We start from the raw sequence: 72,089 nt of genomic DNA on the forward strand, positions 1-72,089 counted from the left end.
TAACCCCACATTATGTATATACACCTCCCCTAACCCCACATTATGTATATAGACCTCTCCTAACCCCACATTATGTATATAGACCTCCTAACCGCACATTATGTATATACACCTCCCCTAACACCACATTATGTATATATACCTCTCCTAACTCCCACATTATGTATATATACCTCTCCTAACCCCACATTATGTATATACCTCTCCTAACCCCCACATTATGTATATAGACCTCTCTTAACCCCCACATTATGTATATAGACCTCTCCTAACCCCACATTATGTATATAGACCTCCTAACCCCACATTATGTATATACACCTCCCCTAACCCCACATTATGTATATAGACCTCTCCTAACCCCACATTATGTATATAGACCTCCTAACCCCACATTATGTATATACACCTCCCCTAACACCACATTATGTATATATACCTCTCCTAACAGCCACATTATGTATATATACCTCTCCTTACTCCCACATTATGTATATATACCTCTCCTAACCCCACATTATGTATATACCTCTCCTAACCCCCACATTATGTATATAGACCTCTCCTAATCCCACATCATGTATATAGACCTCTCCTAACCCCCACATTATGTATATGACTTGCCCCCTGGGCCATGGGGCACTCGGAGCCGGGCAACAGAGCAACAATGGGGGTAGTAGTGGCAACCCGGTCCGTGGCTCAGGGTGGTCAGACCAAATGTTGTTGCAATCTATTTGTAGGGTTTTAAATGTCCGACTACGCCACCCGTGGATTGCGGTCAGGGTTAACCGCCGCTGCAGTGCAGACCGCTGGGGCAGATGTAGGTGTGCAGCACTAAGTAGTATAACTCCCCACGGGAGGAGTGTGGCCCCAGGGCAGTATATAGATGGATGATGGAGGGGATGATTCCGATCGCAATAGCCAGGAGACAGAGGCCTCTTAAACAGTTCAGGGTCTTTATTAGAACAGGTGAGACGACCCAAAAACAGTCCCAGCTAGGAGGGGGCCTGGATGTCTGAGAACAAGTGGGAAGCTGGCCCTGGTCAGGGTGAGGGTGAAGGCCTACCGTATTCTCTGCGCTCTTTCTGGCTATTTCCCTCCTGGTGGTGTAACAGCCCATGTTCATGAGCTCGGCGTGTCTTCTCGCCCGTATGGCTTGCAACTTGGGTTCCTTTCTATTCTTGGCCTGGTGCAGCTTTGCTGGTCCCTTCTGCTGTGGCGGAACCTCCGGGCTTCTTAGGCCAAGGGACATACAATCCCCTGCGGACTGGTTATTTGCTGTAGGACTTGGAATCCTAACAGCCTCGGACACCAAAGTCCGGTAGTTCAGTTTCTCTCTCAGCCAGGACAGGCTCCCCTCGCCTTCCGTCTCTGGCTCGTGGCTCCTCTACTGCCACTCGTCCTCCTCAGCCTCAGCTGAACTGGCTCTCCCTTCTCTGGGACACCTCTCACTCCAGAGACAGGTCGTCCAGAACTCTCTAACCCTGTCCCCAGTTCCAGCTTTTATAGGGGCAGCCTGCTCCCCCTACTGGCCTGGGACAGGAGGTGCTGCATGCTAATGGTCAGGGCCGGCTCCAGGTTTTTCTGGGCCCCGGCCGAAAGAGTCTCAGTGGGCCCCTTTAACACATACCACGATTCATGATGCAGAGATACGGCGGAGAAATATATATATAGTACAATGCAAAGATTTCACTTTTTACATTACATGAGTGATATCTATTGTAAATTCCACAAAAGCTCAGAAACCGGTGAATCGCTCCACACAGAATACTGGCCCCCATATAAGGCTCCATACGGAATACTGGCCCCCATATAACGCTTCATACGGAATACTGGCCCCCATATAAGGCCCCATACGGAATACTGGCCCCCATATAAGGCCCCATAAAGAATACTGGCCCCCATATAAGGCTCCATACGGAATACTGGCCCCCATATAAGGCTCCATACGGAATACTGGCCCCCATATAAGGCTCCATACGGAATACTGGCCCCCATATAAGGCCCCATACGGAATACTGGCCCCCATATAAGGCTCCATACGGAATACTGGCCTCCATATAAGGCTCCATACGGAATACTGGCCCCCATATAAGGCTCCATACAGAATACTGGCCCCCATATAACGCTCCATACAGGATACTGGTCCCCTTATAAAGCTCCATACAGGATACTGGCCCCCATATAACGCTCCATACAGGATACTGGTCCCCTTATAAAACTCCATACAGGATACTGGCCCCCATATAACGCTCCATACAGGATACCGGTCCCCTTATAACGCTCCATAAAGGATACCGGTCCCCTTATAACGCTCCATACAGGATACTGGCCCCCATATAATGCTGCATGCAGGCTGTTACCCCCCACATAATGCCCCATACAGGCTCTCCCCCCCTTATAATGCTCCATGCAGGCTGTTACCCCCCACATAATGCCCCATACAGGCTGCCCCCCCCCTTATAATGCTCCATGCAGGCTGTTCCCCCCCACATAATGCACTATGCAGGCTGCCCCCCCCCCCCTTTATAATGCCCCATGCAGGCTGTTCCCCACCTTATAATGCCCCATGCAGGATGTCACCCCCCGCTCTCTTTATAATGCCCCATGCAGGATGTCCCCCCCTCTCTTTATAATGCCCCATGCAGGATGCCCCCCCCCCTCTCTTTATAATGCTCCATGGAGGATGCCACCCCCCCCCTTCTCTTTATACTGCCCCATGCCTCCATACATTAAAAAAAAAAAAAAAATCAAATACTCACCTCCCTTCTCCTCACCTGCTACCTGCTGCCCGCTGCTCGGGTCCGAACTCCAGCGTTGTCGGCGTCTTCCCGCTCAGCGCTCCCTGTGATGGCTCAGGGGAGGGCGCGGTGTAAAGACGTCACCGCGCCCTCTGACCTGAGACGTCACAGGGAGCGCAGAGCAGGAAGACAGCTGATCTGCGGAGGCACGGGGAGAGGTAAGTATCCGGCTGCCGGGGCCCTGAGAAAGCGGCGGAGAAGGGTGGGCGCTGACACCGTTCTCCTCCGCCCATAACCCAGCGGGGTGCGGGACCTCCAGTGGGCCCCTCTGCCTACTCAGTGCCCCGGCATTTGCCCGGGTGCGCCGGGTGCTGACGCCGGCCCTGCTAATGGTCCCTGACCAGAGAACCTCCCCCTTGCTCTCAGACACAGCTTTATTATACATTTGTGGCATCCAGGCCAGGGTGACACATATATACCTCTCCTAACCCCACATTATGTATATACACCTCCCCTAACCCCACAATATGTATATATACCTCTCCTAACTCCCACATTATGTGTATATACCTCTCCTTACTCCCACATTATGTATATATACCTCTCCTAACCCCACATTATGTATATACCTCTCCTAACCCCCACATTATGTATATATACCTCTCCTAACTCCCACATTATGTATATATACCTCTTCTAATCCCCACATTATTTATATACACCTCCCCTAACCCCACATTATGTATATATCTCTCTTAACCCCACATTATGTATATATACAGTACAGACCAAAAGTTTGGACACACCTTCTCATTTAAAGATTTTTCTGTATTTTCATGACTATGAAAATTGTACATTCACATTGAAGGCATCAAAACTATGAATTAACACATGTGGAATTATATACTTAACAAAAAAGTGTGAAACAACTGAAAATACACTGTGTTCCAAATTATTATGCAAATAATATTTTCTCCGATTTTCCCAAATTACCTATATGAATTGCAGTCATTGTAATTTTCCAGTCAAATAACTATTAGAGTACAATTGAAAGGTTTTTGTACAAACTGCCTATGATAACAGTGTATTTTTAAAAAAATAAAAAACTCAAACTGCACTCAAAATGCATGTTCCAAATTATTATGCACAGCAGAGTTTTCAACCTTTTCGTTTTAATAAAAAACAAAAAAATTGTCATTTTTGAAATTATAAGCATTAGCAGGTTATTACAAACTGAAATCAAACAGTTTTCAACTCAAAACTTTATTCTAGGTGATGTTACATTTGCACATAGGACCCCTTGTTCGAAAGGAGCTTCTGAACTCTCTCATCCATTGAATTTGTCAGGTTTTGGGTGGTTTCTGCTTCAATTGTTTTGCATGAGGACAGAATACCCTCCCAGAGCTGTTGCTTAGATGTGAACTGCCTCCCGCCATCATAGACACTCCTTTTGATGATGCTCCAGAGGTTCTCAATGGGGTTGAGGTCAGGGGAGCATGGGTGCCACACCATAAGTTTGTCCCCTTTTATGCCCATAGCAGCCAGAGATGCAGATGTGTTATGTGCAGCATGAGACGGGGCATTATCATGCATGAAAATGATCTTGCTGCGGAATGCACGGTTCTTCTTCTTGAACCATGGAAGGAAGTGCTGTTGAGAAACTCAACATACATTATGGAGTTCATCTTTACCCCTTCAGGGATCCTAAAAGGGCCGACAATCTCTCTCCCCATGATTCCAGCCCAAAACATTACTCCACCTCCTCCTTGTTGGCGCCGTAGCCGTGTTTGCATGGGGTGTCCATCAACCAGCCATCCTCCACTCCATCCATCTGGACCATCGAGATCATTTCATGCATGATAATGCCCCGTCTCATGCTGCACATAACACAGCTGACTGTCAGCTGACCGGCTTGTAAATCAGCTGACCGTCCGGTTACAAGCCGGTTAGCTAACAGCTGATCGCTTCACCGGCAGATGCTGGAAGCGCGGGACCGGACCGGACGCCTCTCCCATCCATCGGATAGGTGAGTATCCATAGTTTGTCCTGCGCCTCCGTAAAAAAGCGCTGGAATTACGCAGTGTGTGAACACCGCTGCGTAATTCCAGCGCTTATAATGGGCACAATAGGGAGAAAGCGCAGGATGCAGCTGCGTAAAGAATTGACATGTCAATTCTTTACGCCGCTGCGCTTTCCCGCTGCGTAAAATCACACAGTGTCTGAATGGCAAAGTGAATTTCCCATTCACTTTGCTGGCAGACACAAGGCACATTGCGTATTTTGAAAAAGCGCGCGCAAAAAAAGCGCACGAAAATACGCAATGTGTGAACGCAGCCTTATATTCTAGGTTCTTCAAAGTGGCCAAAGTCCAAACTTTTGGTCTGTACTGTATATGTGATTTTAACACTTCTTTTATTTTTCTTCTTTTAGACCAGTTGTTGGGATGAATCTGGAGGTGGATTGAAGTACGGGGACGAAGACATCGGATGTTTACATTTTTATATATAAATTTATATGTTTATATGTAGGCTAAACTATGGCCCTCTCCCCTGAATTTTGATTCTCCTATGATTGTCTCATTGTGGAGTTATTTTCTTTGCTTGGCTTTTATGCATTTTTGTACATAGGCATATCTATTATTGCAATAATTCTAATGATGCTAGAGCCATTAGGTTGTGTTCCCATTGCCCCTCCCCCTCTCCTTTCCCACCCCTATTCCTTGTGGTAGTTACCCTAGTTCTGAATGGGAGCCTGGGTGAATAGCTGAGCCCACATGACCGCTGATCATGTGGTCTTGCTCATGTTACTGCCCTTTAGTGACGTGGCAGGTCCTGCAGATGCAGCTGACAGGTAGTGTGTAGTGATGAGCAAGTTTGCTCGCTACTGCTCGAGATGCTCGGCGCTCGCTGAGTATTTCCGGGGTTGCTCAGCGGGAGCTCGGGTCCCCTCCCTGCATGTTTGGCGCTCTTTAGGGCACCAATCAACATGCAGGGATAGCCTCCTACTCACTGTAATGCCGCAGCCATGTTGGTTGTGGGCATTACTGTGATTGGATGGCCGCACAGCGTCATCAGTTCTATATCACACCTGGCGCCGCCATGCTCGTCACAGTCACTCCGGATCAGACAGTGTAGGGAGAGGTGCTGCTGCGTCAGGGAGAGATTTGCTTGTGTATTAGGTAGTATATGGAGAAAAACCGTACATTACCCATATCAATCTTAACAAACAGTCCTTTTGAGGACTAACTAATCCATCTGCAGAGATATCAGGCAGGCAGGGTATATAGCAGACTTCAGTGCATATAGCACAAGAGGCTCCATTCCAATTCTGCCTTCTGCTGCTGTTAGATATTTCTATACAAAGTCCCAGGTCTCAGGGGCCAGGAATACTTTTTTGGCTCTTAATCCTCATTATTTGCTTAAAAGGCAATCCAGAGAACACTGTTTTTCCATTTGCTTGTTGGCACTGCAGAATACAGCCAGGTCCTTTCCATATTACAGCGCTAGAAATCCAGCTATTTAAAACCGTGTTTTGTCCATCACACGGATCACATATATGTTGTCAGAAAATACTGTCATTTCTGGCCTCCATTAAAAAATTCCTTTAGTGTGTCAGTGAAGCAATTCACACCAGTTTGCTGTTCAAACTACTTACCTACAGGCCAGGTATTGAAAACTCTGTTTTCGCCGTCACACGGATCACATATACGTTGTCAGAAAATACTGCCATTTTTGGCTTCCATTAAAAATTTCCTTTAGTGTGTCATTGATGCAATTCACTGCAGTTTTCTGTTCAAACTACTTACCTACAGGCCAGGTATTTAAAACTCTGTTTTCTCTGTCACACGGATCACATATAAGTTCGCTCCAAACTCAGTCATTTGTAGTGAGCGTGGAAGATACTGTCCTCCATTTAAAGTGGGCAAGGCACGTGGCAAGGGACGGGGAATTGGACGTGATGGTGATGGTGCGTGCAGAGGCCGAGGACAAGGCCTTGGGCAAGCTGAAATTGTGCCACAACAAACACCCACATCTTGTCGCCTGACCTTCCTGTCCCAATTCCTAGGGGACCGCAGCACACCACTATTGAACCCAGAGCAGTGTCAAAAGGTTGTTGGTTGGATAATGGATAATGGTTCCAGTCACTTAGCCACCACCACCACCCTGTCTTCCACACGGTCAAGTCTCAGTAGCCGTGAGTCTGGACCGCATATTCCTCACCCTGATCCTCCTTCCTCCCACCATGCCGAGTGCCCAGAGACAACTGATCCCACACTTGGACACTCTGAAGAGCTGTTCACTTTTCCATTTATAGATTCGGGCCTCTCGCCCGGTCCACTTGAAGCAGGGCAAGAGGAGATCACGTGTAGCGATGCCCAAATATTTGAGCAGCCACGGTCACACAAAGGCAACAGTGGGAAAGTGTCATAAGAGGTGGACGATGATGAGACACAATGCCAGAAAGTCAGGAGGAGGACCAGGGTGCAGAAGTGGAAGACGAGGTGGTGGATGATATAGTAACTGACCCAACCTGGCAGGAGGACATGCAGAGCGAGGACAGCAGCACACAGGGGGAGGGAGGCAGAGCACCCCAACAAGCAGGAAGAAGCAGTGTGGTGGCCGCAGACAGAAGGCAGGCAACCGTTCCCCATAACACCAACATGAAGTAAGTTGCCAGTGCAACTGTTAGGTCTTCCCGAGTCTGGTTGTTTTTTAAAGACTCTGCCGATAACCCCAAAAAGGCCATTTGCAAGACCTGCCACGCCAGCATCAGCAGGGGTGGCAAAACGACCAGCCTGACCACCACCAGCATGATCAGGTACATGGCAGCAAAGCACCCGACTTTGTGGGCCAAACCCCAGGGTCCAGGAACAGTGTCTGCAGGTGGCACCATTGCTTCTTCCGCTGTTGTGCATGCAAGCCAATCCCCTGTCCATGGTGCATGCGAAGATGCCTCCTGCCCTGCACCTGTCGTTGCGCACTCTCAAGTAGCAGCATCAGGAAGCTTGTCCATGTCGTTGTGCCAGCGCAGCGTTCAGTTGTCCATACCCTAGTCCTTGGAACGCAAGCGCAAATATGCAGCCAACGCCCCACAGGCCACACTACTAAATTCTCACATTTCACAACTGCTTGCGCTCGAAATGTTGCCTTTTAGGCTTGTGGAGATAGAAGCATTCCGCGACCTGATGGCGGCGGCCATCCCTCGGTACTCGGTCCCCAGCTGCCAATATTTCTCCCGGTGTGCCATCCCCGCATTACACAAGCACGTGTCCCAAAACATTAGCCGTGCCCTCAACAACACAGTTACCGGGAAAGTCCACCTAACCACAGACACGTGGACAGGGACGGTACATCTCGCTGACGGCACACTGGGTTAACATAGTGGAAGCCGGGACCCAGTCGGACCTTGGGACGGAACACGTCCTCCTGACGCCAAGGATTGCGGGCCCTAGGTCAATCAGGATTGCCCCCACAGTCTACAGCTCCTGCACCTCATCCTCTTCAGCCTCCTCCTCCTCTTCAGCCTCCATCTCCGAAATGATCACATCAGTCACAAGTTGGAAGCACTGCAGCACTGCCTCGGCCAAGCGGCAACAGACTGTGCTGAAGCTAATATGCTTAGATGACAAACCGCGCAATGCTGAAGAGTTGTGGACAGCTCTGAAAGAGCAGGCAGATCTGTGGCTCACACGGCTGAACCTACAGCCAGGCATGGTCGTGTGTGACAATGGCCGGAACCTGGTGGTGGCTCTGAGGCGAGGCGAACTCACACGCGTACCATGCCTGGCCCATGTGCTTAACCTCGCGTTTCAGCGGTTTCTCAAATCCTACCCGGAGCTGCCGGATCTGCTTGTTAAAGTATACCTCCTGTGTGCCCATTTTAGAAAGTCAGCTACAGCTTCTGCCGCCCTTGCCGTGTTTCAGCAGCGCTTGCAGCTTCCGGCTCACAGACCCTTGTGTGATGTCCCCACATATTAGAACTCTACACTGCAGATGTTGGGAAGGATTTGTGAGCAGAAGAGGGCAGTTGTTCAGTACCAGCATCAACAAGGCCGTTGGTATTCAGTTCAGATTCCACACATAAGACCTCAGGAGTGGACATGGATATCAGGCATATGTACCATCCTCCAAAACTTTGAGGACTCCACCAAGATGGTGAGCGGCGATGACGCCATATTTAGCGTCACCATCCCGCTTCTCTGTCTTCTGAAACGCTCTCTGCTCACAATCAAAGAGGATGCATTGCAGGCGGAGCACGATGAGATGGAGCAAGGAACCATACAGGGTGATTACACACAGCCAAGCCTCATCTCATCCCAACGTGGACTGGGTGACAATGAGGAGGAGGAGGAAGGACAGGAGCTAGTTTCATGCACTATAGACGATACTACCTGCACATCTGTCATACCGTCTGTTCAGTGTGGATGGCCAGAGGACAGAGAGGAGGAGGAGGAGGAGGAGAGCATGGTCAGTCATCCTCTTGGTGAGGACACGGAAGTCTTGCCTGTTAGTAGTCTGGCACGCATGGCTGAGTTTATGTTACGCTGCCTTTCCCATGACCCTCGCGTTCTCAAAATTTTGAGTGACAATCATTACTGGTTGGTGACACTTCTAGACCCACGTTACAAGGAGAACTTTATATCTCTTATTCCTGAGGCTGACAGGTCTACAAAAATGGGGCTGTACCAGAAGGCCCCTGTTGCGGAACTATTAAAAAAATTCCCATCGGAAAACGTTGGCGGCAGAGGGCACACTTCGTTGGACAACCAAGGAGTACAGGCGAGAGAGACACAACTTCAATCCAGCAGAGGCAGGGGAACACTGTCAAAGTTCTGGGAGAGTTTTCTCAGACCCTCCCATCGCACAGGCCCTGAGGCGCGGGGTACTCTCACAAGAAGTGCAAAGTTTGGAAAGATGCTGAGGGAGTACCTTGCTGACCGCATCAACGTCCTTCGTGATTCCTCTGTGCCTTATAATTATTGGGTATCCAAGCTTGATACGTGGAATGAACTGGCTCTCTATGCCTTGGAGGTCCGGGCCTGCCCTGCCGCCAGCGTTTTATCAGAGCGGGTTTTTAGTGCCGCTGGTGGAATTATAACTGATAAGAGCATCCGAACAAGGGCTGGATTGGGCCAGACTTCTCAACACCACCGAATGATAGCAGCGTAACATAAACTCAAATCCAGTGTCTTTTCTTGGGAGGTGTATTCCCATGCACCTTTTCACACCCACACATGGGTATACGCTTCCTGATTTTGGCTATTTGCTCTTGTCCTCCTCCTTCTCCTCATCCTCCACCACCATATCACCAGGGTGACCGTGGTCAGTGATGCAACACCCACATAATTTTTTTAAAGGGTGTTTATGATGCCCGTAAAAATTTTTTTTATATAGTATGTGTGAACGAATCCTTGGGGCGTGTTCAGACAGGCAGAGTATTATAATATGTACTTGTGTTGACTGAGTTAAAATCAGATAGGACACTGACACCACACTGACCAATGGTATTCAATTGTGCTTTTCAGACAGTTTTTTCACACAAACCCATTGTCCTTGTGAAAATAATCGCAGCATGCTCTCAACTCTTCCGTATTTTGGATGGGACTCGCCTATTCAAATCTATGGGTATACAAAAAATAATCTGATCCCATACAGATTAACCGTATAGCATCCAATACTTGACCATGTACATTTATAAACTGTTGATGTATAAAAATGGCATGGCCCGCATATTATCCACATTTTTGGGACAAAAATCAAATGATTTTTAGACGGTCGTCTGAACCCAGCTTTTCAATGAGTACGCTATAAAGGGAAGGGATTCTAAATTATCTCAAATCCCATGTGCTGTTTTTATAAAACCCGGATAATCTTTTTAATCTAGACCAAAACCCATAATTTATATCATATAATGGTGACCTTACATTGGTCCCAATATTCTGACATCATAAGATTCAACATAATACCTAAATATTCAGCTCTCAGAACATAGCACAGAACCCAATTTTCGGACACAAAATGCAAATCCCATAATAAAAATACATTTTCAATCCTCAGACCATATCCTAATATTTGGACCTCGACCAGACCCCATAATTCAGACCCTTTACTTACTGACCTCACTTCTAGCTCCTCTTTTGAATGCCAGGTTCCTCTATGTCTCAGCACATCGCCACACATGAGATCCTGACACTGCCTATTGAAGGAACCAGAATGGTAGAGGAGCAAGGAGTGAGCAGAAAAGAGTCTGTGGGTCCCATAAATGGTAATGGCCACTAATAGTTATTGTAATATCACCATCAAACTTGGTGACTTTCTGGGCACTTCCACCAGCAATGCTCATTAATAGCAGCATATTCTTCCCTCTGTAATCTCCATTCTTCCTCTGTTGATAATCTTGAAAGCCTCAGAGAACTCCTTAACATGTGCTTACTGTAAGTTGATATTTTTGGCCCCAATTATACACTTGCAACTTCCATGTTAACTTTTTTTTTGCTCCAATGATAATGACCTTGTTACTAATTTGAGCTGCACTCTGAAACAATATACTATGCAAACATTGAATATATGAAATTGGAACTGCATTACTGCTGTAGAAAATACATAAAAAAAATGAAGGTACTTTGCGCATAAATTGGCCAATTAATGTGAGCCCAACACCCAGCGACAAGGGGTACCCCTTTGTGGGGACCTTAACCTAACATGATACCTCTCCCAGGCTAAAGGCTTTCTTAGTTTGCACCTGTTCACATTTGTCTTTCTGTTTAGACGTGACGATCAGTCTTTTGATACTTGTTACTAATTTGGCTATGATGTTAGATCACAATCTTGACTTTATCTGACCCTGAACTTTATTCTATTTGATGATTCTGTACTTTGCATTGGAAAAAAAATATGGAAAAATCTGAAACCATTGGAGTAGCAGGCAATCAGTAGCCAGGACTACACATGATGCTGAAGGTCCAAGTGACCCTTAGTGGATGTCAGCAGAGTCTATATTGTAGCTGTATTATTCCAATACAATATTTTCAGATTTCTGAACAAATAACAGAACAATACAAAGACACAAATATACAACACAAGTGCGGTTGCCGGGATCTCTGTCCATAGGGTATGCTGACCTTCATGTACATATTTCTCTGATAGTATCCAAGGGGTGCCAGGCTTCCATTGTCACTTTTCAGGGCAGTACGATTCCTATGAAACTCGCTTCCGTATGTTTGGTTACACTATCGCAAAGCCAATTCTGCAAATATTTGTATGTGGATGAGTACAAATGGGAAGGCAAACAGTTTTAGGAACTAATGGCCTGTTCTTATTATATTAGTGATGGTAGACTGCGCATTTTGTCAAGGCATGTACAAATAACACATATGCTCCCATATGAATAGCCACCTAAGTCCATCTGCATAGTACAGAAATGGATTGATAGTTGTTACACTGATGTTAGGACAAAGACAAAGATCTGAATGCTGAGCTACATGTAAGGGCTTATCCAGCCGGCAGTTATTAGCGTACTGGAGCTTTCCGTTTTGCTTATATAGACAGGACATAGACACATTCTTTGGGCCTATTCACATGGCTCATTTTGCCGAAATAACTCGCCATTGAAGTGAATGGGTCAAAGACGGACAGTAAATGGATATCGTTCATGTACTGTCGGTGTTTCATGTAATGATTGCTAGGACATACCCTGGAGACCTTCATTTAAATTGTTTTGTGCACGTTAAATCCCGAGAAACAAATGACCTGATTCATCAAAATGATTACCCCAGAATTCTGGAGTAAATCGCCCTGAAAATTTTGCACAACATGGAGATGCTCAAAAATGTTGTGACTTGTGGCATTTTCACCAAAATGGTGTAGCTGGGAGAGGACATGACGCCGCAGAGAGGACATTATGAATACCTTATGCCAGAAATCTTACTCCAATCAATGAATGGAGTAAGATTTGTGATGACGTTACTTGTCAGATGCTCCTAATTAATTAGGAGGCTTGCACCTCTTAATGAATCAGGCGTCTCTGACCCCAGCATGCCCCTTTATCAAGACCTCCTGTCTTGATGAAAAGGGGCGCATAGAACACAACATTCCATATTTTTGTGGACACTTGTGTGAAAAAGGCATTAACCCAATATTTTGTCTAGCATAATCACGTGTGCTGAGCTGTAGAGGAACTGAGCATTCAATGGCTAGTAAGAGATTAAATGTCTGTGCAGCACCCACTGGGAGCTATTATAACAAAAAAATAATTAAACTATTAAAAAAATAACCAAATCTTATCATATATATTATGTACACATACAAAAAGGGTAATACTATTTTGGTTTTGTTATTGGTCTCCTTTTTAGTACATGGGCTCGAGGCTTTGACTGCCCCACAGGGAAATAGGTAAATCCCCTGTTGGTCCCATGACCTCTGATATGAAGTCATTGGCACAATTCACCTGATCTATGTACGGACAAGGGCAGCATCTCATTCATTTAACAAAATCTCTGTCACGGGTTTACCATGACAGAGAGGGGCTAGAAGACAGCGTCTGATTTCACATACTCATGCACTGATTGGAAGCACTTCTCCTTCATATTTAACGGTGCAGGTTTCTGTTAGCAGTGCAGGGGTTAATCTGTTCAGGTTTGAGTGTCTGAAGCTTCCCAGCTTGGATGCTCTCAGCTGTTCACTATTGGCCACTCCCCTCTCCTATATATACTCGCCTTCGGCAGTCTGGATTGCCAGAGTTAGTCTTGTACTGCCTGGTGAGGAGTGGAGCAGTCAGTTGTTGGTAGAGGTGTTTGTAGTGTTGATCTGTGTCCGTTGCTTTATGTTTTTGGCTGTGTGCAAATCCTCATCCTCTCTTATTTGGCTTTCCTTCCTTTTCTTGCCGGTGTTCTTCTCTGTTGTCTGTGAGTGCATATTTGTATGGTTGGTATTTTTCATTTATACCTGTACGTCCTTCCTTGTTAGTCTGGTTTGTGTATATTCATGCACTACTACTCCCCACTTCCCTGAGTAGGGAAGGGGGACAGATATAGGGCTGATTCGAGAGTTCAATAGGGTACGTGGCCCCGGCGTCTTCACCATCAGAAGTAATCCGGGGAGCAGGGATAGCTAAGGTGCGCCCAGCGTTTGGGACAGGGAAGGAGCTTTTCTTCGATGGAGGTTCAGTTTTGCTGCACTTGGTGAGCTGAACATTTTCCCCATTTACCTTTCCTTTTTCTTTTTCTCAATTACAGGGAAGAAGCCCCATGGCCAAGGGTAATACAACGACAGAGTTGTGACACTCTCCAGTTTATTATATTTAGAAGAAAGTAAAATTTTTGAATGAGGGTTAGGTAATATTTGCATGTCGCTGAACAGTGGGCCCTAGTGTCAATATTACTGGTGGACCCTTGGCATCCCAGTCCGACACTGGTGGGCTCTATCAGTTCATCACCTCAAATACCCACCCCCTAAGTATGATTGTCATGGCGAGTTAATATCTCTAGATACTATTTTATTCACTAAAGATAAGAGCTCTGTAACTGTGTTCACTGTGGTTCTTGGCAATTGATAAATGTAGGCGTACTTTGAATACAATTGATCAGCAATAGATCATTTAATGCTCAGTTTTCCTGGCAGCATGTAAGCAGTGGTTTCTTGAAAGTAGCATTTGATTGTAGTAGAAAATTAAAAAGAAAAAAAAGAGTGAACTATTGGGAGCCCCTTATGATTAAAGCACCACTCCAGCGTTTTTTTTTTATCTCAGTGCTGGAGTGTTGCTATTAATCGAAGTTCCTTTCCTGTAGTCTTTTACTTACCAGCCACCATCTTCAACTCTTCCCCGGCACTGCTCCAGTCCTGCGCCACCATCTTGTGACCCCAACTTCTGACTGACGGGAAGTCAGAGGTAATGGTCACAAGCTCTCAATGCCAGTCTATGAGGGTCAGAACAAGACTATTATAGACTGGTATTGAACAGTGATTTCTAGCTAACTCTTGAGCGATCCTGCAAGTCACAAAGTGCTGGAGACCGACCGGAGGTGCATGGATAAAAGATGAAAATGGCGGCAGGTAAGTGTGAGAGTAGGGGCAAGGAATTTGCATTAGTAGAAACACTCCAACGCTACAATAAAAAAAAACGCTGGAGTGGTGGTGGTGTTTTAACTATTAACATAAAACAACCATCATGTGTCATCCACTATCCATCGTCCTGCAAAGCTTCCTCACCAGGAATTTGTAACTTCTAAACCTGATAGGCTGAGTTTTCACGTAACATATGTGGGACATTAAAGTCCTTCACCCAAACTTACCGTAGAGTCTGTGGCCGCTGGTAATGGGTCTTACGATAACCTGTTGTGGCCACCCTGAGGATATGCTGCGGGTGTCCACAACATCTTAGCACCATTGGCCAATGCCAGTTTGTTTTTGACGATTTTAGTCTCGGGGGGACAAGTGCAGCATTACACAGAGAAAAGTAATCCACACAGGCTATCCCATCACAGGGCAGGAAGGGCGTGGGTGGCCAAAAAAGCAGAGGCAGTGTCTGGTCCAAAATAAGGAGTGTGGCCAGGCCAAATTTACAGCAGTCGTTTTACATATTGCCTAAAGTGACTGCTTTTATTTTTTTAGATTCCTCTAGTGGTGTCACGGGTATGTCAGATGTAACACAAAGTCACTCTGCATCTGGCTGCAGAAGGTCACTGCGTTTGGCATTGCAGACACCTCCTTAATCCTTCTGACTTTTGGACCCAGCAGCAACCTCCCTCCTGCTCTGATTGACACACCCTGGTCTGGGTGTTTATAAACTCTCAATCTGCTTCAGGGAGTCGCCGGTGATATTTTCATTTTCCCTTGTGTAGGCTTGGAGCTATAGCAGTTGGCTAGCTTCCTCTCTGGTGCCCTTGGATAACGTTTGGTGTTATCCCTCTGGTGTCTGCTCAAGCTAAGTTTTCCCCCCTTTGTTTGCCTCCCTTGTTGTCTTTAGTTTATAGTGGGGACCGACCAGTGCTCTCCCCTCCCCCTCCCTATCTAGGGACTAGCTCTAGGGATATACAGGGATATACAGGGCTTAGATTTCCTGCTCAGCGATTGGTGTGGAACCAATATAGGTACGGTAGGGTAGGCAGGGTTATATTAGGTCTCCACTCCCCCTTTCTCTAGTGTTTCGGTTTCCTTCCCCTCATCCCTTCGTGTTGCACTTAGTCTTTCCCACACTGTGCATGACAAGTGGCCAATACTTGGAAATATGAAAAGTTACTAATTTTTACATTAGATTTCTAAAGGCCTTAAAAAAATCATAAATAATTATATGATGAAAAATGGATGACATATTCCCCTTTTAAAATGTATGCAGCTATCCACGTAATACAAGGCTGAGCGAGATAAAGCCACTCTCTGCTCTGGTTTCTAGAGATGATTTAGTACTCAAACTATTTTATTTAGCCTTCCTTTTAATAATTCCCTCCAAACTTTGTAAAATTAGAGCTCCAGAGCTGTCAGTCTATATGTGTTACTTTATTACAGTATATATACAGCCATTACTTCATTGTAGGTAACAGGATAATAATATTTGATCAAATCATTTGGATACATGAGATTATGTTAGCCCTCTTACATAACATAGTGATAGAAACACGTTAACAGTTAAATAATAAATATTAATAAATATATATCAAAAGCATATAATCAGGTAATTTCATGTAAAAAAATACTACTAGTTACACATACAGAATGCCCTTTTATATGAAAATGTTAAAAAAAAAACATTAATTATCTGATCGGTATAGCAAAGTGATATTTGTCATCTACAGGGCAATAAATACGTCTAATGAGAGTATCACTCGTATCATATTGGGGAAGAAATTATTCAGCTTATTGTCTAGTTGTACATGTAGATTTCTGCATGCCGTCTGTTGATGGAGTATCTTCTTGGACATGGGGTCAAAAAGGTTCAAAATGCAATGACAATCCTTTCGCCGTTTGGTTCCATTTGTGATATGTGACTCCATGTTCATGCACAACCATGAAATCCTTATTCTAGGCGGTTTCCCTTTTGTAATAATTTTTGAGACCATGTGAAGCGGGTCACTCCGGATGTAGTAACGTACACAGTCATATAATACACAGTATATGTGTAGTGGTATTCAAAGGTGTAGTGGACTGGCCTTTTCAACAGAGACATAGCGAAGCCATACATTCGGCAAAAGGACACTGTTTTGGTGTACCTCTAGTGCTAACCTAAGGAGGACCTGATATACGTATATAGTGGGAGAATTTTCTAGTGTTGTGAAAATATTTTGTTAAACTAATTTTGTAGCTAAAGGACATCACTGTACAGGAACATTGCTATGTTATTGATTTGCATACTTCCAGCCACATTCCGACTAGACGTGTCTGGCCTCGCTCAATGCACTTGCATTGAATCGAGGCCGAACACATCTAGTCGGCATGTGACCGCATATATGCAAATCGCATACTTGCAGCCACGGGACAAGCCTCTGGGCACCGGTGAATCCTCATAAGTGCCCATAAGTGTTTCTCTAAATACCTTGTGGTGCCTTTTACTGCCTTTGAGCGGCGCTACCACTGGCCGCTCACAGGCATCACGTGACCCCCGGCTGCAGCCGGCTCTGACATCCTCTGACGTCACGACAAGTCCAGACTGCAGCCGAGGGTCCCTCTTCCGCGTTCCACCAGTGGCTGCTGGGTTGTGGGTGGGGTTACCCCGCGCATCACAGCCGGCATCCACCGCGCGCTCTCCCTCTCGGGGAGCGCGTCACTGATGTCACGCTTCACTTGACGTGACATCAGTGACGGGTCACGTAATGCCTCTGAGCGGCCAGTGATAGCGCCACTCAGAGGCAGAAAAGGTACCGCAAGGTATTTACAAAAACACTTTTGGGCCCCGGTGAGATACATTGGGGGGTTCATATAAAGTAGTGAACAACTTCTTTAATGGGGGGTCCTGCCGCTGGGATCCACACCTATTGCCACAACAGTGCACTTTGATCCCAACAGGGCACTTTGATCCCCATTAGAATAGAATGGAAGAGCACATTCCTGACCGCCGCTCCATTCATTACCTATGGAGCTAAGATTGGGGATAAAAGTGCCATATTCTGCCGGTCAGTGTGGGTACCAGTGGTCAGACCCCACCATCTATAAGTTATCACCTATCCTGCAGATAACTTATAAATTAGTGCCATTGTAAGCCCTTCTGGTCAGCATATATAATTATGTCTGCTCTTATTAATAACAAGACCAGCTATTCTTTATTAATATTTCATTATGATCAGGCTTGCAGATTATGTTGGTAAGGCCATGGCCCCACCATCAGTATTTGGTCAGTATTCGGTCAGTAATTTTTCTCAGGAGTGGGAGCCAAAACCAGGTGAGGAACAATCAGAGAAAAGGTATAATAGAAACAAGTCACCAATTCTGCATTTATCACCCACTCCTGGTTTTGGCTCCCACTCCTGAGAAAAAATACTGACCGAATACTGACCAAATACTAATAGTGGGGCTGTGGCCTAAAGAAAATAATAGTAGCAATAATTATGTGAATTCTCAAGACCAGATATGTTTCAGTTGTTACATAACACAGGATTCTTCTGAAGTATTTTCTCTACTTATCAAAGGGGCTGTCCACAACATTTTATAGGTTTAAAAATGGTGTTATGTTGGTTGTAAGATAAAAAAAACACACAAAAAAACCTTCATCAATAGTACACTTCTATTTACTGCTGTTAGTGTCCCCTGTCAATCTCCTAGCTTCCTCTTCCTTGCTGCTAGAATGAAAACTGACCGCTGCAGCTAATCAGTTGCCATTGATGGGCTGCAGAGGTCACCTGTTGCCCCCGCCAAAATGAAATAACCAGGAGCCTGGCACGGAACACCAACACTACGGAGAAGCTGTAGGGATCTGGTAGGTGAATATGTTTTTATATTTTAGGAGCACCATGAGACCACATTTAAATTGGTACAGTGTAGAGGACAAGCCTTTTATATATACAATCTATATGTGAGTTCTGATTACAGATTCCATATCTGACACCTTCAAATATGTGTAATATATTCATTCTGAATACATGTAGTCTCCGTGTGACCTCCTGTCTCATCCTTGATGACATTGTATGCCCGTTCGTCTGAAGTGCCAAGTCGGAGAAGCTTGTAGGCTGCAGTCCTATATTTCTTTGAAATGAAGTTGTAGAGGAGCGGGTTGATGGAGGCGCTCAGGTAAAACAGCTGCATTGCAACTATGTTGAAATACTGGGAAATTTTCAGCGTCTGGAAGTCGTTGGTGTTTGCAAAGATGATTCTTCCAATGTGAAATGGCAGCCAGCAGATTATGAAGGAAAGTACGACCACAGCTTCAAAACAAAAAGAGGAGAATACAAGTCAGCAGTATTATCAATAAGTCATTAAAAGCCACGGGGGAACGTAAGGGCCCCATGGAAGAACAGTGTATGAGTCCTTTGGCCTCCAACAGCTCAGTATAGAGCACCTCCCTTGTCTCTAACAAACCAACAGTCTGTGTTTGTCCCTGTGAAGAAATAAGCAAGTAATTGTGAGCCATGACCTTTATCAGCTTCATTCATGCAATGTAATACACAAGGGGAAGCAATATCCCTTATTGGAAATTTGTAATACCTACTGGACTATGAGAAGTGCATTGCACAATGCTATGTACAGTACAGACCAAAAGTTTGGCCACACCTTCTCATTTAAAGATTTTTCTGTATTTTCACGACTATGAAAATTGTACACACTGAAGGCATCAAAACTATGAATTAACAACACATGTGGAATTATATACTTAACAAAAAACTGTGAAACAACTGAAAATATGTCAAATATTCTAGGTTCTTCAAAGTAGCCACCTTTTGCTTTGATGACTGCTTTGCACAGTCTTGGCATTCTCTTGATGAGCTTCAAGAGGTAGTCACCGGAAATGGTCTTCCAACAATCTTGAAGGAGTTCCCAGAGATGCTTAGCACTTGTTGGCCCGTTTGCCTTCACTCTGCAGTCCAGCTCACCTCAAACCATCTCGATTGGGTTCAGGTCTGGTGACTGTGAAGGCCAGTACATCTGGCGTAGCACCCCATCACTCTCCTTCTTGGTCAAATAGCCCTTACACAGCCTGGAGGTGTGTTTGGGGTCATTGTCCTGTTGAAAAATAAATGATGGTCCAACTAAACGCAAACTGGATGGAATAGCATGCCACTGCAAGATGCTGTGGTAGCCATGCTGGTTCAGTATGCCTTCAATTTTGAATAAATCACCAGCAAAGCACCCCCACACCATCACACCTCCTCCATGCTTCACGGTGGGAACCAGGCATGTAGAGTCCATCAGTTCACCTTTTCTCCGTCGCACAAAGACACGGTGGTTGGAACCAAAGATCTCAAATTTGGACTCATCAGACCAAAGCACAGATTTCCACTGGTCTAATGTCCCTTCCTTGTGTTCTTTAGCCCAAACAAGTCTCTTCTGCTTGTTGCCTGTCCTTAGCAGTGGTTTCCTAGCAGCTATTTTACCATGAAGGCCTGCTGCACAAAGTCTCCTCTTAACAGTTGTTGTAGAGATGTGTCTGCTGCTAGAACTCTGTGTGGCATTGACCTGGTCTCTAATCTGAGCTGCTGTTAACCTGCGATTTCTGAGGCTGGTGACTCGGATAAACTTATCCTCAGAAGCAGAGGTGACTCTTGGTCTTCCTTTCCTGGGGCGGTCCTCATGTAAGCCAGTTTCTTTGTTGCGCTTGATGGTTTTTGCAACTGCACTTGGGGACACTTTCAAAGTTTGCCCAATTTTTCGCACTGACTGACCTGTGCACTGCTAGTTCAGGAACTCTACCTGACCTGTGCTTAGCTTAACTCCTGACTTGAATCCTTTTCACTTGCAGGGGCGTTTCTGTCAGATGCAGAACACACACACCACCTTTCTCTTCGGCTCCAGCCAGATAGTAAACAACTTCCTCACAAATCCCCCTGGGGCTCTGCTAAAACACTCCCCTTCTCCTGTGACTGTGGTAACCCCTCTAGTTGCTGGATGCTTCTGGAGCACAACACTTCCTGTCTCATGTGCTTGTGTTACTTCTAATGGTTACTGAATGTTTTTAAAGCAACAGCACTACTTCTGCATGTCACACATACATACAGGAATGAAGGGGCCATACATACAGGAATGAAGGGGGCCATACATACAGGGATGAAGGGGGCCATACATACAGGGATGAAGGAGGCCATACATACAGGGATGAAGGGGGCCATACATACAGGGATGAAGGAGGCCATACATACCAGGATGAGGGAGGACTATACATACAGGGATGAAGTGGGCTAAACATATCAGGATGAGGGGGGCCATACATACAGGGATGAAGAGTGCCATACATACAAGGAAGAGGAATGAAGGTACCATATATACCAGCAAGTGGGATGAAGGTGCCATACATATCAGGATGGGTGTGAGGGGGGCCATACATAACAGGATGAAGGGTGCCATACATACCAGGAAGAGGGATGAGGGGGCCATGCATACCAGGATGGGGGATTGGGGTGCCATGCATACTAGGATGGGGATGAGGGCCACGTATAACAGGAAGGCATGGGTCATATATACCAGGATGGGGGATATTAACAGAATTGGGGGACATTACCCCTATAACAGTGTCAGCAGCACCCTCCCCATTAACAGGGCATCATGACCACATTTTTTGCTTACATTTTTTTTCTATTTTCCTCCTCTAGAACCTAGGTGCGTCTTATACTCCGAAAAATAAGGTAAATACCAATTAAAATATGTGGGTAGAACTTAGTGAGATAGCAGTCAATGAAAGATCCCAATTATTAATTCCAAATACAGTGCTCAGGTATACTCCCACATCCAAAATGAGTTAACATATATGGGATACAAAAAAAACCAAAAACACCTGTATCAGTAATCAATAAATCATTTAATATAATGCATGAAAGCTTGTTTTTTTTTGTGGGACAAGTTGGAGTTTTGAGAGCCACTATTCATTTTACCATATAATGTACTGAATGATGGAGTAAAAAATTCCAAGATGGGTGTAATTGAAAAAAAAAAATCTGATGTTTTTGGGTTTTGTTTTTATGATATTCACTTTACAGTAAAAATTACCTGAAAACTTTATTAATTTCTTTAGGGCCTTGAACTTGTGATCACGTTATTCAATAAACTGCAATACCCTCAAATTGCAGTCTGCCGAAATACTGATGGCTTCCTGTAATTTTCCCACCAAAGTCTCCTAAGTGTGCAAATGCTTTGCGTCTTTGGAACACTGAAGAGTTTAAAGGGAGTTCAAATAGCATGACAAATCGTTTTTACATTGCTTTGCATATGTTCATTCTTATTGGAATCCGACTTAAAAAACGCCATATGCACAAACCCTAAGAAAGTTAATTTACCATTGGCATATTCTAACTGGAAGTGACTAGACTATTCATTATAGCCAAATGCTGTAGCTATTACACTGATTCCAAATTGCAAAGTAAATTCAATTCTATTGAGAAAATTAAAGGGAATCTGTCAACAGGTATTTGCTTCCTAATCTGAGAGCAGCATAATGTAGGTGTAGAGACCCTGATTCCAGTGATGTATGATTTACTAGTCTGCTTAGTGTAGTGTTTATAAAATCACTCTTATTGGCAGGAAATTATCACTAAAGGACTACTTGGCCTGTTGCCAGGAAGTGCAACCACTGCTAATCGCTGATGTGGTCGGGGTTATACAGATCTCAGCATTCAGAGAATTGGTAGTTCTGCAACAGAGAAAACTGTGAAAAAATGGGGCACCCAGTAAAGTACAGTGGTGGCCAAAAGTATTGGCACCCCTGCAATTCTGTCAGATAATACTCAGTTTCTTCCTGAAAATGATTGCAATCACAAATTATTTGGTATTATTATCTTCATTTAATTTGTCTTCAATGAAAAAACACAAAAAGAATTGTCCTAAAGCCAAATTGGATACAATTCCACACCAAACCTAAAAAAGGGGGTGGACAAAAGTATTGGCACTGTTTGAAAAATCATGTGATGCTTCTCTAATTTGTGTAATTAACAGCACCTGTAACTTACCTGTGGCACCTAACAGGTGTTGGCAATAACTAAATCACACTTGCAGCCAGTTAACATGGATTAAAGTTGACTCAACCTCTGTCCTGTGTCCTTGTGTGTACCACATTGAGCATGGAGAAAAGAAAGAAGACCAAAGAACTGTCTGAGGACTTGAGAAACCAAATTGTGAGGAAGCATGAGCAATCTCATGGCTACAAGTCCATCTCCAAAGACCTGAATGTTCCTGTGTCTTCCGTGCGCAGTGTCATCAAGAAGTTTAAAGCCCATGGAACTGTGGCTAACCTCCCTAGATGTGGACGGAAAAGAAAAATTGACGAGAGATTTCAACGCCAGATTGTGCGAATGGTGGATAAAGAACCTAAACATCCAAACAAGTTCAAGCTGCCCTGCAGTCCGAGGGTACAATAGTGTCAACCCATACTATCCCTCGGCGTCTGAATTAAAAGGGACTGTATGGTAGGATACCCAGGAAGACCCCACTTCTTACCCCGAGACATAAAAAAGCCAGGCTGGAGTTTGCCAAAACTTACCTGAGAAAGCCTAAAACGTTTTGGAAGAAAGTTCTTGACGCGCCCCCTGGGCCTGTGCTGTGCAGGGGGATACCCGGAGCCGGATCGCTGGGGGTTGTAGTCTCAGTGTGGCGGTGACCCGGTCCGTGCCCAGGGCGGTCAAACCAGTGGCAGTCTTAAGTAATAACAATGTCCGACTACGCCACCCGTGGATTGCGGTCAGTGGGGACCGCCGCTGCGCTGCCGACCGCTGAGGCTGATGTTGTTTGCGCAGCTGAGTATGGGATAACTCCCCACGGGAGAAGTATTGCCTCAGGGCAGCTAGTGTGGATGATGAGAGTGATGGTGTGAGCGTCCCAGTAGTAATGGTGCTGGTGCGGCGATGAAACACAGAGACGTGTGGTGCAGTTCAGGGTCTTTACTGATGGTATAAAGCAGACCCTCCCGGGAGTACTGGTTAGCAGTAGGGGCCTGGTCAGTCTGTGAGCAAGCAGGATCTCCCCTGGCCAGGTGGAGTTGTAGGCCTCCCCGACTATCTGCACTCTTTCCTGGCTACCTTGCTCTATGCGGGTAGAAGTAGCCCCCATCCCTGAGTATACCGTGTGGTGCTCACCCGTATGGCCGGTGACTTGGGGCCTTCCGTTAGCCTCCGCTTCACGATGGCGGTGCTGGTCCCTTGCTTGTGACCGTGCCTTCGGGTTTCTAAGGCCAGAGGACATGGAATCCCCTGCCGGTTGGATTCTGCTGCTGGACCTGGATGTCCCCACAGCCTCGGACTCCGTGTCCGGGTTTAGTGTCTTCAGCCAAGGCGAGCTATCTAGCTTCCAGCCTCTGGCACTCACTCCTGCTCCTACAGAGCTCCTGTTGTAACTCCAGGCTCTGACTGCTCTGCTTGTTCTGCAGGCTCTGTCTAACCTAATCCCGCCCCAGACCCAGTTTGTAAGGGCAGATTCCTCCCCTCCCAGGTCTGGGTGGGCCGTGTTGCATGCTTAGGGCTCCTGACCAGAGAAACCTCCCACTTGCTCTCAGACATAATATTTCTATTACTGTGGTAACCAGACCCCTGGGGTGCCACATTCCCCCCTAGTAAATTTAAGTACTCCGGGACTAAACACATTTTTTTTTAAAGAAACATAAATACAAGGGTATAAACAACAATACAATAACATATTTACAAGAAGCTTTAGTTCTTTAAAGGTCACGGCGTGTCCGCAACCGGGTGTCCATATCACCCAAGGTGAAGTTTGTGAAACAAGAGGGCGTCCATGTCACCCAAGGTGAAGCTTTAAGCGAAGTAGGGGACCTGTCCAAAGCAAACCCCTTGCATTGGCCCTGGGCGTGGCTGCAAGGCTGGAGCTAGCTACTTTGGGCCGCAAGTAGGCCACGCCAGACAGGTTTTCTCTTCCGCGGCCGTCTTCGCAAGAGGCACCAAGGTGCAACTATCTACAAGACTGTTCCGGTTATCCAGTGTCCATAACCTGTTAGTCCAAAGAAATCTGCAGGGTAACTGAGAAACATAATTAATAACAGGCAACAAACATAAACCATAAACAGTTAAACAGATAAATTCACAGTGCATTAGTTTAGATTTTCCAGCGAGCGGGCATCTGACCTCTAGTGACTCTAGTGGACCTACGGAGCTCACTAACTGGTCCTGCACTACAGGGTGTAGGAGGTGTTATGGGTAAGCTGGGCAGCTGTCTGCGCACTCTTTGGCTCACTAGGTGCACGACAGGCTCACTACTAGTAGAGGGTTGATCCTCCTGTGCTGCTGGTGTGGACTCTTCTGCCTCCTGGGCCGGCTGCTCTTCCAGCTCTACCTGGTCTCCTGTAGGCACTTGAGGGGCTGGCTGGAGAAAGGTGAGGACGGGCACCACGATAGCGTTGTTTACTTGTGTCCAGGACCGGGGAAAGTCTCCGAGTACGGTGCTCATCATTTCCTCCTTTTCCTCTACGGGTTGAGGGTCTTCCTGATCTTCATCCGTGCTTTGCAATTTCTCGGGGCACTTTTTCAGGTGGTCTCTGGAGACAGTGGCTGTGGTCTCTCCTCCATCCTTGCTGATGACGTACACCTTTGGATTATTGTGGCTTGAGGGCAGTACGGTGTACGGGTCCTTTTCCCACTGGTCGTCCAACTTATGGAGCCGCCTTTTTCTTTTCAAGACCTGCTCTCCAGGTACCAGGGGAACAGCGGGAGCATGTTGGTTATAAGTCCTCTCCTGCCTTTCTCTTGATTGACAGAGACTTCGCTCGACGCTCTCCTGTACTTTCCTGTACTGTTGCTGCCGTTCTGTATCCCAGTCTGTCTCTGGCGAGGTGTCCTCGGGTATCAGGACTCCCATATCTAGGTCAACAGGCAGCTTACCAGGTCTTGCTCGCATTAGGTAAGCCGGGGTACAGTTGGTGGAACCTACCGGGATGTGGTTATACAGGTCCACCAGATCGGGCAGTTTCTCAGGCCACAGACTGCGTTCTTCCAGGGGCAATGTTTTTAGCAGATCTATCACCACCTGGTTCATCTTCTCGCAGAGTACATTGGTTTGGGGGTGATAGGGCGTTGTTCTTATCTTCTTGCAGCCATACAGGTTGCAGAACTCCTGGAAGACCTCCGCTTCGAAGGCTGGTCCTTGGTCCGTCAGCACTTAGTCCGGGTACCCGTATGGGCGGCAGAAGTGCAGCTGGAAGACTCTAGCTGCTGTTTGTGCTGTTAAGTCTTTGACAGGGACCACCACCAGGAACCGCGAGTAGTGATCCACGATGGTTAGGGCGTAGACATACCCGCTTCTGCTTGGAGCCAGTTTAACATGGTCCAGAGCGACCAGTTCCAGCGGCTGCCTGGTGATGATGGGCTGCAGGGGAGTCCTCTGGCTGGCACGGTCCCTTCTTCTTAGATTGCACGGGCCACAGTCTCTACACCACCTCTCAATGGCTCCTCTCATGCCTATCCAGTAGAACCGTTCACGCAGCAGGAACTCCAGCTTCTTCCATCCGAAGTGCCCTGCCCCATTGTGGTAGGCCTCCAGTACCATAGCTGCGTTCCGTCTCGGTACCACCACCTGCCAGATCAGTTCATGTGTCCGGGAATTGACCATTCTGCGGCACAACTTCTCCTTGTAGAGAAACAGTCTGCTCTTCTCCGTCCACAGTTGTTTGGTCTCTTCCGGAGCGTCTGGGTCCAGGCGGGCGTCAGCCTGGGTCAGCATCTCCTTCACCAGACGGACTGCGGGGTCACTGTCTTGCGTCTCCGCCCAGTTGTAGTGGGGTAAGGGGTTGAACGTAACGGATCGCTGGCCCCTCACACGGTGGGAATACTGAGTAATCCCATGACGGTGAAACGCAGGGAGTTCGATCTCTTCCAACTCTTCTGGATCCTCCCCTTCGTCCGGTAGGTTTGGCATCCTGGACAGGGCGTCTGCGTTGGTATTAGAGCGTCCTGCCCGGTATTTGATTGTGAACTCAAAATTGGACAGGCGGGCCATCCATCTCTGCTCCAGGGTACCCAGTCTTGCAGTGTCCAGGTGTGTCAACGGGTTGTTGTCCGTGTACATGGTGAACCTGGAAGAGGCAAGGTAATGCTTGAAACGTTCGGTTACTGCCCACACCACTGCCAGGAACTCTAGCTTGAACGAGCTGTAATTCTCAGGGTTTCTTTCCGTGGGTCGCAGTTTTCGGCTGGCGTAAGCAATTACCCGTTCTCTCCCCTGCTGGATCTGGGACAGTACGGCTCCTAGCCCGATGTTGCTTGCGTCCGTGTGGAGGATAAAGGGCTGGCTGTAATCAGGGTACGCCAGGATTTCATCCCCCGTGAGGGCCATCTTCAGCTGGCGGAAGGACTCCTCTTCCAGCTTTTCCCATTTGAAGGGTGGCTTCTGGTTTTTGGCCTTCCTGGACTGGCCTATCAGGAGGTCCTGCATAGGAGCTGCCTTCTTGGTAAAACCGGGAATGAATCTTCGGTAGTAGCCTACCAACCCGAGGAACTGCCGCACTTCCTTTATGCTGGATGGTCTTGGCCAGTCCTTAATCACGGTGATCTTGTCAGGGTCGGGGGCTACTCCGTCAGCACTCACCACGTGTCCCAGGTACTGTACCTTTGGCTTCAGTAGATGACACTTTGAGGGTTTTACCTTTAGGCCATAGTTTGCCAGGGCTTCAAACACTTCTGCCAGGTGTTCCAGATGGTCCTCATAGGTCTTGGAATAGACCATGACGTCGTCCAGGTATAATAGGACCGTCTCGAAGTTCCGGTGTCCCAGACAGCATTCCATCAACTGTTGGAAGGTTCCTGGTACGTTGCAGAGCCCGAATGGCATACAGTTAAATTCGCTGAGTCCCATCGGGGTGGTGAATGCGGTCTTCTCCCGGTCCGCCTCTGCTACAGGAACCTGCCAGTACCCGCTAGTGAGATCCAAAGTAGAGAAGAAGTTAGCAGATTTTAATGCAGCTAAGGACTCTTCTATCCTTGGTAACGGGTACGCATCTTTGTGTGTGATACGGTTGACCTTCCTGTAGTCTACACACATTCTCATGGTGTTGTCTTTCTTTTTCACTAAGACTAGTGAAGCTGCCCAGGGGCTACAGCTGTCCCTAATTACCCCAGCCTCCTTCATGTCTTTTAGCATCCCCTTGGCGTGTTGATAGTGTGCAGGGGGTACGGGTCGGTATCTCTCCTTTATAGGAGGGTGGTCTCCCGTTGGGATGTGATGTTCTACCCCCTTTACTCGCCCGAAGTCTAGCGGGTGTTTACTAAACACTCTCTCGTACTCTTGAACCACCCGGTAGACTCCCTGTTTTTTGGTGTGCGGGAATGGAGTCAGTACCCAAATGCAGTTGCTGACACCAGTCCTCCATTGGTTTCTTAGAGCCGTTACCTTCCTCTGGTTGAGATGGAGGCAAGGGTTCCACGGCCTGTACAGAGTTCTGGTTGATGGTGAACAATTTGGCTAGCGTGGCATACCGGGGCAGGTATACTTCTCTCTCCCCGATATTGATGATGCGGACGGCCACCCTCCCATGGCGTACATCGACCACCCCCCGTGTTGTCAAAATGGTGGGCCTACTGTCTGAGTAGACGGGTTCTACCATTGCTTGGTAGTCTCTACCTCTTAGACCAATAGCTGCCCGGCACCAAATCATCATCTCACTTTTTGGGGGCATGGCAATAGGGAACGGGTCACACATTCTCACGCTACCTATCTCACCACCAGATAGTTCCACCTGTTGCCGTTTCATCAGTGCCCGGATCTCTTTTTGGAGCACACGCTGCTGGCTGGAACTGGCGTTCTTGGCAACCTGTTGCAAAATAAGAATCACCTCTGCAAGACAGTTTTTCGATTACATTAGTACCTAAGGTTATTTTTGGGTGACTCTCGCGACGGTCAATGTCCACAATGATAAGTCCTTGTGCCGGCAGTTCAACTTTACCGACCTTGATGGTCACCTCTTTAAATCCTATCTGTGGCACGGGCTGACCATTGCTGGCTATAATGCTCAGGTCATCATCTGGGTAGCGGGTTATGTCCGAGTCATTCCAGTACCGCTTGAAGAGCACGTACGGGATGGTGGTGACCTGTGACCCGGTGTCTAGTAGGGCACTCATAGGCATGCCATCCAGTACCACAGGCAAGACCGGACGTCCCCCTACGTATTTGTCACGCCAGTTTGATGGGCCTGATGATCTTTTGCCTGGGGGTTGGCCCTCTACCCCAGGTTGTGCCCGTTTAAATGACAGTACCTTGCCATATGTCCGGGTTGATTGCAGCGGCGGCAGATGGGTCGTCCGTCCTCGTTGTATCTGTCGCTGGGTCTTCCTCTGGCCGGTGGGGTCCTCCTCAGTCGGCGCCACGGGACGTCCTCCGGTCCGGATGCCAGCTGGATCTTTCCTGGAGAAGAGACCTGTAAAAGACTGCACAGTTCTGGTTAGCGCGGCAACGCTCTTAGTCAGCTCTTGGACCTGATGGTGCAGGTCTGTTGCCGGGTCATTGTTCAAAGCCTGCGCATCAGCTCCCACAGGCCCTGCAGACAAGGGCGCCACGTCCTGGTGATAAGTGATAGCAGGGCGCCTGTGGGTCACAGCGCCACCTGGTGCCGGTTCTCGGAGCACCGGGATGGCTCTGTCCTTGAACTGTGCAAAGTCCAGATCAGGGTCCTGTAAGGCCATTGCCCGCAACTGGGTTCGGTAGGCATTGCACAGTAGACCCTCAATAAATTGTTCGGTCAACAGCTTGTCTTCATTTCCCACGCTGTCAGGGTCTGCCTGTTTAATGGCTCTCAGGGCCTCTTGTAGGTTTAGAGCATAGTCTCTTATACTTTCATGTGCCCGTTGTTTGCACCCGTAAAATCTTAGTTTTATCTCGGCTGAGGTGCGGGTGTCAAATGTGTCTTTCAGCCAGGCTAGTATCTCTCTGACAGTCCTCTTCTTCCCAGGTGACCAGGACTTTACCTCCCTTTGGGCTGCCCCGATTAACTGGGCCACCAGAATGCTCACTTTTTGCTCTTCTGTGAGGGGGTATACCTGGAAGAGGCTATCAAGTCTTTCCCTAAAGTCACTCAGGGTATGTGACTCCCCTGAGTACTGGGGTAGCCAGGTTGCCCCCGGGATATAGGGCATGGTGAATGGCATGACCACTGCAGCGGTTGCGCTGGCGGCCGGTGTGGCGGTGGAGCTCCCCTCGGTGTCCGACATCCTTCTTCCCCCCTAGTGGACCGTGGCCTACCTTGCGATGCTCTTCTTCCGTAGGCCGCGGCTCCGCAGTCGATCGTCGGGGTTGAGGACCTGGCGTCGAGCTCCGATGACGTCAGCGTCGCTCTTCCTCCCTTCCAGGACCTTGCGCAGCGTCAGTGCGTGGGGCGGAGCGTGGGGCGGAGCTTCGGATCTCGCGCGCTTTCGGCGTCCACGCCCCTCTTCTTCCCGCGCAGAGTCCCGAAGATGGCGTCTGAAGGCGGGAAGAAGCTGCGGATGGCGGGAAGACGGCAGAAGACGGCGGGAAACGGTCCAAGATGGCGTCTGATGGCGGGAATCGGCCGCGGATGGTGGGAAACGACTCCGGACGGCGGGAAACTTCACCACAGGTAAGTATAAAAGTCTTTTTTCAGGCACGCAGTACCCGGTGGTTGCGGGCACGAAATCCTGCCGACTACGCCAAAGTTGACGCGCCCCCTGGGCCTGTGCTGTGCAGGGGGATACCCGGAGCCGGATCGCTGGGGGTTGTAGTCTCAGTGTGGCGGTGACCCGGTCCGTGCCCAGGGCGGTCAAACCAGTGGCAGTCTTAAGTAATAACAATGTCCGACTACGCCACCCGTGGATTGCGGTCAGTGGGGACAGCCGCTGCGCTGCCAACCGCTGAGGCTGATGTTGTTTGCGCAGCTGAGTATGGGATAACTCCCCACGGGAGAAGTATTGCCTCAGGGCAGCTAGTGTGGATGATGAGAGTGATGGTGTGAGCGTCCCAGTAGTAATGGTGCTGGTGCGGCGATGAAACACAGAGACGTGTGGTGCAGTTCAGGGTCTTTACTGATGGTATAAAGCAGACCCTCCCGGGAGTACTGGTTAGCAGTAGGGGCCTGGTCAGTCTGTGAGCAAGCAGGATCTCCCCTGGCCAGGTGGAGTTGTAGGCCTCCCCGACTATCTGCACTCTTTCCTGGCTACCTTGCTCTATGCGGGTAGAAGTAGCCCCCGTCCCTGAGTATACCGTGTGGTGCTCACCCGTATGTCCGGTGACTTGGGGCCTTCCGTTAGCCTCCGCTTCATGATGGCGGTGCTGGTCCCTTGCTTGTGACCGTGCCTTCGGGTTTCTAAGGCCAGAGGACATGGAATCCCCTGCCGGTTGGATTCTGCTGCTGGACCTGGATGTCCCCACAGCCTCGGACTCCGTGTCCGGGTTTAGTGTCTTCAGGCAAGGCGAGCTATCTAGCTTCCAGCCTCTGGCACTCACTCCTGCTCCTACAGAGCTCCTGTTGTAACTCTCCCTTTCCAGGCTCTGACTGCTCTGCTTGTTCTGCAGGCTCTGTCTAACCTAATCCCACCCCAGACCCAGTTTATAAGGGCAGATTCCTCCCCTCCCAGGTCTGGGTGGGCCGTGTTGCATGCTTAGGGCTCCTGACCAGAGAAACCTCCCACTTGCTCTCAGACATAATATTTCTATTACTGTGGTAACCAGACCCCTGGGGTGCCACATTCTCTGGTCAGATGAGACAAAAGTAGAGCTTTTTGGGAAAAAGCATCAACATAGAGTGTACAGGAAAAAAAAAGAGGCATTCAAAGAAAAGAACACGGTCCCTACAGTCAAACATGGCGGAGGTTCCCTGATGTTTTGGGGTTGCTTTGCTGCCTCTGGCACTGGACTGCTTGACCGTGTGCATGGCATTATGAAGTCTGAAGACTACCAACAAATTTTGCAGCATAATGTAGGGCCCAGTGTGAGAAAGCTGGGTCTCCCTCAGAGGTCATGGGTCTTCCTGCAGGACAATGACCCAAAACACACTTCCAAAAGCACTATAAAATTGTTTGAGAGAAAGCACTGGAGACTTCTAAGGTGGCCAGCAATGAGTCCAGACCTGAATCCCATAGAACATCTGTGGAGAGATCTCAAAATGGCAGTTTGGAGAAGGCACCCTTCAAATATCAGGGACCTGGAGCAGTTTGCCAAAGAAGAATGGTCTACAATTCCAGCAGAGCATTGTAAGAAACTCATTGATGGTTACCGGAAGCAGTTGTTCGCAGTTATTTTGGCTAAAGGTTGTGCAACCAAGTATTAGGCTGAGGGTGCCAATACTTTTGTCCGGCCCTTTTTTGGAGTTTTGTGTGAAATGATCAATGATTTGATTTTTGCTTCATTCTCTTTTGTGTTTTTTCCTTGCAAGCAAATTAAATGAAGATAATAATACCAAAGAATTTGCGATTGCAATCATTTTCAGGAAGAAACTGAGTATTATCTGACAGAATTGCAGGGGTGCCAATACTTTTGGCCACCACTGTAAGTGATACATAACTAGCATCAGGGTCTCTTCTCCTATATCATGCTACTCTCAGATGGTGTAGCAAAAACCTACTGACAGATTCTTTTAATTACCGTAATTGGAATTACTGATGTCTGAAGGAAAGTGTGACATAATGGTGATAAACTGAGAAATGGTTGGGAGGGTAACAGGGTACAGTTTGTTTAGAAAGTTTAGAAAGGGGGATAGGTTTGTCTTTCTGTAAAGCCCACTAAATGAGAAGATGCAAATGAACAATTGGAGGCTCTATGTGGAAAAAAACAATAATATACTGATAGGGCTTTGCTATATGTTACCAAACATTAACAGAATTGGTTGCTATGGCAAATAGGTGAGGCAGCGAATCACAATGATGTAGTTACTTTGCGGGGTTTCAACTATCCAAATATAAATTGTGTAACTGTGGATCTCACAAACTGATAAATTATTTTCAATAACTGAAAATAATTACAGTGCCTACAAGTAGTATTCAACCCCCTGCAGATTTAGCTGGTTGACACATGCGGAATTAACTTGGCATTGTGACATTTGTACTGTAGATCAGCCTGGAAGTGGGAAATGCACTGCAGCAAATTTTTTTTTTTTTTTTTTTAAAACGTAAAAAGTTAATTCAGAGTGTCATTTATTATTCAACCCCTCAAACCACAAGAATTCTGTTTGGTCCCCCTAAAGTATTAAGAAGTAGTTCAGGCACCAAGAATAATGATCTTCACATGTGTGGATTAAAGATCTCTTTTGCCAGCCTTTTCTGACTATTTAAGACCCTCCCCAAACTTGTGAACAGCACTCAGACATGGTCAACATGGGAAAGACAAAGGAGCATTCCAAGGCCATCAGAGACAAGATCGTGGAGGGTCACAAGGCTGGCAAGGGGTACAAAACCCTTTCCAAGGAGTTGGGCCTACCTGTCTCCACTGTTGGGAGCATCATCCGTAAGTGGAAGGCTTATGGAACTACTGTTAGCCTTCCACGGCCAGGACAGCCTTTGAAAGTGTCCTCCCGTGCCGAGGCCAGGCTTGTCCGAAGAGTCAAGGCTAACCCAAGGACAACAAGGAAGGAGCTCCGGGAAGATCTCATGGCAGTGGGGACATTGGTTTCAGTCAATACCATAAGTAACGTGCTCCACCGCAATGGTCTCCGTTCCAGACGAGCCCGTAAGGTACCTTTACTTTCAAAGCGTCATGTCAAGGCTCGTCTACAGTTTGCTCATGATCACTTGGAGGACTCTGAGACAGACTGGTTCAAGGTTCTATGGTCTGATGAGATCAAGATCGAGATCTTTGGTGCCAACCACACACGTGACGTTTGGAGACTGGATGGCACTGCATACGACCCCAAGAATACCATCCCTACAGTCAAGCATGGTGGTGGCAGCATCATGCTGTGGGGCTGTTTCTCAGCCAAGGGGCCTGGCTATCTGGTCTGCATCCATGGGAAGATGGATAGCACGGCCTACTTGGAGATTTTGGCCAAGAACCTCCGCTCCTCCATCAAGGATCTTAAGATGGGTCGTAATTTCATCTTCCAACAAGACAACGACCCAAAGCACACAGCCAAGAAAACCAAGGCCTGGTTCAAGAGGGAAAAAATCAAGGTGTTGGAGTGGCCTAGTCAGTCTCCTGACCTTAACCCAATTGAAAACTTGTGGAAGGAGCTCAAGAATAAAGTCCACATGAGACACCCAAAGAACCTAGATAACTTGGAGAAGATCTGCATGGAGGAGTGGGCCAAGATAACTCCACAGACCTGTGCCGGCCTGATCAGGTCTTATAAAAGACGATTATTAGCTGTTATTGCAAACAAGGGTTATTCCACAAAATATTAAACATAGGGGTTGTATAATAATTGACCCACACTTTTATGTTTAAAATTTAATAAAATTCAACTGAGCAACATAACTTTTTGGTTTGTAAGATTTATGCTTCTGTTCATAAAACCTACTCTCGTTTGCAGTTTGAAGGCTCTAAGTTATTTGCATCTTATCAAACCAGCTAAATCTGCAGGGGGTTGAATACTACTTGTAGGCACTGTACCTTTCCCAACTGCTGTAGAACCCACTTGGAGGCCCTTTTGGACTTATTGTTCACCAAGAGACCTAACAAGATAATTAAAATGCAGGTTGGAGGGCACCTAGTAAAAACTGAATCTAATATAATTAACTTCCATTTGTCCTTTGTTTTTTCAAAGAGCCAGAAAAAACATGGAACTTCTAGAAGGCAAAAGTTTGACCAGCGTAGAGATGCCCTTTTCCTCAGCTAGCTCCGATCACAGCAGTTTAACCACTCCAGTCGTGACAGGGTCATTTAAATGATGCCTCCACAGTGCCTCCAATACAGTATGATGCCTCCACCGTGTCCGCAGTACAGTATGATGCCTCCACAGTATCCCTAATACAGTATGAGAACCCCACAGTGTCCCCAATACAGTATGGGGCTGCTACAATGCCTCCAATAGAGTATGATGCCCCCACAGTATCCCCAATACAGTATGAAGACGTCACAGTGCCCCTAATACAGTATGATGCCTCCACAATGTCCCCAATGCAGTATGAGGCTGCCACAATGCCTCCAATACAGTATGATGCCCCCACAGTGTCCCTGATACAGTATGGGGCTGCCACAATGCTTCCAATACAGTATGATGCCCCCACAGTGTCCCCAATACAGTATGAGGACGCCACAGTGCCCCCAATACAGTGTGAGGCCACCTCAATGTCTCAAATACATTATGATGCCACCACTCTACTCCCCAATACAGTATGATGCCACCATACTGCCTCCAGTACTGTATGTGGCCACCACATTACGATCAATACGGCATGATGCCCCCACAGTGCCCTCAGTACAGTATGAGGCCGCAATTGTGACCCCCAATGCAGTAATAAGCCACCACAATGTATCATTGAAAAGTTTATACACGTCTGTTCATGCAATGGTTTTCTTTGTTCTGTAATGTGCACATTGTAGATTTAGACTGATGGCAACAAACCCATGTTGGAACGCATATAAGTAGGAATACATAAGAAAAAAAAATAAAGACAGACGTGTGAAACAAACCAGTATATACTCTATGTAAAACCTTAGATTCCTCAAAGTAACCCCCTGTTACTCTGACAGGTTTACACACCCTTGGCATTCTCTTAAGAAGCTTTATCAGGTAGTCACCTGGAGTGCTTTTTAACAGTCTTGATGGAGCTCTCAGGGGTGCTGAACACTTGGTTGCTTTACCTTCACTCTGCGATCCAACTCATCCTAAACCATCTCAATTGGGTTGAGGTCGGGTGATGATTGTGGACGCCATGTCATCTTATCCAGCACTTCATCCCTCTCTGTCTTGGTTACATAGCCCTTACATAGCTTGGAGGTGTGTTTTGGGTCATTGTGCTGTGTAGTGCAGCAGTGACCCAAGGAAAGTTCTTTATTTGCAAAACTCACAACTCCAATGCAAAAGATGTCCTCTGGATCGCAGCCGGGTGATCCAAACAGTGTAAACCTGCTGCCGTGGGAGATGGCCACTCCGTTTCACTCTGAGGTTCGCCAGTTATGTTGCCTTCACACAGACCTGTGTTATGCCTTCACACAGGCTTGCAGTGCACAGAGCCTCCTGCTCTGCAGCTAGCAAACAAACCACTGAAACACCCAAACCTTTGCTGAGGTTTAAATGAGAACTGAGGACATGAGCCACTTGTAAGACCCAGCTGGAGGGAGCGATCCGCCCCACTGCCATCCCGTAGATCGCTCCAAAAATAAAAGCCCATGCCGGGTTTTCTTAATCCGACTTGATCAAATAGCTTGACCAAGTTGAAACGTACTTTTATTTTGAACTACAACCACAGCTGTGTCTGTGATTACAATGCACTCCAGCGGGTTCAATAACCTTCTATGCGCATCCAGGGGGATACATACCGTCCCTCGTATATGATCCACCTCACTGCCTCACACCTGCTACAATCCAAAAGATGGTCACAATAAATAAAACCAGATGAAATAGCATGTTTTGCTGTTTGTTGTGGTGGCCATGCTGGTAAGTGTGCCTTGAATTTGGAATAAGTCACCAACAGTGTCACCAGCAAAGCATCCCCACACAGTCACATCTCCCCTCCATGCTGAATGTTCTGCCACACTGAATTCACATGGGCAAATCATCAAGATCTGTTGCTGGCAATTGCCGACTGATAATATCCCAGATGTGCTTGATGGGAGACAAGTCCGGAGACACTGCAGGCCATGGTAGCACTTTTAGGCCTTGCAGACTGCTCAAAGTAGCACCAGCAACATGCGACCTTGTATGAGGTCATATTTAAACCACAATGAATGCTGTAAAAACAAAACAAAAAAAAATGGTGGAAATTATTTTTTCAATATTTTACCACATTTTTTTTCTGATTTCTCAATGCAGTATATGGTAAAATTCATGGTGTCTATGAAAGCTACAACTCATACAAGCCTTCATATAGCTGTATTGACAGAAAAATGTTATTCCTTTTTGAAGGAGGGGAGGAAAAAATAAGACCGCAAAAAAACACAAAAATGTCTGTGTCATGAAGAGGTAAAGGGATTGTCCATTACTCGGCAACCCCTTCCTAAATAATACAATCCTCAATATAAAATAAAAACAACTAATACTCACCCCCCTTGGTGGAGCTGTTCCAGTGATGTCGGCATTGGGTCTCCTGAGGCTTGCATGATATTATTATATGTCAGCCCTGTAGCCAATTAGCGGTCGCTAATGTGCTCTGACATCCTTTGCAAGTCCAAGATATGTCCGAAGGTAGTGAGAGGATAGCAGCCGAGGAGCAGTGACCGATTGAATGCATGTGTCAGGTAGCAAAAAAATGTCACGGAAGCCTTGGGCGACCCGACATCATTATCGTTATCACTGGAACGGCCTCGGTACGGGAGACGAGTATTAGGTGTTTACATTGGGGATTGTATTATCTTTATTTTAAAAAATGTTTTTAGGAATGTGCCATGTGACACTGTGGCATTTACTAAAACATAATAACTTCATTGGGTCCTAAGTTACAACAAACAATATATGTGACTAAAACTGTTAAAATTTAATAGCGAGCCAATGAATGACTGTGTCAAAGACGTAAGTGACGCCTGCGCGTGTCAAAGAAGTAAGCGATGCCTGCGCGTATCAAAGAAGTAAGTGATGCCTGCGCGTGTCAAAGAAGTAAGCGATGCCTGCGCGTGTCAAAGAAGTAAGCGATGCCTGCGCGTATCAAAGAAGTAAGCGATGCCTGCGCGTTTCAAAGAAGTAAGCGATGCCTGCGCGTGTCAAAGAAGTAAGCGATGCCTGCGCGTGTCAAGGAAGTAAGCGACGCCTGTGCGCATCAAGTGCAGACAGGTCCCACAAGGGATGCCGTGACGTGGCGGGACAGCTTTTATATTATTTTGATCAAAATTATGTTAACTAAATACCCTTTATTATTTATTATTATTTTTGCACTTATATTTACTTTTAATCATTTGGGTATTTTTCTTGTCTTTGGTTTCTCTTTGTTTAATGGCCTTGTGTGAACATGCATTTACATTTTGCATGCACATCAATTTATGTTCCAGTTCACACCTTCAGGTTTTTTCTTTGCAGTTAGTATGCTTGAGTGCATATAAAAGGGTGTGGCCGCCCTTTGTCTGGGCTGGGACGCTGATCCTGCCTCGGTTTTATGCTTGCACCAGGGATCCAGTCTCTCTGTCCTTGTCCATATGTATGTCACTTGACAAATAGTAAGGTTTTTAATATTAGAGTTAGGACTGTCCCACAAGGGCTGCCGTGACGTGGCGGGACAGCTTTTATATTATTTTGATCAAAATTATGTTAACTAAATACCCTTTATTATTTATTATTATTTTTGCACTGTGCGATTTATATATTTACTTTTAATCATTTGGGTATTTTTCTTGTCTTTGGTTTCTCTTTGTTTAATGGCCTTGTGTGAACATGCATTTACATTTTGCATGCACATCAATTTATGTTCCAGTTCACACCTTCAGGTTTTTTCTTTGCAGTTAGTATGCTTGAGTGCATATAAAAGGGTGTGGCCGCTCTTTGTCTGGGCTGGGACGCTGATCCTGCCTCGGTTTTATGCTTGCACCAGGGATCCAGTCTCTCTGTCCTTGTCCATATGTATGTCACTTGACAAATGGTAAGGTTTTTAATATTAGAGTTAGGACTGTCCCACAAGGGATGCCGTGACGTGGCGGGACAGCTTTTATATTATTTTGATCAAAATTATGTTAACTAAATACCCTTTATTATTTATTATTATTTTTGCACTGTGCGATTTATATATTTACTTTTAATCATTTGGGTATTTTTCTTGTCTTTGGTTTCTCTTTGTTTAATGGCCTTGTGTGAACATGCATTTACATTTTGCATGCACATCAATTTATGTTCCAGTTCACACCTTCAGGATTTTTCTTTTAAGTGCAGACATTTGAAGCATCACTTTACTGTACTCGGGTTTACTTGTCCAGATATTGCTTTCACAATGGTAGGAGTGAGTATTGTATATCCTTGAGACTTGCTTATTAATGGGCTTGTCCCCCACTGCTCTAGTTATTTACTTGTAGATTGACTAATTCCTGGGGGCTTTGAGTGTGTTCCTATATTTGGCCTTTTTTTTGTACTGCCTTGCAGTAATTGTACTTTGGTTGATCCTGGAATATTTAATTAAGATATGACATGTACCATAGGCATTGATGTGTATGTCCCCTAGTTTTAGGATATATACTAGGTTTGTTGGTCTAGACCCCTGTGTTATGTTTTTTTTTTTTTGGTACCAACTGCATCAAGTGCCAATTTTGCATATACAACTGTTAGGCCTGATGAAGCTGGTTTATTTACTTTGAAAATCCATGTCAGGTTGGCTGTATAATTCTTCTTCAATTTTTTTTCCCCTTGCTATTAACTCCTTAATGTCCTATGATGTACATTCTAATCTTAAGTCGATATAGAAAGTTTGAAGCCAGCTGAGGAGCTGAGCAGGCATCATACTAGGCAAACCTCCCGCTGCTGTTTCTGCCTGCGAGCGGCGAGATCACTGGCCGCTCACAGGCAGCACGTGACCCCTCCGCTGACGTCATGTCAAGTGAGGCGTGACTCAGCGTTGGGGTCCCAATAAATGAGGAGAGGGAGAATGCGCGGTGGATGCTGGGTGTGGGGTAACCCCGCCCAAAACCCAGCCGCCACAGTGGAATGCAGAAGAGGGAGACCCCAGCTGCATCCGGAATCATGACGTGACATCATCGGATGTCAGAGCCGGCTGCAGCCGGGGGTCACGTGATGCTTGTGAGCCGCCAGTGATAGCGCCGCTCACAGGCAGAAACAGCAGAGGGAGGTAATTAGAAAGAAGCTTCTTCTCATCATAAAAAGACATTGGGCTATTTTGAATAGTAGTGGACAACCCCTTTAAATAACATCATTGTTGGTGCACATGACCCTGGCTCCTATGACTTCATTTGCTGCCCGTGATGTGTTCACGAGGAATTAGTGGGATACCATGGCAGTGTAGCGCCCCGAGGGTTCGGTCGCTTCAGAGGTATTGCACCTCAACCAGAGGTGTGATATCCCACTCCCGGGTAAGGATGGAGTGTGGACCAGGACTCGTTTAGCTGCATGCATCACACACACCCCATTTCCGGGGGACAGCTCAACGGTGCTCCCATTAGACAGTAATGCAGGCAAGACAGAACATGTCCCTGGCTGGAGTGGGGAGGGGGGAGGAAAACCCAGTGATGTAGGAGCAGATAGGGGTTGGGTTTCTGGGCATAGGAAGGAGGATAGGTTGCAAGTCACCTGGGCTCATACACTAGAGGGAGGTATATAAGGTGGGCACCATCTTAGATCAGTGTTCAGTCTGAGAGAAGAAATATAGAGAGTGGAGAGACAGAAGGAGTTCAGCCAGAGAGGGCTGACAGGGAGCTGTGGCTCAGTCTGGGCCCAGCTCCACGAGGCAGGCCTGGAGAGGAGGCCAGAGCAAGAGGAGAGGAATGGAAACAGAGAGGAACAGAAAGGGAAGTAAGAAGGAGCAGAGCACTAAGAGAGGCCCAGAGACACGAAGATAGAAGGAACCCAAAAGGCCCAGGAGATTGCAGGTGACGGGTTGGCAGAACAGGGTACCGGATCCCAAGTTGGTGGAAGCGACTAATCCTCAGCCAAGGACCGGCGGTCGTGATCATATCTTGGTGCGACCCCTCGCTACACCTACCAGAAAGGCATACCACATAGGGTCAGGGAGGTGAGCACGCAGCCCTCCCAAGAGAAGGCCCGCGGGAGCTGGACAGACGTAGTGTCATTGGTGGGGCACGGCCAGAGGAAGGAATAGAAGGGAGTCCTGTGACACACTCTGGAATTGCCTGGGGGTTGACCGAGCCCCGCATCTGGTGGACGCAGCACGGCTTGGGCAGTCATTGTCGGCGGAGTGACTTGGAATATAAAGAACTGTGAGTAAAGAACTTGAACTGCAACCCCACGTCTCTGTGCTTCATCGCCGCACCAGCACTACTAGTGCTGGGACGCCCGTGCACTATCACCTCCACCATCTACTACACTGCCCTGGGGCTGCACTCTTGCCGTGGGGAGTCACACTACCTCAGCTGCATACACCATCAGCCCCAGCGGTCTGCCTTGCAGCGGCGGTTCGCACTGACCGCAATCCACGGGTGGCGTAGTCGGACAATTAACATAAAAACCCCATAAACAGACTGCCACTGGTTTGACCACCCTGAGCCACGGGACCGGGTCGCCGCCACGGAGACTACAACCCCCCCCAGAGACCTGGTTCCGGGTAGCCCACTACACGTGTACGCTAGGCCCAGGGGGCGCGTCAGCAGCAATGGGCCAGCAGAACTTTTTTCTCAATAAATCTGTGTATACGAGTATGTAGTATAGTGTGTTAATATACTCACCTACCACAGCTCAATAGGCTTACATTGTAAAAGCCACTTCTGGGTCACTCAGAGCAGTGACGGCACTGAGAAGAGGAGCCGCACTGAGAAGAGGAGCCGCACTGGATATCAGAGAAGGCACACACACGCACGCACACACAAACAGACACACACATAGGAAACAAACTATTTAACCTACACGTTAAATGCCAATAAAACATCTAGAACACAAGAATTGCAATTTTTGTCGTTGCTGCACTTCTCAAAAAAAAAATGTCATTGGAAAGATATCATATATATCCCAAAATGTTATCAATAAAAATGTTAGAAAAGGGTTACACAGTTTATTTATTTTTTACAAATTTCTGATTTTTTTTCACCACTAAAATGATAAAAACAACTGGACTTGTTTGGTATAGCTGTAACTGTACTGACATGGAGAATCCTGTTGCTAGGTCATTGTTACCACACAATAAACACTGTAAAAACACTATCCAAAAAACTATGGTGAAATTGCTTTTTTTTTCTTTTTTGCAAATTCACCACACATTGTATTTTTTCCCACCTAACTTTTTTTTCCATTTCCAGTACATTTTATGGAAAAATAAATGGTATAATTTCATACTACAATTTGTCCTGCAAAAAATAAGCCTTCATGTGACTGTCGAAGGAAAAATAAAAAAAGTTATGGCTTAGAACAGGAGAAAGGGAAAAGGGGTCATCTCATGTAATGCGCTAATTCTGGGGTGGCTGTGGGCTTGTATTTTTAGTCTGGGAAGGGCCCAATAACCAGGGACCTTCCCAGCCTGATAAAATCAGCCCCCAGCTGTCTGCTTTACCTTGGCTTGTTATAAAAAATAGGGGGGACCCCAAGTTATTTTTTTTAATAGGTTAAGTAAGGTGAAACACCCTTTAGTGCCACATGAAAGTTTCATAATATGTAGGGGGTATGTGAAATTGTATATCTACAGGATATCTATCTACTGTATCTATCGATCTATCTATCTACAAGTGTCTATCTATTCAATTTATCTATTCTATTATCTATCTAACATCTTTCTATAATCTATCGATCTCAATCTGCTTATAAGATTGCTTTATTAGTTTGTAAACTAGTTTTAAATTACATAGAGAATTACAGTATGTAAAAGATGATGTTAAAAAAGCTTTGCATATGCATGTCATATGGATGAGGAAAATCACATTGTACTCGCATGACACTTGTCCTACTTTTCTGGATCAATGTTGGACCAATTTTTTTATACACTAGTGTGACTCCAGACTTTGAATTGGCCAGCAGAGCCGCATCCTATCGGTCAGCACATGACTGCTCTTATGTGATTGGCATGCTTGCGGTCACATACCGACAACCTTCTTTTCTCGAGAATGCTCATTCCTGATTGGCTCGTCTAAACAGCATTGCAATCACTTGCAAAACGCTCGTTTGTCGGGTCCAATGATTTTTATACAGGCTATTAAATCATTGTTAACATAAGCTATGATGTTCTATAAGCACAGAATGAACCTATGAATGATTGTTCTGTGCTCATCTAAACAGGCCACTAAATGACTGCCAATGTCATTGCACGTTGCCAATCAGATGTCATATATTGGCGGCAGTCAGCCTGTCTAAATGGGCCCTAAGACAACCCTGGTACATTATTATTCAGTGATATTATTAGCAATAGACTCAGATACTCGACAGTGGTTTGTCACCATTCATATATATATAAATATCTCACCAGATAGTATTTCCTCTTTTTATAAGGCCTCATTTAGACGCAAGTGATTGTTCTTGCACACAGAAAATGGATGATTGTCATCAGTGTTTGGTCAGTGGGTCTATTTTCACCACCAGAGTATCATTTGTTTCGTATTTCTTTGCGTATGAGAAGTCTTCTCTAGCATCTCGTATCAATCATGAAAATCAGATGGCACACGGGTAGCATGAGCGCTGTCTGATAACTCGGATCAAAATTGGACATGTCTCCATGTTTTGGTGTGGACCACTAGGTCTGCAAAAATACAAAGACCTGTGAACCACCACATAGGCTAGAATAGGTACGAGTTCTACCTGGGAAAAACACTGATCAAACTCGTACGTGAAAAACTGATGTCTGAATAAGTCCTAACAGTGTATTACAGAAATAAAGTGTAATGTTGGGCACTTACCTAGAATTTTGACTGTTTGTTTGTGGCACTTCTCTCGGTTTGCTGCATTTGGACCGCGGAGATTATTTTTACTTTTCCACAGTTTCTTACCAATAAAGCCATAAAGAACAGTCAGACATAACATAGGAAAGAAAAAATAGACAGTTGTTACCCACATCATGACGTTAAGCAGTCCAGATTCCATGGCGTGCTCTGTAAATTTACACTCCCAGCTAATTTTGGAGGAAGTGGTGTAGTTGTAAATTTGTACAATCTCGAACAGGTGATAAAAAGGAGCCGCTGACAACAATGCAATGACCCATAGAAGAACAATGACCATCTTCACCCTTCTCTTGGTAATGAAGACTTTGGCTTTAAGAGGGAAACATATTGCTAGATATCTCTCAATGCTCAAAGCCGTGATATGCAGAATAGTGGAGTATGTACAACCTTCACTAATGAGGTTCAGAAATTTACAAAGAAATCCTCCAAAGATCCAAGGTATAGACCTCCAAAGACGGTACAAGTCAAAAGGCAAGCAGAGGAGAATGATCATGTCGGACACAGCCATGCTGGATAAGTAGAAGTTTGTGGTTGTGTTCATTTCTTTATATCTTTTAATTATAAGGATAGTGATGGTGTTCCCAAAAATCCCAGCTATCATTATGACCAGACAGATTATAGTCAGTGGGATGAGTATTTGGATGGGGAAAAAGGAGCACAAGTTTTCGGTGCATGGTGGAAGGTCGATATAGCCAGGGACTTCATTGCTTGTATTACTTGTTATGGAATGATTCTGCATTATTGAAATCAAGAGAAAATTACTTAGAGTACCAGTGATCCAACTTCACCGCGCAGGCTCAAACCGATAATGATCGTGAACTTTAGGTCTCATTGAAATCTAAATGGAAAAGCTCAAAAAGTTACAAGTTCTAAATGTTCAGAAACGCAGAATTTATCATGGGACGTCAGCAACACAGAAGTATCTTGTGTTATCCGTGATAAAAGCTGCTTTGCTATAATCAGTCTCTTTATCAGTTCTTCGGTGTATTAAACTACCAAGATACCTTGTTTTAAGCTGTAGGATGCATCAAATCCTCTGAGCTGCTGAGAGAAAGGACTTCCTAAACATACAATCACTCATCAAAGTAAATAGGTTCTTCTAGGAGGAGAGATACACTCACATCATCTAGCCATGAATGTTGGAAGTAGGTATTCTGTTTTCCAAGGGAAAAAACATTCTTCCAAAGCACATGCAGCCAGCAGGAGATGGGTCTAGGATGAACGCTGCAAGGTCTCTGCACACTAGCATTATATAACTGGTGTGTCCAGAAACAGCAATGTCTCCACCCCAAAGATTCATCACTTCTTTGTAGTATACGCCTCCTGCTTTCATTCATTACAAATGGAGATATGTTTAAAGGGACACTGTCATCTGATTTATGCTGCCCATGGTTTGGATTCAGTGCCTGATTGCAGCCAGGTATATTCCTCTCTGAACCAATCCTGCATTTCAGAGAAAATATAGTAAGAAGATCATGGAATGTTGGAAGAAACCTCCAGGGTCATCGTGTCCAACCCTCTGCTCAATGCAAGATTCACTAAACCATCTCAGACGGATGTCTGTCCAACCTCTGTATTTCCAGCACTGCTCTAGGTGATTGACAGGTGTCTCCCTCATGTGTATATAGAAGAGTCTTGTCAATCACCTGTAATAGGATTGGGAACTGCTGGTCAGGGACGGAGCAGGACTGGTCTCATTGCCAGCTGGATCTTCTAACTATATTTTTGGGACCCATAGTTGGAGACAAGACTAGTACTGCTGTGTCCATGGCTCACTGTTCTTAGCGCTGCAATTGTGCAGCAAGGATCTGATTCGTGCTGCCCATGGTTTAGACAGCATGATTCAGATGACAGGTTCCCTTGAGAGCAGATCTTCCACCAGATTTCGCAATATAAACTGCATGCATAAAAGAAAAAAAATAGAACTTTTAAGCCAGATGAGGCTGCTGTACTTCTTTAATAATACACGTCAAAATGGCGGTATAGTCTTCCACAAGTGCCTCCACCATCACTGCTGCCAGCGCTATACATTTTTCATGATAAATTCTTTACTTTTGCAGAATAGCTTACATAGTGGCAAAATGTACCGTAAATGTTGTTGGGTATAGGAAATAAATCCTTTCAAAATGAATAATAATGTAGAAATAACAAAGGTCTTATCATGCACTAGGAGATATATATATCCAGTGTCTAAATAGGGAAAAAGGATTTAAAAAAAAAAAATTTAAGCTCTTCTGATATATATCCCAAATCCTATGCCACTGTAAGCCACATACCCCAATAATTTAGCACTTTTTTATGGAATCCATTTGAATTAAAACGTATATTCAACTTTAAATTGGTAACTAATAGACACTGGCTGAATATATGAACATACAACAAATCACTGATATAAATATTTAGTGAGTATCTCAAGACCTTCGAAAATTGAATAACCACTCAAAAATAATTATACATATAAGTGTATTAAATATATTATGATAAAATAAATGGGGAGTAACACAGAACAAAAGTTCATAAAAAGCATCAGATGAGGGGACAACATGTTTGGTCGGTGTGAAGAATATTGGAGATATAATTCCATGTTAATCATTTGTGTCCTATTTGGCATGGTTTTATAAAAACCCCTTCAGTGTGCAGTTGTAACAGAACAGCTAGCAGCAGCAAGGGGGGATCAAGAGTCAAAAGGCTGTGAGTGACAGATCTCACACCTTGACCAGCTCAGATCAGAACAAAAGGCTTGCTTGCCATGTGGATATCATGCTGTCTAAATTGCTCTGTTAAGGCAACTATGGTTTCATAGGGAGTTATGAAGATACTATACAGTACAGACCAAAAGTTTGGACACACCTTCTCATTTAAAGATTTTTCTGTATTTTCATGACTATGAAAATTGTACATTCACACTGAAGGCATCAAAACTATGGATTAACACATGTGGAATTATATACTTAACAAAAAAGTGTGAAACAACTGAAAATATGTCTTATATTCTAGGTTCTTCAAAGTAGCCACCTTTTTCTTTGATGACTGCTTTGCACATGACGCGCCCCTGGGCCTGTGCTGAGTAGCGTTGCGCACGCGGGGGCCTACCCGGAGCCGGATCTGAGAGGGGTAGTAGTTTCGTGGCGGTGACCCGGTCCGTGCCCAGGGAGTCAAACTGAGCGGCAGTATTTAGCAGTAGATGTTAGAATGTTCGACTACGCCACCCGTTGAATGCGGTCATGAGACCGCCGCTGCAGGGCAGACCGCTGAGGCCGGTGATACGGTTGTGCAGCGGGGATGGTATAACCCCCAACGGGAGGGGTATGGCCTCAGGGCAGCGGACGTGGATGATGAAACACTCAGAGACGGTGCGGTGTAGTTCAGGGTCTTTACTGGTGGCAAAGGTAGACCCTCCCGGAGTACTGGCTAGCGATCGGGGCCTGGTCAGTCCGTGAGCAGATGGAATCTCCCCTGGCCAGGTGGAGTTGTAGGCCTCCCCAACTAATCGTACTCTTCTGGCTACCTTGCTAGAGGCTGATAAAAGTAGCCCACGTCCCTGAGTGTACCGTGTGGTGCTCACCCGTATGGCCGGTGACTTGGGGCCTTCTGGTAGCTTCCGCTCCACGACGGCGGTGCTGGTCCCTTGCGTGTGACCGTGCCTTCGGGTTTCTTGGCCAGAGGACCTGAAATCCCCTGCCGGGCGGTTTCTGCTGCTGGGTAAGGATTAGTCCCCACAGCCTCGGACTCCGGGTCCGGTAAGAACTCTTCAATCAGGGCGAGCTCTACAGCTTCCAGCCCCTGATTCCTTTTAGCACTGCTCCCACTGACCTCCTGATCTTTCTTTCCTATAGCCGCTCCTCTCCAGACTAGACTATGTCTACATCTGGGACTCCTCTTCTTCTTCTTCTTCTTTAACCCTGCCTCAGCCCTAGTTTTATATAGGGGAAGTTCTTCCCCTCCCAGGACTGGGCAGGAGGTGTGGCATGCATAGGATTCCTGACCAGGAGACCTCCCACCTGCTCTCAGACGTAATATTGCTATTACTGTGGAAACCAGACCCCTGGGGTGCCACACACACTCTTTGCATTCTCTTGATGAGCTTCAAGAGGTAGTCACCGGAAATGGTCTTCCAACAATCTTGAAGGAGTTCCCAGAGATTCTTAGCACTTGTTGGCCCTTTTGCCTTCACTCTGCGGTCCAGCTCACCCCAAACCATCTCGATTGGGTTCAGGTCTGGTGACTGTGGAGGCCAGGTCATCTGGCGTAGCACCCCATCACTCTATTTCTTGGTCAAATAGCCCTTACACAGCCTGGAGGTGTGTTTGGGGTCATTGTCCTGTTGAAAAATAAATGATGGTCCAACTAAACGCAAACCGGATGGAATAGCATGCCGCTGCAAGATGCTGTGGAAGCCATGCGGGTTCAGTATGCCTTCAATTTTGAATAAATCCCCAACAGTGTCACCAGCAAAGCACCCCCACACCATCACACCTCCTCCTCCATGCTTCATGGTGGGAACCAGGCATGTAGAGTCCATTCGTTCACCTTTTCTGCGTCGCACAAAGACACGGTGGTTGGAACCAAAGATCTCAAATTTGGACTCATCAGACCAAAGCACAGATTTCCACTGGTCTAATGTCCATTCCTTGTGTTCTTTAGCCCAAACAAGTCTCTTCTGCTTGTTGCCTGTCCTTAGCAGTGGTTTCATAGCAGCTATTTTACCATGAAGGCCTATTGCACTAAGTCTCCTCTTAACAGTTGTTGAAGAGATGTGTCTGCTGCTAGAAGTCTGTGTGGCATTGACCTGGTCTCTAATCCGAGCTGCTGATAACCTGCGATTTCTGAGGTTGGTGGCTCGGATAAACTTATCCTCAGAAGCAGAGGTAACTCTTGGTCTTCCTTTCCTGGGGTGGTCCTCATGTGAGCCAGTTTTTTTTTTAGCGCTTGATGGTTTTTGCAACTGCACTTGGGGACACTTTCAAAGTTTTCCCAATTTTTCGCACTGAGTGACCTTCATTTCTTAAATAATGATGGTCACTCGTTTTTCTTTACTTAGCTGCTTTTTTCTTGCCACAATACAAATTCTAACAGTCTATTCAGTAGGACTATCAGCTGTGTATCCACCTGACTTCTGCACAACACAACTGATGGTCCCAACCCCATTTATAAGGCAAGAAATCCCACTTATTAAACCTGACAGGGCACACCTGTGAAGTGAAAACCATTTCCGGCGAAAAATTGGAAAACACCAGGATTTGCAAAGTCGCTACTGGCGCCCTGTGCTCTTCACAGATGAAAGCAGGTTCACACTGAGCACATGTGACAGATGTGACAGAGTCTGCAGACGCCATGGAGATTGATCTGCTGCCTGCAACATACTTCAGCATGACCGGTTTGGCAGTGGGTCAGTAATGGTGTGGGGTGGCATTTCTTTGGAGGGCCGCACAGCCCTCCATGTGCTCGCTAGAGGTAGCCTGACTGCCATTAGGTACCGAGATGAGATCGTCAGACCCCTTGTGAGACCATATGCTGGTGTGGTTGACCTTGTGTTCCTCCTAATGCAGGACAATGCCAGACCTCATGTGGCTGGAGTGTGTCAGCAGTTCCTGCAAGATGAAGGCATTGAAGCCATGGACTGACCCACCCGTTCCCCAGACCTGAATTCGATTGAGCACATCTAGAACATCATGTCTCGCTCCATCCACCAACGTCACGTTGCACCACAGACTGTCCAGGAGTTGGCGGATGCTTTAGTCCAGGTCTGGGAGGAGATCCCACAGGAGACCATCCGCAACCTCATCAGGAGCATGCCCCGGCGTTGTAGGGAGGTCATACAGGCACGTGGAGGCCACACACAATACTGAGCCTCATTTTGACTTGTTTCAAGGGCATTACATCAAAGTTGGATCAGCCTGTAGTGTGTTTTTCCACTTTAATTTTGGGGGTGACTCCAAATCCAGGCGTCCATTGGTTAATAAATTTGATTTCCATTGGTTATTTTTGTGTGATTTTGTTGTCAGCACATTCAGCTTTGTACAGAACAAAGTATTCAATGAGAATATTTCATTCATTCAGATCTAGGATGTGTTATTTGAGTGTTCCCTTTATTTTTTTGAGCAGTGTATATATAACCATCGTGTATATAGTGTATTGTCCACTGTGTCCTTAAGGCGACTAAATATATAATTTAACCTTGGGCTACTCTTATCTCGTTCCACGAATCCACACGTCCATTTCTCAGTTTAACTTTCCATGCTACTGGGGCTGGTTTCTGGTGCGATATAACTCTGTTAACGAACTGGTGGCAGTCCTACCGGGCTGACCAGGCACTGATTCACTGGTGCCAGTGCAAGGGGCCTCTTAGCCTATCAGGGTTGTGGGCGATTGTGTTGCCACATCAGTTTCTGCGTGGGCCACATCCTCTCACTCCCTGTGCCTCCCTGGGCCAGTGTGGACATGGGGGGTGTTTGTGTAAAACTGTACCAATATGACTTTAGGTGTCCCAGGAGGTGTGGAACGTCACGTTGGAGAAGGTAGGGAGACCGAATTACGTGATCTGACTGACGTAATAGTGATGTCAGGTGGAGGTGACGTGGTGCAGATCCTTCACAGCCGATATATAGAACTCCTTGAGACAGCTAAGGCGAAACACGCGTTGCAGTTTTGGGGTCTCCATTATTTGGTTGGTCTAATTGACATCGTTGCTGTTGAATTGGTTTATTGAATATTGGGTTACCCTTACCTCATGGGAGATAGTGTGGGTTAATTCTCCCTCATCTCTTCGTGCTATTTTACTGTATTTTTATCCTTTAGCCTCTAGTCTTGTATGATATCATATTCTCAGTGTGTAACCTTTATTGGACTCAGATTATATACCGGCCACTCATGTTGTCCCCTCACTTTTGCTTTTTTTTTTTCAGGAACTATGTTCTGCCACTCCCCACTTATTTTATCATATTTATTATCTTTATTTTTGAGTGGTTATTCCATTTTTGTAGGACTTTACTACCTGAATATATGAACAAAAAATGCATTTGTTTGGTCCATTATTGCCTCTGAACACATTTGTCATATATTCAGGGGACTTTCCTATCATACGCTGAACACGCATCACACATGTAATGTAAACCTGTGCATACAACACTAATTATTTCCATATTGGTTGTTTGGATGCCTGACTGGCTGACATAAGAAGCATGTTTTTTTTTTTTACTGATTTTAATAAAAAAAATCCTTGTAAGTCCTAGGGACTGAAGCGTGAGAGCGTGATTATTAATTTAGATAGATGTAAAAAGAAACAAGCTAGGGCTGGGACCGGCTAAAACAAATTACTTGTCCTTCCATGGATACATGATGTTCATACTTGCCACCTTCTTCATGAAAGTAAAATAAAAACAGACATTTATAAGAATGCTTACTTTTCCATTATTTTAATATCTCTGTAAAATCTAGCAATTTCCATTAGACGTCTCTGAACTGTGGGTGGGCTAAGCATGACGAAGCTCTTGTGCAGTCCCTGCAGCCCTCCATATGCGGTGCAGTGATAGAAAGCAAGTACAGCTCTTGCGCTATGCACCATGCAAAGGATAGAGGTATGCCGGCAGTACTGTGCATGAGTGCCCAATAAGTGGCAATACCACGAGTGGACATTACCACTGGTAAACAACACAAGGATGTGGTGCTCAGGAGATTTTTATTCCCATGAATATGCACACAGGTACAGAGGAGACGTGGCATTAGAAAAGATGGAAGGACCCCAGATCTTTTCACCATTGAGCGTCACTGACCAAACGGTCAACCAAAAAAGTTATGTAACTATGGTGTAAATTTTCAACAACTGTAACTGCAGCATATCTTACTGACATCTGCTTCTGTTTAAAGAGTTGGGCGTACAAAATTAATTTTAGCGATGGCATTAAGTTTCTGGGAGTCCCAGGGGTGAACTGATAGTTTAAGAGAGATGGGAACATATTTTAGTGTTTCATATTCCCTCAGAAATGTTATATCTAAACTTAGTTTATCAACAACATCAGAGAGTGTGAGAAATAATAGTATATGTAATTCATGTAGTAAATCGGAATCACAAACCAGTAAAAGGAGGAGAAACAACAAATATGCGGCCATCTCCACCATTATAATCAAATGAAATGGTAAAAGAAAAACAAAAAAAAACACACATTTGAAATAAAGAATGAAGCAACACTGCTATAGATCCTAATTAAATGTACTTCCATCTTGTGTTCACAGCTTTCATATTGTTGATAAACTAATTTTAACCTCAGGCATCTTCTCTTTCAAACTTGCAACCACCTCTACATCCAGCGATCACTTCATATCACTACTTCCATTCGCCTCACGCTTTCTGACTAATAACAGTCCAGTGTCCGGCCCCACCACTCTACGGCTTTGGTTAGAGCCATGTCAGTGACTGCCAGTAGACAATACTCTGCACTGTTCCTTTTGGACCTGTTCTTTGACACAGTCGACCACTCTTTCCTACTACAGATCCTCTCAAGCCTAAGGCACCACAGACCACAGATGACAATCAATGTCTGATCGGCCGGGGTGTGACGCCCGTCACCCCCGCCGATCAGCTGTTAATGGTGTCGGCGGCCGCCGACCGAAAGTACTGACTTGCCGAGCTGCTCAGCCTACTTGTAGTGGCTGGGACTTGGTACTGCACATCCGCCTCCTATTCAGATCAATAGGAGGCGGATGTGTAGCACACTGCGGTGGCCACTACAAGTAGACGAAGCAGGAGGCCACCGATGCCAATAACAGCTGATCGGCAGAGATGCTGTGTGTCGGAACCCAGCTGATCAGACATTGATGACCTATCCTAAAGATAGGCCATCAATGTAAAAGCAGTGGACAACCTTTTTAAGGTTTGACCCTGGGACTCGTACTCCTCGCCTTCTATACCTTCGGCCTAGTACTGCTCAAAGGGATATGGCTCACCGGACCATCTCTATGCCGATTACACACATCTTCCTCTATTGCACAAACAGGGGTTTAACGACTACAGTCACAATGGGTGCGACTGTGACTGGAGGGGTTGGGGGACCTGCACAAAAACAGCATGTTCCTTTTCAATAAAAGAGCGCTGCTGTACCAGCATATGTCCTCCATCAAAGTGAGTGCAATGCTGCTGACTGCCTTTTCATTAAGCTGTGCAATGCGCTGGGCTGGTTGTGGTGGGGGTACTGATTTGAGGGGTTTGATCTTCTGTCATCGAGTGGGAGAGGTGGTGGTAGAATGAGGAGCAGCGGAATGACAATAACGGAGGGCTGGTAGTGGGTGCTGTGGAATGACGAGCACTTTCTAAAAGTCATCTGTGGAGACATGGGGGTCTCCCGTGGGCATAATACTACTCAGACAACACAGGGTGAGGGTAAAACAGTGTGGCAATACTTTATTGAACCATCAAACACCCTCCTCTGACTCGTCAGGATTAAAGCCGCTATGACTTTGGGGCTTCCAGGGCAGACTACCCCCACCTGTGGCACCCCGCTTTTGGCGGGCACCCACAGAGAGGAGGTAACGGCAAGCTTAGGAAGCTGACAGTCCATTGAGGCACATGGCCAGGAGACCCGAGGGTCCCAACCTGGCTTCTATGAACATATTCTTGGAACCAGGTGACCAGATGGTCCCAACCTGGCTTTCTCAGAGCATATCCATGGGTTCCAGGTGACCGGAGGGTCCTAACCTGGCTACCCCAAGCATCTCCATGGGACCAGGTGACCGGAGGGTCCCAACCTGGCTACCCCAAACATCTCCATGGGACCAGGTGACCAGAGGGTACCAACCTGGCTACCCCAAACATCTCCATGGTACCAGGTGACCGGAGGGTCCCAACCTGGCTACCCCAAACATCTCCATGGGACCAGTAGACCAGAGGGTACAAACCAGGCTACCCCAAACATCTCTATGGAACCAGGTGACCAGAGGGTCCCAACCTGGCTACCCCAAACATCTCTATGGGACCTGGTTTCCTCAAATGTATCCATGGGTTCTGTGATAGTCAATGGAGCAGATCTGTATTCCTCCAGCCAGGGCAGTGGTCCCTTAAGCTGGCATCCTGTAGAATCCAAATCTGTGTCCCTCTTGATGGAGCCATGTTGTCCTAGCTGTGGCTCTGGCAATTCACTCTGATTCCTCTTGCAGAATGATAGAAATCCCTTTTTATATTTACATCTGTGGCTCAGGTCATCCACAGGTCAGGGGGGAAGGTGGCAGGGGCTCATGTCTAATTGTTTGAGCATTTAATCAATTTGCATAGTTTGTCTTCCATTGCTCTGCAGGTCAACAAACTAGCTGGCCTGGTACAATATGTAATCTACATATTAGCAAATATCATTGTTTCATGTCCCAGAGTCCCAGTCCTTCAGAGATAACAGACAATAAGTTGCAGTAAATATCAACTCAAGTGTCAACATCCAAGTTTATACAAATAATATTCTGTGCTTCTTGACCAACCAAAGAAAGATGCATAAATTCAAAAGTCAACATAAAGATAATAGCGTATTTCTCCTGGCCTACTGAATTTACATCTGGATAATTAAGATTAAATGCTGTATCATCACTTCATCATTGACCAAATTAAATTCATCACCTTTCCTCCATCTCACTCAATTACTCTCTGTGATCTATCACCATAAATCACTCCCCACTTTACAGTCTATCAAGTGCGCTGCCTGAGTGTATCCTTTGACTCTGTCCTTCAAACCACATATCCAAGCCCTTACCACCTCTAACTCTAAAACATTTCCCAAATCCAGATTTTCATTATTACTAAATAAAAAAATATTAATTCATATCCTCATCATCTCCTGCCTCAACTATTGCAACATCCTGCTCTGTGGTGTTCCATCTATAACACTCCCCTAAATCCAGTTTTAACTCTCCTGCCTGAATAATCCAGCTGTCCCCTTTGCCAATCCTTTCAGTGTCTTCCAATTGCTCAGACAATTCATTTTGAAATACTAATAATGACATACAAGGATGTCCATAATCTGTGTCTTTTATACATTCCTCGCCTAATCTCCCAATAACTCCACACACATCATTTCTGGTTTTATATGTGCTCACACAGAAATATTCAAGATTTCTTTGATGCATATCCCATACTCTGCAGGACATTATCTTCAGTACATCAGATTGTCTTTCACTAATTAAGCCTTCAGATGCAACCTGAACATCCACCCCTTCAGAAACGCCTACAACCTGCAATAAACCTGCTGCCACCTCATTACTACCCGAGCTGTTCTGACATCTTATCCTATTGCCTTCCCCAATACCTTGAAGATTGTAAGCTCAAGGGGGCAGGGTCTTCTCCCCCTCTGTACTAGGTCGGTCAAAGCTTATATTTATTGTACTTGTATATTATATATGTATGTTAGCCCTTGCCGATTGTAGTCTATCAGGCCTCACTTGAGAATTGTTAAAGGTATCCCAAATATGATTCTCACATACTTATACCTGTGACGGTGACGGCAATATACTGAAGTATTCTTCTCAGGAATACAGTGTCTCTTGAAAGCACCTTGTTTGCAGTTCACCAAGCTTCTTCTTCTTTCATCAGTGGGGGTTGTGGTGACATCAGACGCTCTGGATTCATTAAAAAGCACAAACCTCTTAAGGAATCAGGAGTGTCGTCACCACATAATGTTGGACGTTCTGAGACGTTGTGCCTGTTCCAAATTAAAATGTAAAATTCAAATACGTGCACGGAAGAGCCACAACTGATACATTTGGGCAGGTCTGAGTTTATTACATCATTGGTCACATATAGGTTAAGTCAAACATTATTATTATTATTATTTATTATTATAGCACCATTAATGCCATGGCACTTTACATGTTTAAAAGGGGTATACATAGCAAACAACAAATGCAATAATTTGAACAAAAACGAGTCAGCAACTGGTACAGGAGGAGAGAGGACCCTGCCCGCGGGGGCTCACAATCTACAAAGGATGGGTGAGGATACAGTAGGTGACGGTAGAGCTGGCCGTGCAGCGGTATGGTGGAGCGAGGGTTACTGCAGGTTGTAGGCTTGTCGGAAGAGGTGGGTCTTCAGGTTCCTTTTGAAGGTTTCCACAGTAGACGAGAGTCTGATGTGTTGGGGTAGAGCGTTCCAGAGTAGGAGGGGTGCACGGGAGAAATCTTGTATGCGATTGTGAGAAGAGGAGATAAGAGGGGAGTAGAGAAGGAGCTCGTGAGGATCGGAGGTTGCATGCAGGTAAGTACTGGGAGACTAGGTCACAGATGTATGGCAGAGACAGGCTGTGGATGGCTTTATATGACATGGTTAGGTTTTTGAACTGGAGTCTCTAGGCAATGGGGAGCCAGTGAAGGGATTGTCAGAGCGGAGAGGCCGGGGAATAGCAAGGGGACAGGTGGATTAGTCAGGCAGCAGAGTTTAGGATAGATTGGAGGGGTGCGAGAGTAGTAGAAGGGAGGCCACAGAGACAGAGCAGGAGGTTGCAGTAGTCGAGGCGGGAGATGATGAGGGCATGCAGTAGTGTTTTTGCAGATTTGTGGTTGAGGAATGTGCGGATCCGGGAAATATTTTTGAGCTGGAGCCGTCAGGAAGCAGAAAGGGCTTGGATATGAGGTTTGAAGGAGAGATCAGAGTCAAGGGTTACCCTGAGGCAGCGAGCTTGCAGGACTGGAGAGAGTGGACAGCCATTGACTTTGATAGATAGGTCAGATGGGGAGGGTTGAGCGAGATGGTGGAAAGATGATGAACTCAGTTTTATCCCTATTAAGTTTTAGGAATCTAGCAGAGAAGAAAAATGAAATAGTGGACAGGCAGTGTGGGATTCTGGTTAGTAAGGAGGTGATATCAGGTCCAGAGAGGTATATCTGTGGGTCATAAGCATAGAAGTGATACTAAATGCCATGAGACTATGAGTTGTCCTAAGCCAAAGGTGTAGATTGAGAAGAGCAGGGGTCCTAGAACTGAGCCTTGGGGAACACAGACAGATAGGGCGGCGAAGTGAGGAGGTGGTGTGCGAGTGGGAAACGCTGAATGTCCAGTCTGTTAAATATGAGGAGATCCAAGATAGGGCCAAGTCTGTGTTGCCAAGAGATGAGAGTCTGTAGTAGGAGGGAATGGTCTACTGTGTCAAAAGCAGATGACCGGTTCAGAAGAAGGACAGAGTAGTGTCACTTGGATTTCACAGTCAGTAGGTCATTGGTGACTTTAGTCAGGCCAGTTTCAGTAGAATGGTGCGGTCGGAAGCCAGATTGGAGGCGGTCAAAGAGGGAGCAGGAGGAGAGGTGGAAGGATAGCTCAAGATAGACGTGTTGTTCCAGTACTTTTGAGGCATAAGGGAGAAGTAATATGGGGCGATAGCTAGACTGAGAGGATGCATCACAGGATGGCTTTTTGAGGATGCGTGTGATCGAGGCATGTTTGAAGCATGAGGGGAAGACACCAGTTGCTAGTGACATGTTGAAGAGGTGGGTTAGGGTTGGGATGAAGACTGCGGTAAGGTTTGGGATGAGGTGGGACCGGATTGGGTCAATTTCGCAGGTGGTGAGATGTGACTTGGATAGTAAAGAGGAAAGTTGATCTTCCATGATGGCGGAGAAGCTGGTTTTGGAGGAGGAGAGTTGAGTAGATATGAGGAGGGACTGTGGGGACTTATGGCAAAAGCTTTGTCTGATGGTTGCCTCATTCTTCAAGCAGAAGATTGACAAGTCTTCAGCTGAGATGAGTGGAGAGGGAGGAGGTGCTGGGGGACAGAGGAGAGAATTGAAAGTACTGAATAGTTGTTTAGGGTTGTGAGACAGGGAGGGTATGAGAGATGAGAAGTATGTTTGTTTTGCTGCAGTGAGTGTGGACCTGAAAGTAGTGAGGGCTTGTTTGAATGCGATGAAGTGCTCGTTGGAGTAGGACCTTTTCCATCTCCGCTCAGCAACCCTGGAAGCCCGTCTCAGTTCTTTAGACAGGCTGGTGTGCCAGGGTTGCCTGTTGATTGTGCGAGCTTTGGTATGTATGAGGGAGGAGACCGATTCAAGAGCTGCAGCTATTGTGGTGTTATATAAGGCGGCAGCAGCATCTGCATCATGGAATTTATGTCTGTAAGAGGGAGGAAGGATTTGGAGAGAGTGTAGGTTGAGGTGCTTGAGATTTCTGCGAGGATGTGCAAGTTTCTGGATGGGGGCTTGTGGACCTGGAGAGGAAAGGGGAGAGAATGTGAGTAAGTTGTGGTCTGAAAGAAGGAGAGGGAGAGGAGAGTTAGAGAGGTTGGAAAGGGAACAGAGGCAGGTGAAGATGTGGTCCAGATTGTGGCCATCTTTGTGTGTGGGGGCTGAAGACCATTGAGCAAGGCCAAAAGAAGGAAGTGAGGGATAGAAGCTTAGAGACAGATGAGTGGAAGTGTCAATGGGGATGTTGAAGTCGCCCATGATGATAGTGGGGATGTCAGTGGAAAGGAAGTGAAGTAGCTAGTTGGTGAAGTGGTCTAAGAAGGTGGTGGCTGGCACTGGGGGACAGTAGATGACAGACAGTTGGAGATTGGAGGGGAAGTAAATGCGCACACAGTGCACTTCAAAAGAGGGGAGAGTAATGGAGGGTGGAAGTGAGATATGTGAGAAGGAGCAGTTGTCTGACAGGAGAAAGCCAACTCCTTTACCATGCTTGCCGCTGAGGCAGGGGTGTGGGAAAGATGGTAGTCCGCCATAAGAAAGTGCAGCTGGTGAGGCTGTGAGCCAGGTTTCGGTGATGGCGAGGAAGGAAAGTTTGTTAGTGATGAAAAGATCATGAATGTAGGAAAGGTTGTTGCAGACGGAGCAAGCGCTCCATAGAGCTCCTGTTAGTGGGACTGGGTAAGCGGGGGCTGGGCGGATGGGTATAAGGTTAAAGGGGTTGCGGAAATGTGTACTAGATATAGGATGAAACGTAGAAGTGACTGCGGGGTGGGGGTGGGTGGCTGGGGTTTGGAGAGATATCACCAGCAGTGAGGAGGAGCAGATAAAGTGTTAGCAGGTGGGAGCAGGAGAGGGTATGAGGTGGCTGTCTGTGCTTAGAGACACAGGATTGTATATTGAGGAATAGCTCTAAAGAGGAGGTGAGGTGGATGGGGAGGATGAAGGTAACATGTTACATGGTAACAATATAATTGGCTCAGCTTATCTCTACATATATGCTGGCATTAGCATACATACATCTCATTGGCTAAAGGTAATTCTGTCTACACCCAGTTTTTGGATTTTAGGAATCTCTCTACCTTCTAGTTTTGTTTCTTCCTTATATTTTCTCTAAGTTTTTAGACAAAGACATTCCTAAGGGACCCCTTCTCTCACACACATACTGGCTCAAACTCCATTTTGGTATGCAAAAGATACACGTACAAAAATCAAAATGGATTCAGAATAAAGTAACTCCTGCTCTCACAGGAGCGTCTGACAAGTGGCATGAACCTCACTGTGGATTTCGCCACAAATCTTATTCCACTCAGGAACTGAAGTAATATTTCTGGTGTAAGATATGCCACATATCATGAATTAAACAGCCTGTGGCATCAAGCCCCCTTCCCGCCCATTTTGGCGCAGCTAGGTGAAACTGGCATAAAAAAGCCAAAAGTCGCAAACTTTTTGTGCAACTCTGCGTTTTTGCAGCTTTTCAAAGCTATTTACACCAGAGCTGTGACATAATCACTTTGATGCTTCAGGGCTTAAATACTTACGGGTCTGTGGACATGTAGCAAGTCCAATATCAGACAGCACAGAGGCCATTGACGTAGAGTTTTTCTATTTTGTTTTTCAGCTTAGGGATGAATGATTTTCTATATTTTTATCATGTTTATGCACATTTTTTTTTCTCTTAGATAAAGCTTGCCATGTTACTCGTAATTATTAGTTGTGTAGATTGTTATACAGTTCAGCCCTCATTATTATAATATTGGATTATGGTGACATGTGCCAAATTTGGGATCATGTCTCGATGGCCTGTTTTTGCAACACAATAAATAATGGCTCTAACTATTAAAAAACAAACAAGAAGCTGGGAAATGTTTTAAATTACTAAGAAGAATTACTAAGAATTACTAAGAATCATAGTGAATAAGAAGAGACTGAAAATGTAAAATAAAAGCCAATGTGCCAAATAATAATAAAAACAATACACAAGAGAAAGAATTATACAACTTTTATTTTCCACAGATTTTATAGAATTTTGCTACATTGTTTATGTATATTTCTATGCGATTATACATTTTTCCTTTTTATGAAGTCCAACATTATACAATTTATAGTGATATGTTTGGTAGTGTACCTATAAGATTTTAAAAAGTTTTTTTCCTTCTTTTTTTTTTTGGAATGTACAGTGTGTGACGTAAAATTATTAAGGTTAGATTAAAAATTATTTTGCTTTTTTTTTCTTATTTCTGCAGATATCTGCACTGAGACTCAGTGGCAGATGCACTAATAAATGACGTACTATCAAAAATAGGAATTCATCTTGAATTTTGCTATGAAAAAAACAAAACAAAAACAAAGTCACTTTAGATAATTTTTGAGTGACTTTAAATTTAGACATTCAACCGTGTGGAAATTTCTGGGCAAATACATACAACCTCTTTTATACTGGCCGAACATGGCACATACAGAAGGCTATTAACCGATACATAAAAAGGTGACAAAGGAAGAGAAGATAACAGAGGTAACACACATCACGAATCATAGGACAGAGCATTGTTACCACCAGAGGACTGAAAGTTTAACATCTGTTGTAACAAAACAAAGTGAAAAATCTACAAAAAACACATTTGACACAAACAATTACAATACATGCCGATTACTACTGGAGAAACAGCTCTGGAAAAGAGCTTCATAGCAAGAATTAGCCGCTTATTTATCCAAGAGAAGTGCTCATTGACATTAAAATGCTAATCAATCCCAACAAAACTAAAACAACAGTGATTCACCAGCTCCAGACATAGCAGAGAATAAATAAAGAGGACGAGGATGGGTGCGGGATCAGACACTATGTGAGCAGTAAGGTTTCCATTACGGTTCATATACGCTGGCAGTCCATCGATCCCCGCACAGAAGGTGCCCAATATCATACTTCGTTCTGGTCATTAGAGAACTTACATACGCAAGCTCACAAAGCAGGAGAAAATTTGAAAAGTGCTTCTATGCAACACAGACTACATGCAATTAACAATTTGGTACAAATTAAGGACCGACATTACATTAAACATTTTTTTTCCCCCAAGAAATAAAGCAGCTTGCAAAAAAAAAAACAGGTTTTCAGTGCAAATTACAAAATTTTGCCATTAAGTTTTGGTGAGAGAGATAACAAAATGGGATAAGAAACAGAAAAAGGCTATGCTAGAAACTGAGCGTTGATGTAAAGAGGGCAGCCACAATGGCCGGGCAGCTATAAGACTAGTGGTAGCCCATGAACCTATATCCTAGTTAGCTAAAAGTGCTGAGGCTTACCTGAATTTCCAAAGAGCAATCTTAAGTGGTAATCCGCAAGCCCTGTATGGCACCCAAAACTACCACAGGGACCTGGGGGGGTCAGAAGTAAATGTAGAATTTGTTTTGCTGGTTAGGACAAGGCTGATCTCCGCATGGTAGGAAAGAATTGTCGTTAGTTGCCAAGAAAAAATGTAGCACCAGCTTTACCAAATAGAAAACCTGACAAACCGTTCTTAAAACTGCGTATAAGAATAGAAAGGTGGCACAAACAAGGTAATGGTGCTTCACGCTAGGACCTTATGAAATCTGCAAAAATGGGAGAATGTCAGCTTTTCCAACGAAAATTTAGAAATGGTCAAGAGCCCTGAATCCTATTTGGTCCTTCATCAGCCATTGCAACCAGAAAATAAAATATAACCATCTATGTAGTATTAACTAAGCATAAATGCCAATAAAAAAAACAAACTAGGTAAAATAAAGCATACAAATCTGTTCCAACCAAAGCGTAAAACAATAAAGAGGATTAGTCATCAGATTTCACAATGCAAACCATATACATTAAATAGAGCTCTTAGACCTGATGAGGCTGGTATGCTTACTTTGAAAGAAATCCATGTTAGAATGGCTGTATAATCTGGTGATTAAAATAAGAATTGTATAAATCCAACTGTAGCTGTACTCAAAAAATGCTTATTTTAATATCAGGTGGCAAAAAAGGATTATACAGCCATTCTGCCAGAGTTTCAAAGCAAGCAAGATGTGGATTTTTCCTGTGGATTTAATTCTTTTACATTGTAATCCACAATAAAATTTTGCAATGGAGATTGACCTACAGATCCACATTGCAGGTCAATTTCAGTAAAAAACAAACAAACCAGACAGCATGCGGATGAGATTTGTTGAGATTTCATCCACATCGTGGGAACGGTAATTCGTTATGAATTTTCCGTCCCATTCACTTACACTCTGAAAGCACATCCTTATTGTATTTGTACATATGATGTGTCAATCATTACACTAATAATTTATCAACTTCTAAAATGAAGGTCCAAATCAGGCAAAAACTTTTTTTTTTTTTTTTTTTTTTTTTTTACAATTTTGGCCGGATTAGAAGCCATTTCCCCTACTATTCTCACAGATGAATTGGGCTTTTACACCACCTATTCGGAATAGATTTGCATTTGTGAAAATTGGTAGCAGTATTAATAACACCTTCCTAATGCTAATACTAGAATGTGGCCGTCTGGGACGGCTTCGGCTTCCCTCCCCCCCTTTGATCATTACTTATATATCCTGCAGTGATCAAAAAATAATGTGGAGCTGGAATTACCAGTAACGTCACTGACCAGACACAGTGGGATTGATGTCTTGGCTTGGCAGAGGTTAATCAATCCACTGGAGATGTATTGCAAGTGTTGGGAATGCAGAAGAAGAGGGGGCTGGAGAAGTCACAGTCCTGAGAGCTCAGTCATACATGGACACCCTAGTTATCAGAGGAGTTACAGCCCGCTGGGTCGCATTGGTTCCTCCATGTCATCTTTCAGACTAGTTGATGCAGTATACGTGCCTACTAGTCACCATTATGGCCAGGTCTATGAGATTCCTTGCATCTGGTTAAGGCATCAACATTTCCTTTATACTTAACAGCAGAATTTGTCATGTCCAAAGGTTCTTCGTCCACTTCAGAAAAAATGAGGTGGTGTCTGCTACAATAAACGGGCAAAGGTAAAGCGGCTTATCCTAAAAAAAGCAAGATTCCTATCACGTCTTTGCAAGGCATCGGACTTCCGATCGAGCCTCACTCGGGACAGCAGCTGTGCCATCTGTAATATGTACAATACATACCTTCTGAACTTTCCTTATCCCCCATACTAATTGGTTAATCTGACATGCCATTTTAGAAATTCCAGTTGTATTTACTGCCTGAGATGAGACAAATTACTGTATTCAGATTAAAACCCTGTTACCGCCAGAGGGCAACGCATTAGGCAGCAAAAAGGGTAGATTTAAGACACAGAGGAGGTAGAAGTACAATGAGAACACCACCCCCACTTTTTAAACAATGTATTTTTTTTTTGCAGCACTTAAGGTGACCCTTTAATAAATCTCTATCATCCTTGCACAAGGTCAATCTTTTAACCATGAAAGAACTGAGGAGCGTTGGACGTGTGTAAACATTACACCACATGGCATACGAGTCGAGGTCTGTCCGGCTCAACCATACAATAGGACAAGCTTTGTGGCTGACAGAAGTGACAACATGACATGCTACAGAAGTCCTGATGCTGTACTACATGCCACCATGTTTTCTTTAAAAGCAAGATAATTTGTAAAAGAAAATGTATGTTTTTCTTTAGTAGATGTAAAATAAAAAAATAAAGTATAGGGATCAGGATAAAGCTAAATGGGGATCCTTCACTTTATGACAAAGTATTGGATAATGAAGGCAATCAGGATGGAGAATGTAGCAAACAGCACAAGGATGACGGCAGCGCACTGCTCGTCGCTCAGCGTCCTTGTTGTCCTTGTGGGTTCAGTAATGTCTTTGCTGGTGTTGCTTTGTGACTCGTTCTTGTGTGAGATGAAAAGGACTGTGGCACTGTAAGGACCAGTCAAATCCTGAGGTCCGGCAGCATCTTGGCACTGGCGAATGGCACATACGCGGAATCGATATTCACAGTTCAAATGGAGGGCAGAGTATCGGTGAGATGTATTGGGTCCCTTATATGCCTGGAAGAGACAGGATCAGATGTCACCATCAGATCAAAAACATTGAGGTTGCACCAATAAGCCACAATCTAAACAATGTAACACTTAGGATTGTAATAGTTATTGGGCACGATTAATCAAACCTTTTGGCGCAACACGAGGCTGAGCTAAAATTTTGTGAATTCTGACATTCTAATGCAATTTTCGCCCAGTTAATAATAATAATCTTTTTATTTATATAACGCCAACATATTCCGCAGCGCTTTACAATTCAGACAATTTACAGACATCATCGCTGTCCCCATTGGGGCTCACAATCTACATTTCCTATCAGTACGTTTTTGGAGTGTGGGAGGAAACTGGAGAACCCGGAGGAAACCCACGCAAACTCGGGGAGAACATACAAATTGCTTGAAGATGTTGTCCTTGGTGGGATTTGAACCCAGGCCCAACGCTGCAAGGCTGCAGCGCTAACCACTGAGCCACTACTGAGCCACCCAGCTCTGCCCAGTTCCAACAAGGTGGGCAGAGTGGGGGAAGGACGAGGTGTGGTGACTGCTGTTCATCAAAGTCATGATGAGCGGCTGTGTTCGCTACGCCACAAATCTTACTCCAGCAAGGACAGGAGTAGGATTTAGCGAGGCGCACACAGGGGACTATGCCAGTTGTCCGACGCTCGGCCGTACGCAACTTGTACGCCCCTTCATGAATCAAGAGTGTCTATGACTCCAGCACATCACCTCATCAAGATCCGCGTGAACAATGCCGGTCTTGATGAATAGGACCCATAGTCTTACCTTAAAGGTTTGGTAGACACTAGTGTTAAGCGAACGTGCTCGGTAACATGCTATCCCAGCATGCTTGGGTGTTATCCGCGTATCTTTGGCGTGCTCTGCTAATATGTTTGCCTCCCTGCGGCTGCGGATAACACCCGAGCTTGCTGGGATAGCACGTTATCCGAGCACGTTCACTCAACACTAGTGTCTACCAAACCTTTAGGGTAAGACTATGCTTAAGACACAAAAACAATAGATTTTTAAAACTATTTGCAAAATTGCTTCCTTTTTTGTTTTAGATGCACTGGAGCTCTATAAATACCTAATCATTATCCCCTGACATTTTGTGGGAGTATGGAGCAACCTAAGGAACTAAGCTAGCTCTATAATGGGCAGGTGTCAGCTGTGATATACAGCTGAGTTAGCTCTGATCACTGCTTTTTAACCATTAGTGTTGCAGTATGTATATATTACAAGAGATCAGACGATCACAGGTTTGGGTCCACTAGGAGGACAAAAAAGTAAAGTAAATAAAAAATCAAAGTTCAAAATTATCGCAAACAAAAAATAGACATTTTTGAAAAAGTAAAAACACATATTTGGCATGGTAGTATCCATAAGCAGATCAATATATATAGAAATCAAAATCACGGAAACAAAAAAAACCCTTACGCAAGTCCATCGACAGAAAAATGTAAAAAGGAACAAGTTCCAGAAAATGGAAACACAAATTCCAAATTCTTTTTAACCACTAAAATAAGGAGGCTTATAAGTCTCCATATGCCGGCTTGCTCTCCACAAGCAGAAGATTTACCCCTTAAACAATCTATTTGTTAGATATATTAGATATACTTAGTAGGTATATATATATAGGTATAGGTATGTATACTTACTAGGTACAGTACAGACCAAAAGTTTGGACACACCTCATTTAAAGATTTTTCTGTATTTTCATGACTATGAAAATTGTACATTCACATTGAAGGCATCAAAACTATGAATTAACACATGTGGAATTATATACTTAACAAAAAAGTGTGAAACAACTGAAAATATGTCTTATATTCTAGGTTCTTCAAAGTAGCCACCTTTTGCTTTGATGACTGCTTTGCACACTCTTGGCATTCTCTTGATGAGCTTCAAGAGGTAGTCACCGGAAATAGTTTTCTCCTCACAGGTGTGCCCTGTCAGGTTTAATAAGTGGGATTTCTTGCCTTATAAATGGGGTTGGGACCATCAGTTGTGTTGGGCAGAAGTCTGGTGGATACACAGCTGATAGTCCTACTGAATAGACTGTTAGAATTTGTATTATGGCAAGTAAAAAGCAGCTAAGTAAAGAAAAACGAGTGGCCATCATTACTTTAAGAAATGAAGGTCAGTCAGTCCGAAAAATTGAGAAAACTTTGAAAGTGTCCCCAAGTGCAGTTGCAAAAACCATCAAGCGCTACAAAGAAACTGGCTCACATGAGGACCGCCCCAGGAAAGGAAGACCAAGAGTCACCTCTGCTTCTGAGGATAAGTTTATCCGAGTCACCGGCCTCAGAAAACGCAGGTTAACAGCAGCTCAGATTAGAGACCAGGTCAATGCCACACAGAGTTCTAGCAGCAGACACATCTCTACAACAACTGTTAAGAGGAGACTTTGTGCAGCAGGCCTTCATGGTAAAATAGCTGCTAGGAAACCACTGCTAAGGACAGGCAACAAGCAGAAGAGATTTGTTTGGGCTAAAGAACACAAGGAATGGACTTTAGACCAGTGGAAATCTGTGCTTTGGTCTGATGAGTCCAAATTTGAGATCTTTGGTTCCAACCACCGTGTCTTTGTGAGACGCAGAAAAGGTGAACGGATGGACTCTACATGCCTGGTTCCCACCATGAAGCATGGAGGAGGAGGTGTGATGGTGTGGGGGTGCTTTGCTGGTTACTCTGTTGGGGATTTATTCAAAATTGAAGGCATACTGAACCAGTATGGCTACCACAGCATCTTGCAGCGGCATGCCATTCCAACTGATTTGCGCTTAGTTGAACCATCATTTATTTTTCAACAGGACAATGACCTCAAACACACCTCCAGGCTGTGTAAGGGCTATTTGACCAAGGAGGAGAGTGATGGGGTGCTACGCCAGATGACCTGGCCTCCACAGTCACCAGACCTGAACCCAATCGAGATGGTTTGGGGTGAGCTGGACCGCAGAGTGAAGGGAAAAGGGCCAACAAGTGCTAAGCATCTCTGGGAACTCCTTCAAGATTGTTGGAAGACCATTTCCGGTGACTACCTCATGAAGCTCATCAAGAGAATGCCAAGAGTGTACAAAGCAGTCATCAAAGCAAAAGTTGGCTACTTTGAAGAACCTAGAATATAAGACATATTTTCAGCTGTTTCACACTTTTTTGTTAAATATATAATTCAACATATGTTAATTCATAGTTTTGGTGCCTTCAGTGTTAATGTACAATTTTCACAGTCATGAAAATACAGAAAAATCTTTAAATGAGAAGGTGTGTCCAAACTTTTGATCTGTACTGTATATATATTAGTATACTTAGGTATACTAATAGATCATAGACTGAACATGAGTCAACAGTGTGATGCAGCAGCAAAAAAGGCAAATACAATTCTGGGATGTATTAACAGAAGCATACAGTCTAGATCACGTGAAGTCATTATCGGTCTTTACTCCTCTTTGGTCAGACCTCATCTGGAATACTGTGTCCAGTTTTGGGCACCACATTTTAAAAAAGACATTGACAAACTGGAGCAAGTTCAGAGAAGAGCGACCAGAATGGTGACCGATCTGCAAACCATGTCCTATGAGGAACGGTTACAGGATTTGGGAATGTTTAGCTTGCAAAAAAGAAGACTGAGAGGTGACTTAATAGCTGTCTACAAATATCTCAAGGGCTGTCACATTGTAGAAGGATCAGCTTTATTCTCATTTGCACAAGGAAAGACTAGAAGCAATGGGATGAAACTAAATGGGAGGAGACACAGATTAGATATTGGAAAAAACTTTTTGACAGAGTGATTAATGAGTGGAACAGGCTGCCACGAGAGGTGGTGAGTTCCCCTTCAATGGACGTCTTCAAACAGAGGCTGGACAGACATCTGTCTGAGATGATCTAGTGAATCCTGCTTTGAGCAGGGGGTTGGACCAGATGACCCAGGAGGTCCCCTCCAACTCTACCATTCTATTTTATATGAAAACGGACGACCCCTTGAAGAGCAAAAGAGAAAGGCTTGAAAGCCCCTGAAGTTTTCTGTTTCTGTAGACTCCATGTCCTCAGTAAATTAGTTAGCAGAGCACATATTAATAGGATTAGTCGTGCAGGAAGTCTTATTAGTTAATGTAATACAGTCCTGTTTGCTTTGCTAAATTAATATACTCTGCAGTGTTATATTTTTAAAATTGTAATTCAGTAACATGTAAAATCGATATTTGGCGTCGACAGCTTTCTTTCTTGCATCTGACATAAAAGTCTGGTAATGTATTAAACCTAATTACAACAGCAAATATATGCGCAACCAACACAAAGATGAACCAGTTGTAGGGAAACTATTATAATGTACGGTAGAACAAAACCTTGTAATAAAGTCTAATGAATACATCAGTATTGATCTCCGGAGAGGAAGCCAATACTCATTTGTATCTTAGCTTATACTTAGGCTTAATAAGATTTGCTTTTTTAGTACAGATGTTCCTCTCATTTCAGTTATGAACAGACAGAAGACGACTCCTGATGTCTACAGCTCAGATTTACATAAGTAAAAGATCTGGCTCAAATGGAAGGAGAAGGTGGGTGATATTAAATAGGGATCGGAAAACATTATATAAGTACCAAACCTATCTCCAATGCAAAACCTAAAGATGCCAAGTAAGAATATATACTTTAACCAACTTTTTTGACAGTTTCCAGTTTCTATTGTGCTGTAAGAAACATCATCTTTCCCAACAGCACATTGCACTGCAGAATATAACGCCAGGCTATGAGAGCTGAGCAATTACCACAAAATGTTCAGCTTGCATTAAGCGCAGCCTGTCGAAATAGGGTATTAACTGATTGTGTGCTGATTGGCGATTGTTTAATGCCGCAAATCAGTTCATAGAAGCTCACTTTTAGTGATGCTCAGTATTACACCCTTAGCCATTCCCTCTTATCTCCTATGCTTTTTAATTAGCTTTGTTCTTCTCAAAAGCGATGTATTTCAGCCACAGAATTAGCCATAGGTAACAGTCACACCTAAAATGAGCGAGCCCAAAGGACCCTCTGACTTATATGAATTCAGAAGTAGTGTCAATGGCACATGGTAAATAGGGAGCCTTTTACAGATTTTGCATTGGGCCCAGGAGCTTCTGATTTTAAAGATTTCTTACCAGTCACCTGTGACTGTAAACAAATGACTAGATTCAGCAGTCCTGCACTCATGCATCTGCGATTCTGCAGCATCATCTGGAGAGATTTTGAAAATATTCAATAGCAGCACAGATAGACTTTAGGTGCAAAAAGCCTCCCAGGCATATACCAGACCTCAAAACATCCAAAAAACGGAGGCAGCACTCAACTGGAAAGTGAAAAAAAGATGATGGTTTAATAGCCCATGTGGCTGTGGCAACGTTTCAGTCCCAAGCTTGAGAAAGGTCCCCAACTTGGGACCGAAACATTGCCACAGCCACATGGGCTATTAAACCATCACCTTTTTTTCACTTTCCAATTGAGTGCTGTCTCTGTTTTTTGGATCATATGGAGAGAGCCAAACTTAAGGCTCCCATACACATTAAACTAACGTCAATGGGCTCAGCCGACGGTCCAATGCATATGGTGGCCCCCATAGATTATGTTGTGACAGATAAGGATACGGCAGATCTGATTTCGGACTGGAAATCCTTTTGTTCGCTGTGAAATAAGTTGCTGCCAGAAGAGTTTGTCTGCGGCCCTTCAAGAGAACATAGGAGTTGGGAGAGATAAGCCGGATGACGAACGATCGGCTAAACCATCGTTCAGCCAACAGCCATATACTGTGAATGGGGGCATTACAGAAAGTGCGATAATCATCCTAACTTACTGAATAAGCACTGGAGGGATTGTTCCTACACTGTCGAATTAAGGCTGCACATGTAGGGATCCTGGAGGAGAGCTCTGTACACTCATTAATAATATATATATTAATCTGGATTTCTTTTGGATCATTCATTATCATGTGATGTAAAATAAATTATGTGATTTAGGAGGTGAAATACCTGTTTAAAATCGGAGTCTTTCCCGACCATAATTTGTAGAATGTAGATGACTGGATCGCCCTTCATTGGGGCCAGGGATTCCCAGACGACCTCACAGGTGTGGTCATTTATTCGGTCTATTCGGGGAGCTGGTAAGCGAAGACATGTAGGACAACGTAAGAAGAAATGGATCGAACTCCTGTGACTTTAAGAAATGCAGTAAAATGTATGTTAGATATTTCTCTGCATACTGGAATAGCCACACATACCTTTCAGCGCAGGAGGGAGAGATTTAGGGGTTGTGAATATATATTCTGGGGAGAAGGGTCCCTCTCCAGCTTCATTACAAGCTTGAATGCGAAATTTGTGTGATGTGGACTCATTTAATCTTTGCACCTTATACGTATGACAAGGACCTCTGTATAAGGATATAAACCTGACGATGAAGAAAAAGAATAGAATGTGTAAATATGGAAAGTAACAGAACAAACTATAGACACTTTGAACTTCTATGCTGCACTTTTAAATGTTTTTGCTCAATATAAAAAGACATTAGAAGAGATTTATTGATCCCGCTTAACTGTCCAAGCGCTGGAGCTTCATGAACATGGGACTTGGCCCTACAGCCATAATTCTAAAGGTGTGATAATATATTGATACATTTGCATCATTATCTTTACAAATTGTCAATGGTCATAAAATAGAAAACTAAGACATTCAGTGATGCTGCATTTTCTTATATTCTTCAAGATCAGGTGTTTCAGGACAGAGAATCATGTGGACATCTGTGGCAGTGGTAACCACTAGGTCCACAGCCTTTTGTGCATGTAGAGGGACCAGGTGAGGAATCACTACTGTATGTGTGTAAGGAGCGTGCTCTATGGATGCAGCGTTTACTTCATACCTTGCCTCACATTTATTAGACGATCCCCTTTAAGACTCAGGTAAGTATGTGTATTACTTTCATAAGGGGAGGCAGATAAGTGGTCGCCCGGCACCTTTTACCATCAGGGAGAAAAGGGATTATTCTTTTAAAAGCCACTGACAAACCAAATATCTATGCTCAGTTCATAGTAATCTGATTAAAACAAACAAGACAATAATGTAAAATAAATAATGTGTATTAAGCACTTTTTTTATTTTGTAGCACAGGTGAAATGACAGCAGGTATCTCCTCACCTTTCACTTTTGTCCTCCATCTGAAGGTGGTACTGAATGGAGTCTGTTGGGGCGGCTCTGGACGTGCCGTCTCCCCATTTCAGCTTAAGGCTCTGGTGACCATACACCGCACATTCCAGCCGTGGGGGCTCGGGGGGAAGAGGTTTGGTTTTCAATTTTACAGAGTGGCTGAAAGGACCTGCTCCCAGACTGTTTAGGGCTTGAACCCGTATTCTAGTAAGTAGCAAACAGAAAAATTTGCAACAATGTGAATACATTAGAGAAAACTATAAAACAGATTTTTCTTATAATAAATTGCATTATCAATTGCTATTAAAGCCCTTATTATTCTTTCACTGAGGATGTGTCAATCAAATGAGCTCAAACTATTAACTTGTATACAAACTTGATGTTTCAATATAATTCCGGGGAGGACCGCAGATACAATAGGGGTTACCCACACCTGGTAAAATCTTCGGCAAGCACCGCAGCTTTCAGAATCCTAACTATGTGTGATACACACACTGTTAGGATTCGGCTCCGCTTGTCAGTCCCAGCGGTCGTCAATGTGCTGACCAGAGTCTCGGCCACCTCTCAAAAGAACAATGCAAGCAGGGGCTAAAACTAGTCAGAACTTGAGTGAAAGTATGAAACTGGAAAGTAGTGTGCGCATTGCACACTCTTCGGATTTAGCAAGTGCTACAGTGAATGCCGAAGATTTTACCAACAAGTCCTTTAAGAGCAGTGACGTATTTATTACTTAACAGTTTACACTGAAATTACCACCAAGATTAACATTTTGCAGCAACGTCTATCATTCAGGACAATACACTTCTACCAAACAATGCCTTGTGATTTGTTCTGTACCTGTATGTGGTGTCTGGCTGTAACTGTTCTATAATGTAGCTGGACGACTTTCCTACAGTGATGGTCTGCTTGTCTCCATAGTCTAAAATGTAGCCAGTAATTTCGGCGCCGTGGTCACACGGCCTCTCCCATTCTACAGCGAGGCAGGTGGAAGGTGAGTAATAATGCGGATTCTCCAGTCCTTCTTCCTTCATTCCCCAGAGGTTTGTCACGGCTGCCGGTACAGAAGCAGGAGTCAAACATGCGACTACTTCGCTGAAGAGGCCGGTGCCAGCAACATTCACAGCCTGCAGTTATGAGAACGAAGCACAGGAGAGGATAACTTTCAGCAGCAAAACCAAGACAGACCTTGTTTTTCTAGCAGTAAATAACCTGATAATTATACAGAAACTTGCCTGAACCCTGCAGTAGTAGACAATTGCTGGAGAAAGACCTTTCATCTCGTAAGTAAAGCCAGGTCCGCAGTAGCAAATTTGCATGCAGCCTTCCATGCCCCCCCACTCCACTCTG

General features: G+C 45.1%; 2 protein-coding genes across 10 annotated transcripts in view; both read right to left on the bottom strand.

The window, feature by feature from the left end:
• Window positions 1-18,179: 18,179 nt before the first annotated feature.
• MLNR (motilin receptor) lies at window positions 18,180-44,664 on the bottom strand. Its single transcript, XM_073669867.1, has 2 exons — window positions 43,388-44,664; window positions 18,180-19,089 (listed from the first exon to the last, which is right to left on the bottom strand). Exons 1-2 carry the CDS (start codon window positions 44,166-44,168, stop codon window positions 18,776-18,778), a joined length of 1,095 nt encoding a protein of 364 aa, XP_073525968.1. The 5' UTR covers window positions 44,169-44,664; the 3' UTR covers window positions 18,180-18,775.
• Window positions 44,665-61,493: 16,829 nt separating this feature from the next.
• The window catches only part of FNDC3A (fibronectin type III domain containing 3A), a 313,016-nt gene continuing 302,420 nt past the window's right edge, over window positions 61,494-72,089 (bottom strand). For all 9 annotated transcript variants that reach the window (XM_073662733.1, XM_073662747.1, XM_073662726.1 and 6 more), the window contains 6 exons: window positions 71,975-72,089; window positions 71,580-71,866; window positions 70,734-70,946; window positions 69,824-69,990; window positions 69,576-69,703; window positions 61,494-63,583 (listed from right to left, as the gene is read on the bottom strand). The exon at window positions 71,975-72,089 is cut by the window's right edge and continues 35 nt beyond it. In XM_073662733.1, the coding sequence (XP_073518834.1) occupies window positions 63,269-63,583; window positions 69,576-69,703; window positions 69,824-69,990; window positions 70,734-70,946; window positions 71,580-71,866; window positions 71,975-72,089 (1,225 nt within the window). In that variant the 3' untranslated portion in view covers window positions 61,494-63,268. The remainder of the gene's footprint in view (window positions 63,584-69,575; window positions 69,704-69,823; window positions 69,991-70,733; window positions 70,947-71,579; window positions 71,867-71,974) is intronic.

The sequence above is a fragment of the Phyllobates terribilis genome, unplaced genomic scaffold (genome assembly GCF_046119375.1).
Source record: "Phyllobates terribilis strain yellow unplaced genomic scaffold, ASM4611937v1 Scaffold_2__4_contigs__length_985480577, whole genome shotgun sequence".
NCBI classification, from domain to species: Eukaryota; Metazoa; Chordata; class Amphibia; order Anura; family Dendrobatidae; genus Phyllobates; species Phyllobates terribilis.

Excerpts from the sequence above, each read along its gene's own strand:
- MLNR (XM_073669867.1), bottom strand. The coding sequence starts at position 44,168 with ATGCAGAATCATTCCATAACAAGTAATACAAGCAATGAAGTCCCTGGC. Across the intron at positions 19,090-43,387 it reads ACAAACAGTCAAAATTCTAG|CTGTGGTCGTACTTTCCTTC; the intron begins GTAAGTGCCCAA and ends TTTGTTTTGAAG.